This window comes from Pinus tabuliformis, chromosome 2_2 (genome assembly GCF_031772625.1).
Source record: "Pinus tabuliformis cultivar Carrire ecotype Pingquan chromosome 2_2, CPIR1, whole genome shotgun sequence".
NCBI classification, from domain to species: Eukaryota; Viridiplantae; Streptophyta; class Pinopsida; order Pinales; family Pinaceae; genus Pinus; species Pinus tabuliformis.
This window is the reverse complement of record NC_142300.1, coordinates 666375890-666447978: the sequence shown is the minus strand read 5'-3', so window position 1 is coordinate 666447978 and position 72089 is coordinate 666375890. Positions and strand designations below refer to the sequence as shown.

The following is a 72089-nucleotide window of genomic DNA, read 5'->3' as shown; positions in this document are numbered from 1 at the left end:
ATATTCAATCTCCATAATGTGAAAAAAACACAAAAGGTATGCATTGCAACTTTATATTTGGAACAAAATTAGTTTGTATGGTATAGATGGATTTTCTCTTGTAAACAAATTGTCACTTGGGAAATTTTTAAGGAAGAAATGATAACACATTATAAGGATACAAAAAGAAACACCTTTTTTAGCCAATTGATAAATCTCAAATAAAAGGGTTCAATGATGGAGCACATTGAGGACTTCAAAAAATTGAATATAAGGGTAAAAGATATTCCAGAAGAGCATAACATTGATGTGTTCATTGGGTCTTTAAAGGATAACATCGAACATGAGGTTTGCCTTTGGGAACCTAATTCATTGGAGAAGGCATTCAGGTTGGCAAGAAAAATTATGGCAACCAAGAAGCCTACCACTCACAACTATAAAGATGGAAGTGTTGTTGCCCCTAGCCTTCCACAACCTACAAGGTTGACACCACAACAATTGGAAGAAAAAATATCAAAAGGGCTTTGTTACTATTGTAATATAAAATATACTAAAGGTAATAAGTGTGCTGAGAAGAAATTATTTTACATATATTGTGAAGAGGAGGTCCAAAGAAAAGGAACAAGAAACGTAAAATGAAGAGGATATACACCATGAACAAACCCTAGAGAAAGAATAAATGAATCCAACCATATCTTGTAATGCATTGGCTAGAATTACCAATCCTCAAAATATTAGGATAGAAAGACATATCAAGAAGAAAAAAGGTAATAGTGTTGACTGATTTGGGCAGTACCCATAATTTTATTCATTGTAAGATAGCCAAGGAATTGAATTTCTTCCTATATCCAACACCAGACTGTCAAGTGATGATTGCAAGTGGAGGAACCATAAATGTTTTTGGAAAGTGCCATAATATCAAGCTATCCATGGGAGAATATGTATTGAATATACCAATGCTTTCCATTCCAATGGGTGGTGTTGATGGTGTACTAGGAGTCCAATGGCTATAATCCTTCAGTACAATAACTTTTACTTTTCAAGAACTTTTCATGAAATTTTGTCTAGAAGAAAAGGAAGTTGAATTAAGCGGTATCACAGGAAAACTAGGAAATATAATCAACTCTAAGGGAAATAAAAATCTTCTAAAGAAAGAATAACGAGGCATAATTGCACAATTATATTCGCTAGATGTTCCCACATCAAAATCATCTATTTCTCCAGATCTCCAAAAAAAATTGGACAGTCATTCCAAGGTATTTGATACTCCCAAAGGCCTCCCACCTATTCTTGATCCTGATCATGTTATTCATTTGATTCCATGAATTGTTACTCCAAACATCAGACCTTACAGATATCCCTATGCCCAAAAGAGTGAAATTGAACGTATGGTTGCAGAAAATGCTAGAGGTTGGTATAATTCAACCTAGTCAAAGTTCTTTCTCTACTCCAGTAGTATTGGTGCACAAGAAGGATGGATCATGGAACATGTGTCCAGATTATAGGGAGCTCAACAAGCTCACTATTAAAGATAAATTTCTCATTCCTGTCATTGATGAATTATTGGATCAATTACATGGATCAATTTACTTCACCAAGTTGTATCTTAATTCAGGATATCATCAAATCAGAATGAAGGCTAAAGACATTCTAAAAACAACATTTAGAACTCATGAGGGTCATTATGAATTTTTGGTCATGCCTTTTGGCCTTACCAATGCACCTTCTACATTTCAAGGTTTGATGAATTCCATTTTCAAACCCTTCCTTAGAAAATTTGAGTTAGTATTTTTTGATGATATACTAATCTACAACAAGTCTTGGAAGGATTATGTTCAACATGTTGACAGGGTGCTCAAATTGTTGGAGGAGAAACAATTATATGCAAAAAATTCCAAATGTTTCTTTGGAGTACAAGAGGTAGAATATCTAGGTCATATTGTATCTCATGAAGGTGTTAAGGTAGACCCAGGAAAAATTAAAGGCATTAAGGAACGGAAAATTACCACATCCATAAAGCATCTACAAGGATTTCTCAGGTTGACAGGGTATTATCGCAAGTTTTCTAAGAATTACGGGAGAATAGCCGCACCTCTAACAACATTATTGAAGAAATATGCATTTTCATGGACTCCAGAAGCAACAAAGGCCTTTGAACATCTTAAAGAGGCAATGTTCCAAATATTAGCTATGTCAAACTTCATAAAGACCTTTATTATGGAATGTGATTCCTTAGGAAATGGAATTGGTGTTGTTTTAATGCAAGAAGAAAGACCCATTTCTTTTGAAAGTCATCCAATCAAAGGAAAGTATTTACACAAAGCTATTTATGAGAAGGAAATGTTGGCAATACTACATGCACTTAAGAAATGGTGACCCTACCTAATGGGAAGACGATTCAAGGTAAACACAGATCATGATTGTCTTAAATAATTTTAGAACGAATATTATCTTTAGAAGAGCAACAAAAATGGGTCACAAACATGTTGGGTTATGACTTTGAAATCATCTACAAAAAAGGGAAGAAAACTATTGTGGTAGATGCACTCTCAAGAAAGGATGAGGATGTGGAAGCATTGCTTTGCGCCATTTCTATTATCCAACCAGATTAGATAAATGAAGAAAGGGATGAATGGAAGAATGATGAAGATGTATGGGCACTCATTCAAAAGCTACAACAAGATCCCTGTACATCTAATACATTTAGCTGGAAAAATGATTCATTATGGTACAGAGATTGTTTATACCTATGTAAGAATTTTTTTGGGATGGCCTTAAATCAGATATTCAAAAGTTTGTCACAGAATGTTTGGTTTGCCAACCAAATAAAGTTGAAACAATTAAGACCCCAAGTCTATTACAACCTTTATCCATTCTAAGCCAACGTTGGGAGGAGGTTTCAATGTATTTTATCACAGGTTTACTCAAGTCCAAAGGAAAGAGTGTCATCATGGTAGTAGTTGAAAGTCTTACCAACTATGCACACATTTTTGCATTATCTCATCCATTTAAATCCAATACAATTTCTACTTCATTTATGGAAACAATTCAAAAGCTTCATGGAAACCCAAAGATTATTGTAAGCGACAAAGAACCCATTTTCACCAGAAATTTTTGAAAAAAATTATTTTCTTGTCTTGGTACTCAGTTAGATCATAGCTCATCTTATCATCATAAATTTGATGGGAAAACTGATATAGTAAACAAATGTTTGGAAGGATATTTTCATTGATTTGTCTTTGATAAACAGACACAATGGGTCAAATGGTTGCCTCTGGTTGAATGGCGGTATAACACTTCCTTCCATACTACAGCAAAAATGACCCCATTTATGGAACTTTATGGATGTCATCCACCATCCATCACATCATATTTAAGAGGAAATTCTAAGGTTAAAGCAGTGGAAGATCATATCGAGCATCAACAACAAGTTCTCCAACTCTTAAAGGATAACCTCACTTTCGCACAGAATAGAATGAAACAACAGGCAGATCAACATCGTAGCGAAAGAAGTTTTGATGTAGGTGACTGGGTATTCCTATGTCTACAACCATATAAAAAATGTACCTCAAACAAGCTAAGAAGGATAATAAATTATCACCAAAGTATTATGGTCCATACAAGGTGTTGCAAAAGACTGGTACTATGGCATACAAAATGGAGCTTCTTGTAGCTTCATGAGTGCACCCAGTTTTCCATGTTTCATGTTTAAAGAAGGTTATAGGTGACAAGCTCTGAGTTCAAACAATATTTATAGAACTTGACGAGGAAGGAAAAATCATATTGTAACCTTAAGTAGTCACATAAACAAGAACTCTATAGCTACGAAATTGATCAATTTCAGAGTATCTCATCAAGTGGAAGAAATTACCCACTGAAGATTCCACATGGGAGGATGATAATTTTATACAAAAGCATCCATAACTACTCAAGCATTGGGGACAACACTTTTTTTAAGGAGAAGCGCATGTTAGGTCCCTATAATACTAGTGATTCCCCCATTACTATTGTCACTATATCCCTTATTGTTATTATTGTGCCCCTATTGTCCCCATATTATTATTAGTGTGCCCCATAGAAGCCCACTATTGTTATTGTTGTGCCCTTATATTATTATTGTTATGTCGACTTTGATTATATTGTGACCCCTTAGACTCCTATATATAGAAGGGAGGTTTAGTCATTTGTATCATCTAAGAATTGTTCATTTGTGTAATGTAAAGGAGGTTGCCCCCTCAAAGAGGCTTATTTTGAAGTCATTGATCTATCTATTCTATCTTTTTGTGAGTTGGTTTCATAACAGATTAACAACACTTCTTATGTTTTCTTTCCCTCTTCTAGTGTAAATTCAAGACAAAAATTGTTGATTCATCCAAATCGTGATTCTTTCTTTTCTCATGTTTTTGCAACATCTCCTTCTACTATTTAATTTTTCTCTTGTCTCTTTATTCAATCTAATGCACAAACAAGTTGTCCCTTAAGATCATCAACATTTTCTTCATCTAAATCTAATTTCTCTTGATCAGAGTATTCTAGAAATTTTATAGAAATGCAATTTCTCAAGAAATTTAATCTAAAATCAAGAGACACACTTCTACTCTAGTGATTTGTGGAATGAAATTCACAATTTACAACAACATGCATAGACATGAAATAAGAAAAACCACAAATACACAATGATTTCTAGGGGAACCCAAATGGGAAAAACCCCTCAAACCTTTTTTAATTAATTAGCTGAATAGATAAACTATTACAATTTCTAGCTCCATTTTTGAGCTCAACCTGCAAAAGAATAATTGTTCTCTCTGATCAATGAACAACTCTGGCCAACATTTAGCCAAATATCAACTCACCTAGCCTCCTATTTCCTTGCACAAATCCTAAGGAAATTAGCCCTTATTATTTAGGAATTTCCTCCAAATTTATTTCACAATTCCCAAGGATTGATATCTGATTGCATGCAACATTTGTACACTCAATACTAGTATACAAATGATGTCACAATTCCTTGTCATCTCCACTTCATATGAGGAACTCGAATTCTTTGCATCCACTATCTATTTTAGGTTGATTTATTTAACTAACATATATTTGAGTTAGACTGTTGTCCCACTACACAACTGACCTTCAACTAAGTCTAACAATAGTTAGAGATCAGTTAACTTAATAAAACTGAAAATAACTTAACTAGATTACTAAAAATTAGCAAACACACATGCATAATTGAACTCCAATCCCTCTAACTCAAATTTACTAAGTGAAATGAGTTATAAGAACCATGTCACACTAGTTAGCTACCTCCAAGTTGTCTTGTTGATGTGGAAATTTTATTTACTCAATTTGACTAAGGCTAAAGTAAAATCGAGCCTTTCTTGCTACATTTTTTCAACACTTTCTCTTAGCAAGAAATGGATTTTCCACCACTCCTATCCTACATCTATGGAATTCAAATTTACCTCTTGACAATGCCTTTTTCAAGATGTCAACATCTTGCTCCTCAGTAGGAGTGTATTTTAGCAACATAATTCTCCTTTTCACACAGTCCCAAAAATAATGATATTGGATACCAATGTGCTTGGACATATCATGAAATATCAGATTATCATAGAGCTTAATGAAACTTTCATTATCAAAATTTAGCACGATCAGATTGATCTTCTAAATGAATGGCCCCATAAGTATTTTCCTCTTCCAGAATGTTTCACATGTTTCTTGACTTACATATATGTATTCAGCCTCTGCTGAGTTGAGAGCCACAAACCTATACTTCTTGTTGTACCGGGAAATAGTTACGAACCCAACATTGAAGATAGAACCTAATGTAATTTTCATGTCGGATGGGCTTCCTGCCCAATCTGCATTAGTAAAGCCTTGAAGCTTCACTCCCTCTATACAATCGTACCATAATCCATACTGGGTAGTGCTCTGAGCTATTGTAACACATGCTTTGTTTCCTTCCAATATAATTTGGTAGGCCTCACAATAACTTGACTAAGCTAGTTGATTGCATAGCACATGTCAGGTTGTGTGCTTACAAGATACATCAATGAAACCATAAGTTTCCTATAAATGTTAGCATCAACTTCCTCACCTGAAGAAGCATACTCCTTCCTCTAGATTTTAGCTAGAGGTGTGTCCATGGGCTTACATTTCTTGATTTGAAACCTATAAAGTATATTGGTAGCATACTGTCCTTGATACACAAACAATTCACTATCACCTTGCCATACTTTCTTCCTAAGGAAGTATTGCATGAGGCCCATGTCTTTCATCTCAAATTCCCTTGCAAGATCATCTTTGCAAAGAGTGGATCAATTGCTCATCATCTCTCGATATTAAATCATCAACATACAAAACAAGAATAAGAAACTTACCATCAACCAATAGAGGTTCACATCTTCTTCACTTTTGGTGATTCCCAATCCAATGAGATAATTGTTAATCTAAGTGTACCATGCTTGGGGTTCCTATTTGAGACCATAAAATTCTCTCTCGAGTCTACACACATGCGACTCTTGATCATATGTCTCAAATCCTTCTAGATTCTCTATGTAAATCTCCTCCTCAGCAACACCATTGAGAAAGGTTGTCTTCACATCCATCTAGTGGATTTTCCACCCTATCTGAGTATTCAATGCTACAATGGATTTGGTTGAGGAATATCTACAACTCGTGAAAATTTTTCCTCATAGTCTGCTCCCTCTATCTAAGAGAATCCTTTGGCCAAAAATCTAGCCCTGTACTTATCTATGCTCTTGTCTGCTACATTCTTCATCTAGTAGATCCATCTCGAACCAACCACTGATTTCCCTTCTGGAATTGGCACCACCTCTCATATACAGTTCTTCATGATGGATTCATATTCTTCCACCATGGCATCAACCCAAACAATATGAGAAATTGCTTCCTCAAATGAGGAAGGCTTTATCTCAATGAACTCTGTCATGAGATCCATGTAACCAGTGTACCTATTAGGTGACCTCCTCTGCCTCCGCTATGATGTGGGGGCTCCCACATTCTACCTTTCATCCTCCAATAGTCTATCATCTTCTCTGGTTCTCTTTCTCCCTTCGCTAGAAGACTTTGGTTGAGTGGGTGCCTATACTCTACCTCTTGTTCGCTCCACTGCATGTGGTTGCTCCAAAACCTCCTAGAGCTCATCCTGAGGCTTCTCCTTTGGAGCTAGAAGCTCCTGCTCTGGTGGAATACTCATCTCTTATTCCAAAGAGCATCTCATATCCTTGTCCTCATATGAATTGGCATATCTCCTCAAAACTTTCATCCTTAGTGAAGGAAAATACACCCAGTAATTGTGTGTAGTTTCAGTGTATCCCAAAAAAACTCCCAACTCTGTTGCAGTATCAAGTTTCCTCCTCAAATCCTTGGAGAAATGGAAATAAACTTAAGCTCCAAAAAAATTGAAATGAGACACATCAGGCTTTCTCCCCGAGAAAAATTCCTCTGGGGTGATCATAACAAGTATCCTATGAGGACTTTGGTTATGGAAGTAGATTGCGGTGTTGCATGCTTCTTCCCATAGATGAAATGGAAGCCCCTGGTCATGTAACATGGCCCTTGCTACTCCCACTATTCTCTTTTTCTTCCTCTCAACCACCCCATTCTACTATGGGTCATGGAGTGTTGTCAATGCTCTTTGATTACCTTCTTTTGCACATAAATCCTTGAAGGAATGCGAAAAAAATTCACCTCCATTGTCATTCTTGAGAGCCTTCACCTTCTCCCCAGTATCCTTCTCAATTATTCCTTGAACTCAAATTTTTTTGAGAAAACTTCATCCTTCTTCCTCATGAAGAAGATCCAACATCTTCTAGAGAAATCATCAATAAAAGCAACATAATACTTATGTATTGCTATGGGGGTTGTAGAAAAGGATCGAAAAACATAAGAGTAGACTCACTCCAATATTGCATCTACTCTACTATCTTGATCATGGAAAGTGGATTTGACATGTTTCCCTAATGTGAAAACCCTTGCAGAAATCCTACTGGTCAAGAGAGCCTTTAAGGAGACTGGTGGTAATTTGTTGCAAATATTTAAGACACCATGGTGTAGATGACCCAATCTCTTGTGCTAGAGTTCTCCAACATTGTGACTTGACACTTTTGTAGCCTTACTACTCAATGTAGTGTAATATCCCACCTCAAGTTTATAAAGGTTCTTACTTGAACACTAATCTGCTTCACTTTCCTCGTAGCTATGTGTCTCAGAATGGCTTTCCATTTATTGAAGATCAAATCATAGCCACGATCCCACAATACTACTATAGATATTGGGTTGTTCTTCACCCAAGTACAAACATAACATCTTTAAGGAAAAGAGGAGAGGATTTCTCCCTCTCAAACTCAACAATACCAATTCATGTAGCATTGTACCTCCCATAATCCTGAATTTGGATATGCGTCTAGAGATCCTTCTCCTCCAAGATAATGAAAAACTTTTTGCACCCTATCATATGGAAAGAGGCACCAAAATAAAGGTACCACACACTCCCCATAACAGTGCTAGTCATGCATGTTATTAGGGTGAAGTATAAATCGAATTATGAAGCCATTGCTTCACCTACTTCTCCTCCCTTAGGCTTCTTGTTAGGATTTTTATGTGTACATTTTTTTGCATAGTGCATGGACTCATGGAAGTGGAAGCATTTTGTCTTGTTTATGTTGGGTTGTGTTATATTCTTTCCACGAATAGCCCACATATTTAACGGGGGGCTTAGAGGGAGGGCAGAGTGCCCCCTTCATTATGTCGATTGTGTAGCAGGGGGGTCACATGCGATTTGAGGGGTGCAGGTAACCCCTCTCTGTGGGGTCTGGGCAATGCCCCAGAAAATTTTGTTTTTTTGGACCCTATATTAGGTTGGGCAAACCTACCTATGGTTTTGTGCATGATTTTTGCACATGGTTTTGGATGCTATCGTTTTTGGTCCATGGTTTTGGATGCGATGGTTTTCGGTCCATTGTATTGGATGCTTTGGCATGTATAAATATGTATTGTAACATTGAAAGGAAAAATAATGAAAAACCAAGCTAGTAGTCCCGGTTTTGGGATCCAAGGGAAAATCTCTATGTATATGTGTTTTATGTGTTGTGCTCTCGCATTGTCTATTTTTTGTGTTTTAAAATTCACATGCAAGTAATTTCTATATAGGGTTAAAACCTATGTTTGGTATCAGAGCTGTTTTGGCTTCAAGGGGATGCCTTTATTGCTGAGGGGTTTCGCTTGGTCTTGTTGTAGACCCTATTCAGTGGGAGATCTGCGAGATTGATTCTGGTGGTGAAAGAAGATGGCGAGCAGTGGAAAGATAATGATAGAGAAATTTAATGGTCAGAGTTTTGAGTTGTGGAAACTCAATATGGAGGATCTGTTGGCAAATAAAGATTAGTCGATCGCGGTAGATTCGGGTACTAAACCAACGGGAGTGTCCAATGAAGAATGGAAGAAGTTGGATTAGAAGGCAAAGAGCACAATACGATTGTGTGTCTTAGATTCAGTATTGTTGAATGAATCAGGGGAAGCTACGGCGAAGGCTTTGTGGGACAAGTTAGGGACTTTGTACCAATCTAAGTCTCTAGTGAATAAATTTTTCCTGCGGAAAAAGTCATATAACCTGAGGATGAAAGATGGAGACTCGGTGACAGAGCATCTGAACACATTTAATACTGTGGTAAGTCAATTATTATCTGTTGATATTAAAATTTCAGATGAAGATAAGTGCATCAGTTTGTTGTGTTCTCTAAAAGATTCGTGGGATAGTCTGGTTATTGCAATAGGTAGCAATACAACTGCCTTCAGTTTGATGAAATAGTCTCATCCTTGATGACGAAGGAGATGAGACAGAAAAATATGGAGAGATAGAATGGTTATACCTTTTCTATACGAAGACAGTCCTAGAGCAGAAACAAAAATAAGTCATTGAGTGGGAGATCTAAATCTAGAGGGAGATCTAAATCTCCAGGAAAACCTGTAAAGGTGGTGTGCTGGAAATGCAGAAAGGAAGGGCACTACAAAAGGGACTGTAAATCTAAAGCTCCTGATAAAGGAAAGGGATTCGATGATGCTCCTTCTGCAGAGGCGAAAACCACCTCAGATGAAGGTGGGGATGTGTACTTGGCTTCTTAAAGTACACATGTAGATCATGAGATGTGGTTGATTGACTCAGGTGCATCCTTTCACTTCACTCCCCATAGAGAGTGGTTCTGTGAGTATGAGAAATATGATGGTGGTGATGTCTTCTTGGGGGATGACAGGAAGGCTAGAGTCATTGGTCGTGGAAAAATAAAATTGAAGTTGCAAGGTGGAAGGGTTAGAACACTTTCGAGTGTTCTACATATTCCTGCATTAGCCAGAAATCTAATTTCTATAAGCAAGTTGGATGATGCAGGTGTAAAAACAGTGTTCGAGAAGGATACCTGCAATATGGTTCGAGGGGTACTGGTATTGATGCGAGGAGTTCAAATTCGAACCCTGTACAAGCTGCAGGGTAACAGTGTTGTTGATGGGTGCAATAGTTTTGCGGTTCTTGAAAGTGGAGTAGAAAATCTAGTGGTCTCTAGAGAGAAGACCATGTTGTGGCATCAAAGGCTTGGACATATTGGAGAGAAGGGACTTTGAATACTTCATGGTGAAGGTATGGTAGAATGTATGAGTAATACCTTTCTAGATTTTTATTTCCATGAAAATTGTGTATATGGGAAGCAGAATCAGGTGAGTTTCCCCTCTAGTAGTAAGAGGGCGAGACAAATATTAGAAATTTTGCACAGTGATGTGTTTGGAGCTGTGAAGGTTCCATCACTAGGTAAGTCCATGTACTATGTATCATTTATAGATGACTTCTCAAGGAATACATGGATATATTTCCTTAAGAAGAAATCTGAAGTATTTGACAGGTTTAAAGAATTTAAGGCTCTGGTGGAAAACCAAACAGAGAAGAAGATAAAGGTGTTGAGGATAGATAACGGTGGAGAGATTTGTAGTAAGGAATTTGAAGAATTCTGTAAGAAGTGTGGTATAGCACAATAGAAGACTACTCCATACACACCTGAGCAAAATTGAGTTGCAGAAAGAATGAACAAGAAATTGATGGAAAGGGAAAGAAGCATGCTCAGTGGTGCTGGGTTAGGACAAGAATTATGGGCAGAGGTGGTGGAGACAACATGTTACCTAGTCAACAAATCACCTTCATCAGTGTTGGAAGTTAAGACTCCACAAGAGGTATGGACTAATAAGAAACCATCTCTTTCACATCTGAGGGTATTTGGATGTGATGCATATGTACATGTTCCAAAGGAGAAACGAACCAAGTTGGATAGTAAATCTAAAAAGTGAATCTTTATTGGGTATAAGGATGGTTTAAAGGGTTATAAGCTTTGGAACCCAGTAACAAGGAAAGTTGTGTGTAGCCAAGATGTGGTGTTCATAGAGGTAAAAGATGTTATTAAACATGAATTCCAACCAAAGGAACCTGAGAAGATAGAGTTTGAGCTTAAGGAGGAAGAATCAGACTCTATAATAGAGGAGGAATCAGAAGATGAAGAGCCACAAACTCCAGGTTTGAGAAGATCAGTTCGAGAAAGAAGGCAGCCTGAAAGGTATAGTCCATCTGCTTTTTGTTCAAATTTTGCTTTATCTATTACTGACAATAATCCCAGAATTGTGAAGGAAGCAGTAGATTCAGAGGATGGAAAACTCTAGAAAGAGGCCATGGTTGATGAAATGACATCTTTGCACAAAAATGAGGCTTGGGATCTGGTGGAGTTGTCGGCTGGAAGGAAACCCATTGGTAGAAAATGGGTGTTCAAGAAGAAAACAAATGCAGAAGGAGAGGTGGAGAAATAATAAGCTTAGTTGGTAGCAAAAGGTTATTCCTAGGTGCCAGGAATTGGTTTTGGTGATATTTTTTCTCCTGTTGCCAATGTAACTTCTATTAGATTACTTTTATCTGTTGACGTTGCTTTTGATTTTGAGGTAGAACAGATGGATGTGAAGACATCATTTCTTCACAGGGATCTGGAAGAGGAAATCTACATAAAGCAACCTAAAGGCTTTGCGGTAAAGGGTAAGAAAGAACCAATATGAAAGTTAAAGAAGTCTCTGTATGGGTTAAAACAGTCACCAAGGATGTGGTATCAGAAATTTGATACATTTATACGAGGACTTGGCTTCACCAGAAGCAAAGCATATCACTGTGTGTATTTTAAATTAATTGGTGAATGTGTTATTTATTAGGTCTTGTATGTGGATGATATGTTGCTGGTTGGAAATGACAAATAAATTATCCAGGATTTGAAGACCCAATTGTCCTCCAAATTCGACATGAAAGATTTTAGTGCTGCAAACTATATTTTGGGCATGGAAATTAAAGAGATTGGGAAAAGAGGAAGCTATGGTTAAACCAGAGGAAGTATTTTGAGACAATACTGCAGAGGTTTAATATGCAAGATAGTAAATCAGTGAAGGTTCATATTCCTGTAGGTGTGAAGTTATCTATTGAACAGTGTCCCAATACACAAGAAGAGGAAGAGGACATGTCATGTGTTCCATATGCAAGTGCAGTCGATAGCCTGATGTATGTAATGGTCTGTACTAGACCAAACATTGCACATGCAGTTGGAGCATTAAGCAGGTTTATGTCAAAACCAGGGAAGGAACACTGGACAACAGTGAAGTGAGTTTTTAGGTATTTGCGTGGCACTAATGATTATGTTTTGTGCTACAAAGGAAGACCAGGATTGGACAGAGTGTTGATTATTCATGGCTTTTTGGACGCAGACTAGGCTGGAGATCTGGATCAGAGAAGATCTACAAGTGGGTATGTGTTTAATCTATTTTGAGGTGTAGTCGAATAGATGACTAAGAAACAATTTGTAGTGGTGTTATCAACTACAGAGGCAGAATACATGGCAGTCACTCATGCAAGAAAGGAAGTAGTTTGGTTACAAAGATTGTGTTCAAGTATGGGGTTAGTACACGGAGATATAAGGATAGACTGTGATAGCCAAAGTGCAATTTTCTTGGCAAACAACCCTACATATCATTTAAAGACAAAGCACATTGATGTTCAATATCACTTTTTGAGGGATATGATAGAAGACAAAAAGGTGTTGCTGGTAAAGGTGGACACTTTGAAGAATACTACAGATGCATTGACAAAATCTATGACCTTTGAGAAGTTCTCTTGGTGTAGAGAAACAATGGGCATTGCGGGGCTGGATAAATGACTAAGCTCTCTTTTGGCCCCCTGTTGAAAGAAAACAACAAGTAGGAGAATGTTGGGTTGTGTTATATTCTTTCCATGACTAGCCCGCATAGTTAACCGGGGGGTTAGAGGGGGGGTGGGGGTGGAGTCCCCCCTTCGTATCACCGATTGTGTAGTGTGGGGGTCACAAGGAGTTTGAGGGGTGTAGGTAAACCCCCTCTATGAGGTCCGGGGCAGCGCCACGAAAAAGTTTGTTTTTTGGACCCTATATTAGGTTGGGTGGACCTACCTATGGTTTTGTGCATGATTTTTGCATATGGTTTTGGACGTGATGGTTTTCGGTCCATGGTATTAGATGCCTCAACATGTATAAATATGTATTGTAACATTTAAAGGAAAAATAATGAAAAATCAAGCTGGTAGTCCCGATTTTGCAATCCAGGGGAAATCTCTGTGTATATGTGTTTTATGTGTTATGCTCTCACATTGTTTATTTTCTGTGTTTTGGAATTCGTATGCAGGTAATTTCTTTATAGGGTTAAATACTATAGTGCATGTATTTCTTCTTGCCATTATTTTGGCTAGACTCAATTTTTCTCTAGGTCTTCTTCCATTTTCCCTTCTTCCCCTTTCCAACCAATGCAAAATTCTCTTCATCCTCAGCTTTGGATGATGTTCCATCCTGGTTATTTCTCCTAAATTATTCTTGAACCAAATTGGACCACAACCTTTGCCAATTCGGTAAATTTTCCCTTCCATTCATAGAGTTCTGGTAGTTGTGCCAGGATTTTTGAAGGTGTAAAAGAGCTAGGCTCACCAGGTCATCTTCTGCAACATTCACACCAACCCCTCTAATCTCATCCCGAACTTTTGTAAATATGGAGAGATACTACGAAATAGTGTCATACGTTTGCATCTTAATGTTTTGAAGTTTGTCTTTCAAGGCCAATTTCTATCGTCACTGCTATTTTAGAATAGCTCAATTAGTTCCTTCCACATGGCAAAGGGTTTCTCTTTGTTGTGGAGATTTGAGGCCACATGGTCTCTCACACCTTTCTAAATAATTGTATTAGTATTTGCAACATCCTTCTTCCATTGGGCTAATTGTTGTTTATCTAAATGTAAAACCTTGAAGATTTTTTTTTTAAAATTTTCAAGTGTAAATTGTATGTCTGTTGGGTAGAGGATCAATTTACTAAACACATAAAGATTATTTTTATCTCAGTTTTGTAGAAAATAAAGAATACATCAGTACCATAATAGCATACATAAAAGAAAAAATGATTAAGGAGTTCACCCCTCCTAGGCTACATCTCTTGATCTAGCTTCCCATGTTGGGCCTCTTCTATTATGATAAAAAATATGTGTTGATAAAGGAGTTCAAACCTCCAAGGCTACATCTCTTGATCTAGCTTCCCATGTTGGGCCTCTTCCACTATGCTCAAAAATATTTGCTTGCATCACACTAAAGTGGTCAGAATGCTAAAAACAAAGTGTCTCCAATGGATCCAAAAACCCCCATTTTGGTTCTTTTTGCACCTCATTTGGCCAAAAACTAAGAAAGTTATGCTTGTTTCTTCATATTTCCAAAATATACAGCTACCCATCCTTCAATTTGGCCTCAACCTAGCTTGAGCGCCCCAAACACGGAATTCGACGCATTAAACCTGGCACAATTCTCTCTCAGCGGGTGACTTTCTAGGATAGTTAAGGATGCCATTAAGCCCCCAATTTCAAAAAATTAGGCCACATGGGGGCCACGTGCCTAGGGGCCAGGGAAAACTGCCCATCCCTGTCGGCCAAGCCCCCATTCGCTTGGCACGTGGTCTTCTTGCTCCATATAACCTAGGCTTAGCACTTAAATTTGGCATCGTTGACTGAGCTATCCACTCGCTGCAATTAGGTCACATGGAGGCCATATGGCCTGAGGCTGGCCCCCGCTACAAGCACCTTTCTGATGGGCCCTCTTGCTCTTCCATTGGTAGTTATATGGAATTCCATATGGATTAGGGTTGGATCTTTGGGGTTGATCCCCTTTTCACTGCTGACAGTTGTTCAGCTAGGCTTCCATTGTTTTGTATGGAGGGAAGTGACCATGGGGTTGGGGCTAATCCCTAGCCGGCTATTCCGCACCTTGGTCCTCTTGGGCACAGTGGCTAGGGCCGGGGCTTAGCCCTGGTCCTACCCCTAACCATGCCAACATTAAACCTTAAATAGAATTCACATTCATTCAATATTAAGTGACATAGCGGTGGCGTGATGGTATGATTCTTTATTTCTTGGTACTTGGTCTTGAGTTTGACTCCCGGGGGTGTTGTTCAGCCTCCATACAATTTTTTTTCGACCATGAGGAGGCCACGTGGCACTCCCTCGTTGGGCCACCAAAACAACATTCAACCAATAAAAATAAACCATGCCTCAAACAATCACCTCATACTAAGTGTTGACCAACAATTGGCCGATGAAGAACCTAGTCACCTACCAAGTCATGGCCCAGTCAGCGTACGGACTACAACTGGGCATCCCTGCAATTCAAATTTCAATTTTTTTAGTTCTTTCCCAAACTAAAAAAGCATAATTATGAGAGAATCCAATGTCAGATTTGAGTGAAATGAGTTGCATTGGATTCAGGTCTCCAAGATCTAGCCAATCATATAGGTTTTGAGCTCTATCACGCACTTTCAATTTTGAGAATTTTTTTATCTCGTGGATCACTCCTCCACATTAGAATCTCCTGGACCTCCAAAAGCACATTTTCAGTCAACAAATAGATGAAGGTATAGTTCCCTCACCCTTCCCTTCTCAATCCACTTAGCTTTTCTTGGATTTGTGCCTTTGATACCAACACTAAGGTACTCTACATTCCCTCAGTTTGAAGTTCTTATCCTTCTATTAAAGATGGTATCTTGTTGCAATTCATCAAGAAATTATAGAGAGAAATATTCTATTGAAGGAATCTAAAAATTCTCTCCTTAATCATCAGTGAAACGAGGTTCATATAGTCTCAAATTCTCAACATTAACAACTGCATAAATTTGCATATAAGGAGGCAAATCCAAATGGAAGGCATTGTTACCAATATTTTCAACAATCTTAAAAGGACCATACCTTATTGGTTTCATCTTTTTTCCTTCTCCTTTAAGCCTCTCTTTGCTAATGTAAATCCATAATTAATCTCCAACTTGGAAACTGTGATCAACATTATGCTTATCATGCCATGTATTGTACCTGGCTTGCCTCTTTTCCTAATATTCTTGAACCATTTGATGCACCAATTGAACTTGTTTAATGAACCGCTTGGCCTTATCAATGTCACTGTGACCATCAATAGAAATATTTTTCCCAAAGATAAAATTTAAAGGAGATTTTGGTAAGTAACCAAAACATGCCTCAAATGGAGATGTTTGAGTTGATGACTGCTTTTCTTGGTTATAAGCATGTTGAATGTAGTGTAAGTTTTCATCCCAAAGCTTGGGATGTTTGCTACAATAACCACGAAGAAGATGTACTACTATTTTGTTCACCACTTCTGCCTGACCATCGGTTTGTGGATTGAATGTTGTGATATTTTTCAACATGGCACCCATGAGTTCCCATAGGCATCAAAATACACATCTTGTTGAAACGATCCACCACAACATAAGCATTATAATGCTTTCTTTTAGGCATAGGAAGTCCTCCTACAAAGTCCATAAAAACACTTTCCCAAGGATGGGAAGGAAATGGAAGTGGAGTATACAATCCTAACTCTCTATTTCTAGGCTTACTTGTAGCACATAAAGAACATCCTCTTACATATTGTGATACAGTTTCATTCATTCTAGGCCAATAACAATACATTTGTAATTGTGCCACCATTTTTCCCAAGGCCTACACTGAAATGGCAAACAATAAGAGAAGTATGCACCTCCCTTATGATGTTGACTCTTTCACCCTTTGGAATGCATAGCTTGCCAAGATGATATAAAATTTTATCATGCACATGGTAATCCAATTCCTCTACTTGGTTTCCTTGACACAAAGTTGCCTATACATCTTTAAATTCTTCATCTAAAGAATACTGTTCAACATAGCTCTCATGCATCATAAAATTATTCTTAAGAATAACTGAAGCACTAAAAATTTGGTCTAGAAAGCATGCCATCAATATTGTTATAGATACCTTTCTTATACCTTATCACCAAGTGGAATTGCTACAAGAAACCCATCCATCTGAAGTACCTTGCTTGATGTAGCTTAGTTTGTGATTGCAAGTATTACATTGGTTGATGATCAGTGTGAATGATAGTTTCCTTTCCCATCAAATAGTGTTTCCACTTTTTCACACTTTGCACAAATGCTTACAGGTCCTTGTCATAAGTAGGATAGTTAACTATTGCACTATTAAAAGTTTCAGAATGGAAACATATGGGCTTACCATGTTGCATCAAGACCGCTCCCATGGCATAGTCACTTGCATATGTTTGTTTCTCAAATGGAAGTCTTAAATCAGGAAGTGAAAGAACTGGAGCTGTACTAATTCTTTCCTTCAATGCATGAAAATATTTTTGCTGCTTTGTGTCCATATTTAAAAACCTGCTTAATGCTTGTCAATGCATGTAATGGAACTACAATTGAAGAACATTTAGAAATAAAGCTTCTCCAATATTTTGTTTTTACAAAAAATCTTCTCACCTCAGCTACATTAGTGGGCTTAGGCCAATCAACAATGACTTTGACCTTTTAAGGATCTATACTCAATTCACCCCCTCCAACAATATGTTCCAAATAAACTAACGAGGTATTTCCAAACTCACATTTAGACATCTTTAAAAACAAATTCTCTTTCTTCAAGACATCTAAAACTTGTTTCACATGCATGACATGCTCTTCATGAGACTTTATGAATATCAATATTTCATCTAAGTAGACAATTACAAAATCATCAAGAAAATTCCTTAATACATCATTCATAACTCACATGAATGTTGCAGGAGAATTACAAAGCCCAAATGGCATAACCAACCATTCAAACAAATCTTATTTTGTTTTTAAATTTGTCTTCCATGTGTCTCCTTCAACAATCCTAATATGATGATAACCACTCATCAAGTCTAGCTTAGTGAAATAAATAACATATTTCAATTGATCAAGCAAATCATCAATTTGAGGAAGAGGGTACAATTGTTTACCGTTATCTTGTTCAAGGCTCTGAAATCTACACACATGCACCATGTACAGAGGGTACAATTCTTTACCGTTATCTTGTTCAAGGCTATGAAATCTACACACATGCACCATGTACCGTATTCCTTTGGTACTAACACAATTGGCGACCCACATGGAGATGTGTTTGGTTTGATGACCCCTATTTCAAGCAAATCTTGGATTTGTATTTTAATCTATGTATCCTCCATAATTGACATCCTATACATGCCAATATCTGGAAGAGGACAATCTTGCTACAATTGGATCTCATGTTGGATACCTATTTTAGGGGGCAATCCTTTGGGCTCTTGAAACATCTCATCATATGTGATAAAAACCTCATACAAATAATATTTTAACTTTTCATCACATCCTTTGAAAGATTCATTTTAAACAATCTCTTTGGCTTTGATCATCAAGAGTACAAAGTTATTACTAACATTGACTAACCTCTTCATTTGTCCAACATTTACAAGTGACAAATTCAACTTCTTGTTATGTTCTCTAACAATGTACTCAACTCCATTTTTAAACAAGTGATATTTATTCTCATGGTGATAAAATATGACTCTCCTATCATATAGGTATGGGCTTCCCAAAACAATACCACAAATATCAAGTGGAATGACATCAAGTTCTACCTCATCCATAAATTTTGGAGTGATGGAGAATCTTAATTTACATATTTTTGTCACATGCAATTTTTCATTGTCATATATCCAACCTAAAGGATATGGTTTAGGATGAGGAGTGGTTTTCAAATTCAATTTCTTGACTGCGTCTTCAGAAATGAGGTTTGCTTGCGAACCATTATCAAACAGTGTATCTATCTTGGTATGTTTTGAAATGACTCTAATGTGGAAAATATATATTATTTCCTTTTCATGTTGAGTTTCATTAAGGCTACTACTTTAAAAACTAGTACTCGCAATAGATTCCTTACCTTTGAATCCCATGGTTGTGATCTTTGTTTCATCCCCAGAGTCAAATCCTAAATCATGTTGTGTAGTTGCAACAGTCTTTTGTTTCCCTTTGTTGTTAATCTTTTTGGGTCTAATTTCAGGATGAAGTTTCCAACAATGATCTTCATTGTGTCCTTCTTTTGAACAATGTTTACAAGTGATATTTTCTCCCTCTTTCTTGACTAAAGCATTTTTCTTGCCTTTTCCATTGAATTTCCCCTTTCCTTTGTCACCATTCTTGAATGGATTTTTGCTACCCTCTTGAGGAACATTCTTCCCCTTGCTTCTAAATGAGTTGCTTGTACACAAACTTCATCTATTTTTGTAGGGTTAAACATGAGAATTGTGTGTCTCAAATAACTATGTAATCCTCCAATGTATTTGAGAAAAGTATCTTGTGAGGACAAATCTATAACAAAAATCAAATCCCTTTTTATAAATTCTTGAGTATAAGACTGAAAATTTTGTCCCTTATCTTGTCTAAAGTTTTTCCAATCCATAATAGATCTCTACATATATGATAAGGGATAAAATTACCTTCTTACTGCAACAACAAAATAATTCCAAGAGGATAAAACCTTACCATGTTTCTTCATGTCCTCTTGATTTTTGGCTTCCCACCAAATTAGTGTTTCACCTTCCAATCTAAGAGAAGCAAGTTGAATCTTTGTTTCATCATCTTTAATTCTGTGTATCTTGCAATACACTTCAATCTGATGAATTTGATTGTCTAATATTTCTTCATCTAACTCTCCATTGTGCATAGGCAATTCAAAATTAATGTCAAGCTTAAGAAAAGGAGTTTTACCATGACCCCTTAGGGAATTTGGAGGTGTTTGTAAAAGGGTAGAACAAGTTGAAGATGAGGAGGATGGAGGTGAGGATGGTGGTTTGTCACCATTTCCTCCATTCCCTTTTGGAGGTTTGTATCCTTTTCCTCCATGAGGTTTGGAGATTTCTCCATATAGTCTGGAATTCCTCTCCTCATATAGAACCTTAACCATCTCAAACATCTGAAATAATTCTTTCTAAAAGTTTTCTCATCTTCAAATATCCCCTTTAGCACCCTCTTCAAGTTCCATGATTATTGAAGCTTGAGGTATGTTTTTTATCCTTGAAACAATTTGAGATATTGGCTCCACAAGTTCTCCTTCTCCTCTTTTAAGCTTCAACCTTGTAAGCATCAGAAAAACACTTGCAAACAAATCAAATCTTTACAATAACCTAGGATTTGATACCAAAATTATCTAAATGTAAAAACTTGAATATTTTTTAAAAAGAATTTTGCAAGTCTAAATTATATGCGTTTTGGGTAGAGGATAAATTTATTAAACACATAAACAAGATTTTTATCTCAGTTTTGCAGAAAATAATGAAGACATTAGTACCATAAAAATATACACAAAACAACAAATAATAAAGGAGTTCACCCCTCTTGGGCTACATCTCTTGGTCCATCTTCCAGTGTTGGGCCTCTTCCATTATGCTCAAAAATATTTGTTTACATTAAGTTACAATGATCATAGTGCTAAAACAATGTCTCCAATCGCTCCAGAACATTCTAAAACCCCCATTTTGGTTCTTTCTGCACCTCATCTAGTTAAAAATTGAGAAATTTATGCTTGTTTCTTCATTTTTCCAAATTCTGCAGCTAACCATCCTCCAATTCGACCTCAACGTGGCTTGAGCGCCCGAAACGCAGAACCACTGCACTAAACTTGGCACAACCCTCACTCAATCGGCGAATTTGTAAGACCATTAAGGGAGCCAATAAGCTCCCAGTTTTGAAAAATTGGACCACATGGGGGCCACATGCCCAAGGGCCAGGGCTAATTGCCTACACCCGTCGATCGGGCCCCCAACCGCTTGACATGTGGTCTTATTTCTCCATATAACCTGGGCTTAGCACTTAAATTTCACGTTGTTGACTGAGCGCTCCATCCGCTACGGTGAAGTCATGTGGAGGCCATATGACCTGGGACTAGACCCACACTGCAAGCACCTTTTTGTTGGCTCCTCCTACTCTTCCACCGGTAGTCATATGGAATTCTATATGGCTTGGGGCTGCCTCTTTGGGGTTGGCCCCCTTTTTACCGACAACAATTCTTCAGCCAGAGTTCCACTATTTTGTATGGAGAGCGGTGACCATGGGTGTGGGACTAAGCCCTGTCCCATGGTCCTGCCCCTTGGTCCTCTTGGGCACCGTGACTAGGGTTGGGGCTTAGCCTCGGTCCTACCCCAACCATGCCAACGTTAAACCTTAAATAGAATTCATATTCATTCAATATTAAGTGACATAGTGATGTCATAATGGTATGGTTCTTGGTTTCTTGGTACTTGGTCTTCAGTTTGACTCCCAAGGGTGTTGTTCGACCTCCATACAAATTTTGGTCAACCATGAGGAGACCTTTTGGTAGCCACTAGTTGGCCCACATGGCACTCCCTCATTGGGCCACCACAACAATGTTTAACCAATAAAAATAAACCATGCCTCAACCAATCATCTAATTCCAAGTTTCGACCAACCATTGGTAGATGAGGAACCTAGTCACCTACCAAGTCATGGCCTAATTAGCATATGAACTACTGACTTGGCATCCCTGCAACTCAAATTTCAATTTTGTTAGTTGTTTACTAAAATGAAAAGAACGTGATTCCGGGAGAATCTGATGTCATATTTTAATGAAACAAATTGTGTTGGATTCAAGTCATTGAGATCTATCCAATTGCATAGGTTTCAAGCTATGTTTCACACTTTCAATTTTGAGAATTTTTTTTATCAGATTAGTTGTGCATCTGACTTTGGAGGTTTTTCAATGTCATTTTTAACATATTTTGACACACAATTGTAATCGAGAACTGCTTCCATTCAATCCTTCCAGGATATGAAATTCGAGCCACCCTCCAGGTCAAACTCCAATCTCAGTCTGTTGAAATACATTCTCTCGATCCTGAAGGAAAATTGTTGCAAGAAGTCTGCAAATTTGAAATTCTTGAGAGGCAAGCTCAAAATATTGGTTCCAATATGAATTCAGGGCTCTAATGCCATGTAGAAATTTTATAGAATTGGAATTTCTCAAGAAATTTAATATAAAATCAAGAGACACAAGTTTACTCTACTGATCTATGGAATGTAATTGATGATTTAGAACAACATGCATAGACATTCAATAAGGAAAACCACAAATACATATTAATTTCTAGGGGAACCCAACTAGGAAAAACCCCTCAAGCCTATTTGCATTAATCAGATGAATAAAGAATCTATTACAATTGCTAGCTCTAGCTCTCAGCTCAACCTGCAAAAGAATAACTATTATCTTTTCTCAATAAACAAATTTAGCCAACACTTATCCAAATATCATCTCACCTAGCCTCCTATTTCCTTGCACAAATCTTGAGGAAATTGTCCCTTGTTATTTAGAAATTTCCTCCAAATTGATTTTGTAATTCCCAAGGATTAATCTTTGATTGCATGCAACACATGTACAATCAAGAATAATCTACAATTGATGCTACACTGCCTTATCATCTCCACTTTAGCTGAAGAACTTGAATAATCTACATGGCCTAGATATTTTAGGATGATTGATCAATTAACTAATAGATATTTGAGTTAAGTTGTTGTCCCCTTGCACAAATGACCTTCAACTGACTCTAACAATAGTTAGAGGCCAGTTAACTAAATACAACTGAAAATAACTTAACTGGATAACTAAAAATTAGCAAACACACATGCATAACCGAAATCAAAGCCATCTAAATTGAATTTAATAAGCTAACTGAGTTACAAGAGCGATGTCACACTATTTAACTACCACCAAGTTGTCATGTTGATTTGGAAATTAAATTTAATCAATTTGACTAAGGATAAAGTCAAATTGAGCCTTTCTTGCTACAATTTTCAACATATTGAATTTTTCTCCTCTCTTTCTATTCCATCTATTGCACAGATAAGTTGTAAAAATGTAAACTTTGAAACGAGAATTATAAACTCAAAACGGGAACTCTGGCAAAAAAAACCTTGAAAAAACATCAAAAGCAATGCTAAAAACGAAAAGTGTTGATACTGGAAGAACACCTTTTTTTTTCTTGGGTAAATTTTCAATATGTTTTAAAAATGGTGGTGAAAACCAATTTTTTGTGCAAAAATTGTCCAAAAAATACCCTCAAAATGAAAAGTGTTAACGCTGGGAAAACGCTTTTTTTTTCAAAAGTAAAATTTCAACATTTCGAAATAATGGCGTAAAATATTTTATCATGACCCCGAAAAACATTAAAATCTAAAAAAAAAATAATGAAAACATAAAATAAAATAAAAATAAAAATAAATTAAAACAATGAAAAAACACAAAACAAAAAAAAATAACAAAACATAAATTAAAATATATACTTAAAAAAAAACAATCACAAAAATGTAAAGAAAAACGAAATTAATGATAAGAATTAAAAAACTAAAAAAAATTAAACATTGTAAAGAAATAAATAGTAAAAAAAAAAATATTTAAAAATGGAAAATAAATAAATAATTATCTTGTAAACCATAAAAAAAAATTGGCAAAAGAAAAAAAAACAAAACAAAACAAAAAACAAAAATATGGAAAAAAAAAAGTAGGTAAAAATAAAAAAATTAAAAAAAAAAAATTAAGAAAAAATAAAAAACAAACTAGTTTTAAAAAAAAAAAAATAAATAAATAAATTAAGATTAAAATGATGATTACTGAAAAAACAAATATAAAAATATATATAAAAAAGACAAAAATTAAAATTAAAAAATGTGAAAAAAAATTCTCTCATAAGACATAAAAGAATTTAGAAAAAAAAAAAAAACAAGATTATATATATATATATATATATATATATATATATATATATATATATATATATATATATATATATATATATAAAAAAAAAAACATTAGTAAAAACTAGGAAAAAAAACAAGAAATTAAAAACAAACTAGTTAAAAAAAAAAAATTAGCCAAAAAATAAAATAAAATAAAAATAAGTAAATAACTAATAAAATTTATATTAAAAAAAAACAAAAATAAGCTCAAATTTTAAATAAAAAAACCAAAAAAATATGAAAATTATTTAAAAAAACCAAAAAAATATTAAAATATTAAGCAAAAAAATAAATAAATAAATAAATTTTTTTCTTAAACAATTTTTTTCTATTAAAAAAAAATTATTATTACTATTTTTTTAAAACAATATTTTTTTATTAATAATAATAATAATAATAATAATAATAATAATAATAATAATAATAATCATAATCATTAATTTTTTTTTAAGAATTTCGTATTTTAATTTAAAATTTCAAAATTTTAAGAAATCATTTGAAAAAAAAAAAAAAATTAAATGTTTTTTTATTATAATTTCAAATTTAAAAATTTAAAATAATAAAAAAGAAAAAAAAATTGTTAAATATTTTTTTCTTTTTTTCTTTTCTATTTAAAAAATAAAATAAAATTGCACAGCCCACCGCTCCCCCGCTGCCCACGGCCACCACAGGCGGCTCGGGAGCGGTGGGCCGTGCAATTTTTTGTTAAAAAAAAACATTTAAAATTTTAAATATTTTTTTAAATGATTTTTTAAAACTTTGAAATTTGAAATTACAATAAAAGAACATTTAAATTTTTTTTTTTGAAATGTTTTTTTAAAATTTTAAATTAAAATATGAAATTCTTAAAATAATAATAATAATAATAATGATTTTTTTTAAATAAACAAATAAAAATTAAAAAAAAAACATATTGTTTTAAAAAAAATAGTGATAATAATATTTTTTAATTAAAAAAACAATAATTAATTAATTAATTAATTTTAATTTTAATTTTTTTTGTTTTTTTAATATTAACTTTAAAAGTTTTTATTTTTATTTTTTTCAGCTATTATTATTATTATTATTATTAATTTTTTTTTAACTAGTTTGTTTTTAAACTTTTTTTTCCTAGTTTTTGCTAATGTTTTTTTTTTTTTTTTTTAATTTATATATATATATATATATATATATATATATATATATATATATATATATATATATATATTTTTTTTTTCCAAATTCTTCTATGGTTTATGAGATAATTATTTTTAACATTTTTTATTTTTTATTGCTGTCTTTTTTATATATATTTTTATATATGTTTTTTAGAGACAATTATGTCATGTGGATTGAAAATTTAATTAACGATGTATAAATATGTAGAATATTGAAAATGCAAAATATCGACCTTCTTCTTTAAACATGCAAAACGATAAAAACCTCACTACAATAAAAATAAAAATAAAAATAAAAACAAGAAAATATGAAGAAGAAGGCTACTTCCAAAATTATTAAATTTACAAAATAATTATTTACATTTCATACATTATAAAATTAAAAGTAAAAAAAAAAACCTTTTAACGAAAGGGCATGGTGTAGAATTACCACTTTTTTAAATCAACATCAAAATCACTACCATTCTAAAACGCGATGTACATAAAAAAATTTATAGTGCCACAAACTATGCTTTAAAAAAACATGTGTGTTCTGCATCACCCCTTTTCAAAATCGGGTCACTTTTTTTCTATCTCTACAAAACGAGTAACAGTATCAATTCCTGTTTCAAAGTTTACATTGTTTTGTCCCTTAAGATCGTCAACATTTTCTTCATCTAAGTATAATTTCTCTTGATCAAAGTATTGAACCTCACTAGTCATGGGTAGGAATTATTTTTTCCATTATGAGATGCATATCAATTACTTTTTTTTTGATGATCCACATCCTTCCTTTTTATACTCATAATATTTTTTGTTAACTTCTTGTTCTTATTTATCATTACCATTTTCCAAATCCTCCTTTCATATTTCTTACAAATTGAGCTTCTTCTTTATCTAATTCATAGCTAGAGAAATTATAGGCTTTGTTATTTTCTATCTTCATTGAATCCTTGCGAACTTCTTCCTTCTAATTTGACTTCTCTATTCTCATTTCATATGCAGTATCCATATTCAAATTCTGCTTCTCTTTCATTTCTTGAATGCCACCTCCTTCATAGGTGTTTTATAGCTTATCCCATATTTCTATTATTGTTTTAAAATTAATCACCTTAATAAAATTTTATTTTGATAGGCCATTCATGGTGGAACTTATGACGTATGTATTATGTGGATCCTCCTTCCTTCCATCTATTACATATTTCCAACCATCAGCACCGAAATACATTGAATATAGTATTCATAGTTTGATCCATCAAACATAACATTTTTTATTGAACTTTCATGCATAAACATGGTCCATTTGAAGTCTTCCTTCGAGTGGTTGGACTACATTTGAAGGAACCTTCTCTAATATTCCATTGGCTAGATAGCTTTTGAAGGAACTTGCTCTAATATCAATTGTTGGATTCACAATTATATTAAGAGGTGGGGTGAATTGGTATAATGACATTTTTTTCATAGTTAAATGTTCAAACATCATACAACATCAATATTATAAATTGAACAAGTAACACAAGATTTAAGTGAAAGCCCTTAGGGGAGAAAACAATGAAAAATCATTATATGAGAGATATTATAAGCACCAACCTACTACTACATCAATTTGTAGGCACCAATATATATGAGACACCAATCCCCTATGCTACATTCTAGACACTAAACGATAGGAGACATCAATCCCCTTTGTTTATTTACAGGCACCAGCCGATAAGAGACAACAATCCTCTTAGCTTATTTGTAGGCACCAACCTACAGGAGACACCAATCCCCTCTGCTAATTTATAGGTTCCAACCTACATCATTGAGTCTACTTTTGTATTCACAATGTTGTCAATTTCTTCTACTTTCACCAAGTTTGGTTTTTATTCTACCTTCACCAAATTTGTTATTTGCTTCCTCCTTCACCAGGTTTACTTGTTTCTTCTTCCTTCACTAAGTCTACTTCTTGCAATACATGTTGCTTTTGTCTTCTTTCTAGGAACAAACTTGCACAAAATGGCATGTATTCAATTTTGCAAATATGGTTCTAAGATTTCTACCATATGTACATTGATATATCTTCTTTGTTTCCTCTAGATTTCACAATCTAAAATATCTCATAAAGAAATTTATAGCAAAACCACCAAGCTAACATGTATAAACATGTTTCAGGAGCATTCAGTAACACTAACTATTTCATATCACATCTCTGAAATTATAGCAAAACATAGTTTGAAATTTCTACCATAGGTACTTTGATATCTCTTCTCTATCCCTCCAAATTTCAGTCTAAAATACCACAAAAAAAAAAATCATACCAAAAATACCAAGTTGACCTATTTTAGGCATGTTTCAAGAGCATTCAAGAACACTTACTTACTCATATCATATCTCTAAAATTATAGCAAACAAAATCTGAAATTTCGACATGTACCTTAGATCTCTTCTTTATCTCTTCCATATTTAATAGTCTAAAACATCTTAGAAAGAAAGTTATAGAAAAGATACCAACATCAGAGGAAATTTCAGCTTAAAAGTGGTCTCCTAAGGAAAAATAATAAAATAATAGTTAAAGTAATAAAATAAGAGTGATGAATTTTTGGAGGGAAAAGAAGAAAACTACTTTTTTAATTGTCTTTTTGGCTTATATCCTTATAGGTTTTGATGAGCCTCATAAATGGGTAATTATATGGGCTCATTTTACCTCCTAACCTAGTGAAATCAACCATTCTCCTAGCTTATTGTATGATTTTCTAATTATATTTATGCTTATAGAGTGAGTTGAGTTAGTTATGATGCCATGTGGTCTAATATGTGTTTAATGCAAATTATTGATGAATTTTGAGGTCAAATTCAACGATCCAGTGGACAAATGGTAGCAATAACTTGAAGTGGACAAAGGAGAGGACTTATAGGAGGGAATCCCCCTCATTTATTACTCCTCACTTTGAATTCCCCTTCATTCAGCTTGGAGTACAAGTAGCCAAGTCATGCATTAGCAGGCAACCTAGCAAGTGGAGGATGACTGATGATTATCTCGAGTTTTGGGAGCCAAGCCTCCCTGATTTTAAGGAAGTTGTTGGTAGCTTCATTTCTATAAGTAGAGAGGCCTAGGGCCTCACTAGGGTCGGATTTTTGTTGTATTTTTTCTTATGTAAACTCTGCTCCAACTTCGAGCTTATTTTTTTGACAGTTCCATGTAATCTTGTTATTGTTTCAGAAATAAAGATGGATCCCTTTTGAGCTAGCACTGAGTTACCTTATAGGGATAAAGCTCTTGGTTTAGGGCCCAATCCAAGTAGCCAAGCTCCTCTTTACTTGTATTTTTATGTCTTATTTCAGTTGGTAGATTAGGTTGTTGCTAGATGTATTTCTTTTATGGTTAAGAATAGGTTGCCTTTGATGATTCAGTAGTTTGCTTCCATTTGTGCTTTCTATATTAGGTTAAGCAGTGATAAATAAAATATTTAAAAGGCTAGCAACAGTGCCTTGGCCTCTCTTCCTCCCTTTGGGACAATGGTTTGATGCAAAGACCCTCTTGCTGCTCCAAAAACATAGATTTTCCTCATTCATAGGACTTCTAGTGTTTGCAACTTTTTGGTTAGTTAATAGTATACTTTCTCTTTGCTTCAGAACTTCTTCATCATGCTTACTTATTTATTTACAATATTCCTGTTTCATCCTTTCCTTTCTTACAACATTTCTCAACATTTCCTTTCATAGATCATAGTTTAGACTAGTTTGATGCAAAACTTTGTTTTTCTAGATGCACTTATTTCATTCCTTGCTTAATCTAATTGGTTGACTGTCATTTGTTTATGGAGCGTATATCTTCTAGTAGTAGGCTATTCTATCATCCATCCCATTCTCCATCTGATCCATGCCCTACAGGTCGCCCAAGTCTCCCCTCAATTCGGCCTTAGTTTCCTACATTTTCCATAGAATTTCTTCCTCTCTCCTCGAGAAAATCCAATCATATTTCTCTCTCCTATTGATTCTTGGTAGACCCTAGGTTCCCTAACACTTCATTCCAACCTTCATCCACCTTTTCCACCAACTCTCACACCTTCAAAACAGTGAAAACTGCTCTTGGCCTCCTCCTGTAGGCCTTCTGTAGAACATTGTTTTTCCTCCTGTAGATTTCGTGTGTCCTCCTATAGATTTTCATGTAGGATTTATTTCGAAGGCCAAGTGTGGGAAAAGCCTCCAGAATGCCACCTGAGACCTCCTAGGACCCATCCACACCATCCTACATGCTCTCAAGTCCCAAAATCATCCTTTAATGCCACCTATTCACTGGCACAATCACAAACAATAAATTACATGCATGTCAATTTCACATAAAAATCCAAAAAGATATTTTTGCTCATGTACTTCTAGAAATATCTTAGTTAGATGTTGTTTACTTCCTTGAGTAGGTAATGACATTCTTTTCATGGTTTTCATAGTGCTTTCTACAAAAGTAGGATTAGTTGGTTAATTAGGATTTACTTGGTTTGCTTTACATTTCAGTCTTTCTCCTTTCTGCAGTTAGAATAGTATCTATAGAGTATTTTTTCTCTCATTTCATCACATATAGAGCTTCTTCTTGAATCCATAGAATTTGGCTTGAGCTTCTAGTGATCTTGCACCGGCTAACCAAGTGACAACTTGCAGTAAGATCTAGTACTTGTACATACAGTGTTAGAGTCAGTCTTTTCAATCCTTCGTCACAGACAAAAACTCTTTTTGCATTTCATTTTCAGGTGTCCCATTCTGCTCAATCACCTGCATTCCATTTAGGAGCATGCCATAATCTGACGGAAGGAATTTTTCATTTATTCCCCTCATGTCTTGTACCTGTTGGCTTAGGTATTTTCATCAATGTTTGTTAAAGTCCATGACAATCAATGTTTGATCTTTTAATGGGTAAAGAGTCATGTCAATCATAGGTCTAGGGTTTCATTTCAAGATTGCCATCATCAATAATGCTCAAAGTTGATTCCTCTTCAAAACTCTGTTTTGAAGAGGAAATCGTCAAATCAATGGTTTGTAATAAGTGTATTTTTAAAGTTTTCTGCCATGAAGAATTTCAAATGCAGACCTTGGTCACCTTATTATCTTCAGTAGCTTCATCGACCCTGCAACAGATAGACAAGATTCATCATTCACTCCAAAAAGTCAAAGATAGGTAAAATAGAGTCATTTCAAAATGAGAAAGTTCCAAAAGTTTTGCAGCATTAGCAGGACAGTATCTGTTGAAGTGCCTAATGACTATGTTGTGGAAATTAAGGATACAAAGTTCTTGTTGCACAAGTTTCCACTACCTTCAAAGTCTGGTCGACTGCAAAAACTAGCTGCTGAAGCTCATGAATCCATGAATGACAACGTGTCCCTTAATGGTATTCCAGGAGGTGCGAAGGCATTTGAGTTTTGTGCCAAGTTTGGCTATGGTATCATAGTCACTGTAAGTGTCCAGAACATCGTGTCTACACGGTGTGCTGCAGACTATCTTGAAATTATTGACGGAATAAAGAAAAGAAACTTAACATTGAAATTGGATACCTTTCTCAATTCAAGCCTCCTTAATGGCTGGAAAGATTCTATCATTACATTGCATACTACAAAGTCATTTTTGCGCTGGTTCGAAAATCTGAAGATTAATGGTCGATGCATTGATGCTCTAGCTTGGAAAGGATTGACAGATCCAGTAAATGTAGGCTAGTCGTTTACTTATACAAGAACCTATATGATACAAGATCAAAAATCTTTCAAAAGCATATTGAACCGTACATTGAATGAAATTAACAGCCAGCATTATCACCTTGTAGCTAAAGATTGGTGGGTTGAAGACATCATTGAAGTCATGACACATTGTGGAGGAAACAAAAGTCATTATGAAAATCGAAATTGTTGGTGAAATTGCAGGCGCGGCGCATAGAAGGGTGGTCGTGGCACATTCACAGTGCGTGGCACATAGAGCGGTATACAACAGTGCAAATTTGATCATGCGCAGCGCATCCAGCCTGTGTGGTGCGTTGGGCTGGGTCGTGGCGCACAGGGCACAAGACACACTAGAAAAAATCATCATCAGTGTTCCAAAATCAAATAGTCCATCATAGATCATGGGCACAAGAAGCAGATGGAGGAGGACATTATTGTTTGCAAATATGTACCTGATGATCCAGAGAGTCTGTGTAGAGAAAGATGCCTAAATTTATTGACAAATACATAGTGCACACCTGAGTATTGCCTTTGTGGAGATCGCTGCAAAAACCAACGATTTCAGTGATACGTGAAGACAAAATTATTCCAGACAGATGGACATGGCATTTGTATTATTATGATTGATGAACAGCTGGACATGAAGACTTGCAAGGAAATGATCTTGGGAAAACTCGCACTGTTAGTTAGTACCTTCAGGTTGAGCTATTTGAAATTTAATGAGTTGCGCCGAGGGACAATTTGAAATTGAATGGTTTCCATCAGTTTCAACATGATAAGGCACTACCAGAAGTTGAAAGCATTGGAGCAAAGTCGCTTGCTCATCCCTGTCATAAGTCTGAACAGGATGAACACCAGTTGAGGTCTTTTCAAAGAAAAGCATAATTAAATAGCGCAGCTCAGCAACTTCGAATGAAAATACGTGACTCTCAGCTTCACAAATTTAGGAAAGAGTTAAAAAATTGCTCAAGAGTGCTTAAGTGCCTTGGACACATTGATTCTGATGGTGTGGTGCAAGTGAAAGGTCAGGCTACATGTCTCATTGACACAGGGGATGAAATTCTTGTGATAGAGTTGACGTTCAATGGCACATTCAATGAGCTAGATCATCATCAAACAGCAGCACTTGCAAGCTGTTTCATTCCATACGATAAATCATCTGAACAAATACATTTGACTAATGAGCTTGTGAAGCCATTACGTCAACTTCAGGATAGTGCACGGTGGACTGCACAGGTGTAGCGTGAGTGCAGGTTAGAGGTTGATATAGAGCAGTATGTTGAGTCAACAACCCGTCCATTGGCCCAAGGGTGCCTCAATTTCAGAGGTTATCAATTGAGCCAGATATATTTGTTCCAGGTTTCTCGGATGATGTACTACAAATCAACTTTGCTATTGGCATACGAAAGCTTTGGGGTGGTTTATGGTGATTTGAGCACATCCCCACTATATGTCTATAAAAGTACTTTTGATGGAAAGTTGGGTAACTATATGAGTGAAGATACAGTCTTTGGGGTCTTTTCATTAATCTTTTGGACGTTGACCTTAATCCCTGTTGTTAAGTATGTTGCCATAGTTTTGAGTGCAAGTGACAATGGTGAAGGGGGAACATTTGCATTGTATTCACTTCTTTGTAGACATGCAAAGTTGAGTTTGATTCCAAATCAGCAAGCAGCTGATGAGGAAGTTTCTACATATTATAATACATGGCAGACAGCTTAGAATATAGGAACCTCTCCTTTGAAGAGATTTCTGGAAAAGCGTAGAAGACTGCACATAGGTTTACTGGTTGTGGTTTTACTAGGCACTTCCATGGTAATAGGTGATGGTGTTCTCACGCCTGCAATATCTGTTCTCTCATCAGTATCTGGGCTTCAAGTACACACTTCAAAGCTTCCTGACAGTGTGGTGGTGCTTCTTGCCTGCATTATATTGATTGGCCTTTTTGCTCTGTAACATTTTGGCACTCATAGGGTGGCCTTTATATTTGCACCTATTGTGATTGCTTGGCTATTCTGCATCTGTGTAGTTGGCATATACAATGTTGTTTATTGGAATCCTAGTATATTACGTGCCCTCTCTCCTTATTATGCATACAAGTTTTTTCAGAATAATGGTAAAGATAAATGGATTTCTCTCGGAGGGATACTCCTACGTAGTATAGGTACAAAGGCGATGTTTGCAGATCTTGGAAACTTCACTCCTTTTTCCAGGATTGCCTTTGCAAGAGTTGTCTATCCATGTCTGATTCTCTCTTACATGGGACAAGCCGCCTTTCTTTTGAAAAATTTTCATTCTGTTGACAGAAATTTCTACAATTCAATACCAGAGCGTGTTTTTTGGCCTGTGTTTGTAGTGGCCACCCTTGCTGCTATTGTTGGAAGCCAGGCTGTTATTTCAGCGACCTTTTCAATCGTCAAGCAATGCCATGCTATGGGTTTTTTTCCACATATCAAGATAGTCCACACTTCGAGGCATATCTGTGGTTGAATTTACATACTAGAAATAGATTGGATTCTCTTGGTTCTATGCCTTGCCGTCACTGTAGGATTCAGGGGTACCACCTTAATTGGGAATGCTTATGGCATTGCTGCTATCACTGTTATGTTTGTGACAACATGCCTTATGTCACTTGTTATAATCATTGTATGGTGAAAGAATTTTGTATGGGCTATTTCTTTTCTTCTCTTCTTTGGAGGGATTGAAGGATCCTACGTCTCAGCCTCTGTTATGAAGGTGCCATAGGGAGGCTGGGCTCCTCTTGCTTTGGCAGCAATATTTATGGTTGTCATGTATGTATGGCATTATGGTACATGGATAAAATACATGTTTGACTTACAAAACAAGGTTTCTATGAAATAGATTCTCACACTTGGACCCAACCTTGGAATTGTGCGGGTTCCTGGTATTGGATTAATCTATACTGAATTGGTCACAGGGGTTCCTACTATATTCTCACATTTTGTCACAAATCTTCCTGCATTTCATCGAGTACTTGTGTTTGTGTGCATCAAATCAGTTCCTATTCCATTTGTCCCTGGTGAAGAACGTTATCTTATTGGTTTCATTGGCCCAAAAGTATACCATATGTACAGATGTATTGTGAGGTATGGGTATAAAGATATCCCAAAAGATGATAATGATTTTGAGAATCGACTTATTCTCAGTATTGCTGAATTTATACAGATGGAAGCTGAAGAATCATAGTCTACAACTATGAAAATACTTTTCTCAGTATGTCTGTGACTTGAAAAACCAATCGGCACAGCTGCAGTTACAAAGAAATCAAGTGTTCCATGTTCCCCGTATTAACAAGGTGCTTTTGTGTGCCAGAGCCGAAAGGTTTCAAATTGACAGTTTTTATTCAAACGACAGAAAGGAAATGAACGGTTGAAGATCGAAACGCCTAAATCTAAAATGAAGAACATCAACTGTATGCAGAGAAGTAAGCTACGCGGTCTATTTTTGTTTTCAGTTGCTAATTAAAGGGAGTTATAGCTTCAGTTTTCAGCTTCCCAATGGTCATCAACAGAATGGAGTAAAAAATGTAACGCTACTCCTTTAGCGATGGTTGGCTTTTCATCTTCAGTTAGTAATGATTAAACAATCCCATGTTTTGGGTCGATACATTTCCTGATGGTAGAGTTATTTATTGTATGAAAAATCATTTTGTAAGGGTTGGAGTTTCTGGGAAACGGTGTGGAGAAAAAACTCAGTGTTTCATTATAGAGCTTGGCCAGGAATTTAATAAATGATGCATCTCTGATTCATGAGATTCAAGTGGTATGAATTTTAGCAAATGTTTTCCTCTTTCAGTTTCATATGTGCCTTGTTATGTTTTACATTTCATTCAGAATCGTTTCCAGTTGAATGCTCTTAAGTAGGAAATGAAGAATCCATTTTTATGCTCTTCCTTGTAAAGAATTAATACTTTTTGTGTCTTCCTCTGTCTGAGAAGGATTCATGTATATGCCCTTTTCAGCTTCCTCAATTGTCTTTCCACTACATATTATTTCAGTTTGACTGCTAAATTTCCTGCCTATATTGCCTCACAAAATACTCTGCGTCTTTGATTTAATTTCCCATCTCAGGCTGCCCTTTGTCCCATACAGCCGAGAAAGTTCAGTCATTCAATAAATTTCCTTTTTCATATCCATTTACTAGCCTAAAATCAGCATTCTTTTTGAGTCATCTCAGACCTTATTTTCTATTTTAACTAAGTGTGACCTGGAGAGAGCCCTCTCCTATTTTGGTAGGGCTAGCTACCAAACTAAGTGTGGTTTGCGGTTACCTTGAATTTTTCCTTCCTTTAGCCTAACGTAGATTTAGGCTCTAACATAGTGGTGACCATACTGGGGAGAAATTGGTTTGCTTGTAGATTGTCTTGCCCCAGTACATATCTCAAGTTCAGAGCTGATTTTTGATGGTCGACAACGATCAGACATAAGTAGGCTGACATCATTCACCTGACGACTCCATTCACTAAAGAATCCAACAATTTGTGCTTCATGGTGACTCCACTATAGAGAGATCAGTAGCTTTGACATTTTCAAGATGGAACGGGTTGCAAGAAGATACGCTCCCATGAGCCGAGATCACATCCCAGGTTTTCCAAATAAAATGCCCAAGGTGGATTGGCTTCAGAATTTGCCTATGTTCATAAATGTGAAAGGTAATGACACTGCTCTTCATCTGGTGAAATTTCACATTCATGTGCATAAACTAAAGATCAATTTTCCTGAAGACTATTTGATGAAAATGTTTATGGCTACTCTGGAAGACGAAGCCCGATCTTGGTATGAAAGTTTGCCACCTGCTTCTATTCATTATTTAAAAGATTTTCATACAATACTCTTTGAAAGCTATAAAGAATCATATCCATCCTTGGCTTTAGTTCGGGACTTTTGTAGCCATGTTCATATTTTTGTTGAAGATCTTGAGAGCTTTTATGGGTGTGATGACTTGATGGACGGAGAAATCATGGAAGCATTGTATGAAAATTCATTTCAGCAGCATGAAGACGATCATGAAAATTTGCAGCAGGATCAAGATCTTAGTGCAGTGGAAGATGAAGGAATTTTGCATCTTGATAGTCAACAGGAATTACATGAAATGGATCAGCTGTATGAGGAAAATTTGTATACTCCTTCACTTGAAATTAATGAAGACAATCATTGTTTGAGCAAGAGAAAACAAAAAGTATTATCTCCTCTGTCTGAAGATGAGATAGATCAACTCTTGAACAGTCAGGTTACAGCTCAAGTTAACGCAAATATGTAGTATGCTCATGGTCAAGAAGGTGATGATGGAACTTCTTCCTCTTCTGAAAAAGATGACAGTCCTGCAAACAACTTTATAGATCAGCAGGTTGAAGATGTCCATATGGCTAAAAGTGATGAAAGAAAAAGTGTCGTTTCAGATATGTCCATAGAAGAAGACAGCATGCAAAGAAGTCCAGTTCTAATTCCAGAATGTGATAATGTCAAGACAGTTATTTCATATACAGATTCAGATTGTGATGACCAAGAATACACTGTGTTGAATCTCATAAAGGAGAAATCTGTTGTTGAAATCATCCGGAATAAAGAAGACAAAGTTATGAATCTGAACGTTCTCATGTCATCAGAACGAAGCCTTCATAAAGAGGTAATCTAGTCATTTCATGAACAACAAGATGAGATCTTTGTTCAAGTAAGTGAAACGGTTTCTCTGGATGAATTTATGGTAGATGATATAACTGTTAGTGTCAGGTTTCAAGAATCATCTGAAGTTGCTTTTCTCATGATTGATGAATGTGATGAATGTAATGAGAATATGGTCGTCACATCATATCAAGATGACCTACAATATATTCAAACTACCGAAGACCAGATCATTTAGGATTCCATTTCAGATTCTTCTTCCTATGTTTCATGTTTTGAAATGTTCTTTGAAGAGGAAATCTGCTCATCCACTTGTTCAGAATTTTTTGAGGGCCGGGCACATACTCTTATTGAAGTACAGTGTGTAGAAAGATCAGAATCAAAGGAGAAAGACACCTTGCTCTTTCAACAGGATGAAAGACTACATGTTTTTCAAGATCCACTGGAAAATCTGTTGCAGTCAGCAGTGAAGGTGATTATTGCAGTATTCAGTGATGAAGGAGATCATGGTCAATTAGCTTTTTGGATGCCCAATTATAAGTATCTATTCAAGAGAATCAATCAAGGAGGAATCTGCTTGATTGGTTATATTGGAAGACACACTACACATGATTGTACATATTCCATTACTATGCAGGTGGTTGTCATCATAATTTCAAATCTTGATGGACTGCTGCCTTTCTCAAAAGCTTTAAGTTTTAAGTTCAGGTCTTAGTATTTTGAGTTAGTTTGTTAGGGTCAAGTTTTTTCAGTCATTTCAGTTTGCATCGAGTTAGTTTGAGTCAAAGTTCCAGTCAATAAATTGAGTCATGTTGGTTTGTCAAAATAATGGACTCCATAGCCCAATGGATGAAGGCACTGTTTGCTCTCCCAAATATCTGCTGTTCTTGGCACCTCTAAGGAGTTGGAGCTACCATCCCCATTGGAGCCAATGTTAGAGTCGGTCTTGCCAGTCCCCCGTCAGAGATCAAAACTTTTTTTGCATTTCATTTTCAGGTGTCCCATTTTTCTCAATCACCCACATTCCATTTAGGAGCATGCCATAATCTAACAGAAGGACTTTGTCATTTATTCCCCTAATGTCTTGTACCTGTTGGCTTAGGTCTTTTCATCAATGTTTATTAAAATCCATGACAGTCAATGTTTGATATTTTAATGGGTAAAGAGTCATGTCAATCATAGGTCTAGGGTTTCATAAGTTGTGTCTTCAAAGTGCCCAATCATGCCAGTAGGCCAAAGGGAAGATCAATAAGTTTTAATTTCAAGATTGCCATCATCAATAATGCTCAAAGTTGATTCCTCTTCAAAACTCTATTTTGAAGAGGAAATCGTCAAATCAATGGTTTGTAATAAGTGTATTTTTAAAGTTTTCCGCCATGAAGAATTTCAAATGCAGGCCTTGGTCACATTATTATCTTCAGTAGCTTCAGCAACCCTGCAAGAGATAGACGAGATTCATCATTCGCTCCAAAAAGATGAGTAAAACAGAGTCATTTCAAAATGATAAAGTTCCAAAAGTTCTGCAGCATTGGCAGGACAATTTCTGTTGAAGTGCCTAATGAGTATGTTGTGCAAATTAAGGATACAAAGTTCTTGTTGCACAAGTTTCCACTTCCTTCAAAGTCTAGTCGACTGCAGAAACTAGCTGTTGAAGCTCATGAATCCATGAATGACAACGTGTCCCTTAATGATATTCCTGGAGGTGCGAAGGCATTTGAGTTTTGTGCCAAGTTTGGCTATGGGATCATAGTCACTGTAAGTGTCCAGAACATCGTGTCTACACGTTGTGTTGCAGACTATCGTGAAATGATTGACGGAATAGAGAAAAGAAACTTAACATTGAACTTGGATACCTTTCTCAATTCAAGCCTCCTAATGGCTGGAAAGATTCTATCACTACATTGCATACTACAAAGTCATTTTTTCTTTGGTCTGAAAATCTGAAGATTAATGGTCGATGCATTGATGTTGTAGCTTGGAAAGCATTGACAGATCCAGTAAATGTAGGCTGGTCGTTTACTTATACAAGAACTTATATGATGCAGGATCAAAAATATTTCACAAGCATATTGAACCCTACATTGAATGAAATTCATAGCCAGCATTATCACCTTGTACCTAAAGATTGGTGGGTTGAAGACATCATTGAAGTCATGACACATTGTGGAGGAAACAAAAGTCAATGTGAAAATTGAAATTGTTTGCGAAATTGCAGGTGTGGCGCATAGAAGGGTGGTTGCGGCACATCCACAACATGCGGTGCATAGAGCTGTATACAACAATGCAAATTTGGTAGTGCACGGTGCATCCAGACTGTGTGGCACGTTGGGCTGGGGCGTGGAGCACAAGGTCGACACACTAGAAAAAATCATCATCAGTGTTCCGAAATGGAAATGTTCCCCTAGGTTCTTGGGCTGATACCCTAGCAGACCGAAAGTTGTCTATACAAAGAAACACACATTCCACACAGCCATTATGCTAGCATAGGCAAATTCTATGATAAGGGGCATACTTGAGGTCCTACGTTTGAGAAGGTCCTTCCAGGGTCCAAACCCTTCTTGGAGTTCCTTTTTCTCCTTTGACCTGCAAAACAACCAATTCAAGCAAGTACAGCCGTATATGGACTAAACCTTATAAAGAAACCCTCTTCATATTATAAAGAAAGGTAGTTAGTTATGAAATTTAAACAGCCATTCACATATGAATTCTAACATGAATATCACAAACATGAAGAAGATTTATATCAGGAACAAAGACACGTGTTTCTTTTATTATAGACAAATAAAGTATAGAAAAGAACAATTTCACCTGAGTCGTTCTTTCGCAGGCTCCAAGTGAAGCCTTCCTCCGGATTCATCCAGTCTCAAGCCTTTAACAAAATCCTTCCATGACTTTCTCCATGATATCACAAGTAGTAGATGGACATCAACACACAAGGAAACAAGGGTTTCCTGTAAAAACGGGGGAAGTGCAGGAGGCACAAAGATCTTCAGACCTGGTCAGGGAAATCTCAGCATAATAACCTTTCTCTCTCTTCTCTCCTCCTTTAGGCCTTACCATTGAAGTCTTTTTATAATTCTCCCAAAGTAGTTTTTTAGTTGGGAGTTGGTTGGGAACAGTTGGGCCACGAGCACTAACAGGTGATCAACAGGTAAAACCCGTGATCTCCGCCCAAAATTAAGGAGTTTTATATTTTTTTAAGTTTTTTAATACATATATGCGGGTCGGGTATATGCCTACTCGTGTATACACGTGTTTAACTCAGGGAAATATCATGTATATGGGATAAAACATTGTTTTTTAAATTTTTGGACTAGGTCTGGAAGGAGGGGTTGCCCTGGGCCATGAGTGTAGCATCACAAACCATAAGAGTGAGATTTGGAGCTATAACAGATGCCCCCTAATATAGTAGGTCAGAAGGGGTACATGATGGCCGAAATGTATTAAGCAAGTACATGGAAAGGAAATATGTTAAAAACCGAGAAAAACTTCACCAGAGTTTAGCCTACCAAGCCACAAAAGGAGATCAGAAAGAAACACTGTCTGAGGCGAGCATACCGATGCTCAGAAAAAGTAAAGCATGTCCGCATATCAAGTACAAGCGGATCCACTAAGTATACAAGTATAAATGACTGGAAATACATAATGGATGATCTAATCATGATCAAACAAGTACATGTCTGAATATCAAATATAATAATGTCAATGATGCTGAAGGATGAACCGGATCACTGATATCAAGAACTGATCACAAAAGGCACCAACTAAACATGATGGAATAGGATGGTACTACACTGCAAAATCAAGTGCCAGCATATAGAATGTCGCCATAAATAACTGCAACATATAAGGTAGAATGGTATCAACTAGTAGCAACAGGAGCAACTGTCAAGTGAACCAATGAATGTTGATGTAACCTAAGGTCTTCACCGACCGCCGTGGTACATTTCTACACCATGGGAATAAATGATCTGAAGTCGACCATGTGAGAAATCATTTGATTACCGGTCATTGATGTATATCGTTAACAAACGCGAGACTACTCACTGATAATGATAATGAGCGTCAAGGTACCCAGTACAATCCAACAAGTGTGAATAGATGAGCTAGAGTCGAACACCTATAAGAATCTATCGATCAGGAGACAATGATGGTTTCCCGCTATTGATAGTGAAGGATCTACCACTAATGACTGCAAACCCCAAGGTACTGCCAAATGGACTCTAGATCTTTTCCCCAGAGCAATGAGTCGGAGTCGATAGGGAAATATCCGCTAGAAGGAAGGCATTAAGGCATCCTTCATCAATCTAGCGCAAGTGTAACACGTAGGCCAATAATGTGGAAGGAATCAGATGAAAGAGATGTAGTAACCCAACCGAAGTACGTTTCCGGTGTACACAATATGTGGCTAGCGCACGATAGAAACCCTCTGAACCAACAAATAATGGAAGCTGACATAGATTCGAGGTATCCACCAATAGGCTCAAATGGAAACCAAGGTACTACATGAATCCCAATGTGTGATAATGTAAGCTGATGTCAAACACAAGGGAAACCACTCAATCAAAGACTCATGATACTGATCGACGTTGAGCACAAGGTGACCTATCAATAATGAAAATAGGGCCAGGGTACCACTCTAGGCCTGTCCTTAGAGCAAGATGTCGTCGTCGATAAGGACAAGACCCGCCAGCAAGAAGTCAATGGAGACCTTCTCAAACCGGCACGAGTGAAGGACCAATATAGCTGATGTCATTATAGACATGACACTGACAACCAGGGATGGCCAACTAAAAAATGAGTCAAGAGACATCGTAGAGAGGCAGAATGAGGCTAACTTCCCTTGAACAAAAGCATGACTCAATGTGACTATGTGGCAGCATATGATGACTCTGTATAATTTCGTCATGCAGGAGGCACGAACGAACCCTCCATATGATTGGAAGAGATAACCAATCGGGGGAGAACTGACTCAATAACAAGGTTAAGGCGTACCTAAGTCAAACTAAATCCCGCCCAAATGGAGGAGACTTTGTTTTGAGTGCTTTGTTCAAGGGCGACACGACTGACTCTAGCTGCCAACAATAAATGGAAATATTGTCCCGTTCCCGCTATTTTTGGAATATTTTGTTTTTTTGTATTTTTCTATTAAGCTTGAAAAAGAATAAAAGAATGCTATAGTATAGTGGAACGAACGAGTGTCGGTGAAACAGATGATCTAGTTCTTCGGAATGGAACGTTCCTATGCTCAATGTAGGGAGGTGAAAACTGGTCAGTGACACTCAAAGGTGCATTCCTTCCACGGGTCAATGTGTGTCAAGCTACAGAAGTCAAAGATATGCAAGGTTGATTTTGCATTTGTCATGGTCAAAAGTTGACTTAAACACGAGTCCAAGTGAAGCCAGCTCTAGGCCAAAAGGTGCAAGTAGTAAACATGCAATGCAGTAGTACAACTCAACACAAAGGAGCCTCTAGGGTATAAGGCTAGAACGAAGCGAAGAAGCAAAGAGGAATGAGTCTTCAATGCATAAGTCATGGCGAGACTACAGAGGACTCCCGAGCCTACTCAAATCGGAGCAGCATGGGCAACAAAAGTCACTGAGGTCCTAACTACGATGCCCATGTAAAGGATGGCTATACCATCGTGTCATGATTTAAAGAATCAGCGAGTGAAGATGGCTTATGAACCATAAAATGATGGGGTCAACCCTATGGCAGATGTATCGACAAATGGAGGCTAGTATGCATAATGCAATGAAAAAATGGTGTCCCTAACCTATATGCCAGTGAGAAAACGATATCTGCCATGATGGGTCAGCAGTCATGGAACCGTCTCGAAAGTGTTGAAAAACCGTCCAAAATGTCCTAAAAATCAAACCATCCTTGACATTCCAAGCTCCCAAGTTAAAAGTCACATGAGGACAAACAAAATAAAATTTTGAAAAAATTTTGCATTTTCAAAACCTATAAAAGATCTTCTGGACTCACCATTTTCACCATTTGAGTTTGAGAGCAAAGAATTGGAGCAAAAGGAGCAAACTTCCCATACGCCAAAGTCAACTGTTCAGATTCTTTAAAAACCTCCAGGTAACTCTTATATTTGTCTTGCAATTGATTGTGACTAGTTTTAAGATTTTTAATTAATGTTTTACCGTTGAATTTTTTGCCAAAAATTTCACTGCGGTGTATACGCGGGTTGGTAATATGAAACCCGCGTACACACGGGCTCTATATGCAACTGTGTGCATAGGGACCCGCGTATACGCCGCGAACATTTTTAAACAAAAAACTAATGGTTGAAAATCATTTTTTCTTCAGGATGTCGGTCACTTGGCAAGAAAGAGAGCATGTCGCAGTGGATGATGAAGTCATGAACAATCCTGACGCTTTGGATGCCCTTCGGGGATGTGGTTTGCTTAAATTCTTCAAGCTGCCGAATATGAAAGCAAACACACATCTGCTTGAGATGCTCATTGATTACTGGAATATCGAGGAGGATTCCTTTATGATTGACCAGATGCCACTAAGGATAGAAGTGGAAGATATCTATTTCATCACTGGCCTTTCCCGAAGGGGAGAGGTAGTACATTCCCGAGGCAGGACAGAGAGCAGTCTCTCGATCAAGGAATATGTATAAATATATTTCCCGAGACATCCCAAGAAGGTTGGGAGTCAGATTTCCATCACACGTGGAAATTCTATCACTGAGGATAATCTTGTTCACCATAGCTTGAGTGAACGGATCAGCTTCTCTGCACCAGGCCTCACGGCTAACCATGAGCGTGGCAGTTGACTGCCTCACCATTGTATTTGACTGGTGTACTCCTCTTCTGGCCAGTATGAAGAGCCAACTCGCTTCTATCAAGAGGGGATAGACCAAGAACTTTGGATATGGGACTATTCTGTGTTCTTTCTTTTTTGAGAGAGTCCCAGCACTTCGCCCTAAGGTAGCAGTTTCCATCAGCACCCCACGAGATCCTTGCATGGGTAGGTGGGCCGATCTGATGAAACGTCTAGGGGTGGGGATGTCCCACGGACTGCATTTAATGATGACTTCTTTACCTGGTGGGATGAGCAGATCATAGCCATAGATGACTACCATTATGCTGGGCTGGATTTCCAAGGAGATCCTGATCTAGCATTACCACCGACCGCAGCATGGGGCGACATTGGTATGTATTTTTTGATTTTTTGATTTTTTTTTATTTTTAAAATATAATAATGAATTTTGAAAAATATTTTTGATGGGATTAAAATGACTAATATGATGATCATGTTCCAGATATTGGGCCAGTACAACCAGATGGGTTCCCACAGCATGGACGGCAAGGTCGAGGAGCCGAAGAGGCGGCTGCTGATACAGAACGACTTCTACATACTGTTCAGCGACACTTGGTGAGACTGACTCATCGAGTACCGATGGCTACCGTAGAGGACCTTCCTGAGGATATGCAGCGTCATGTGGTTGGCATGCCACGTGACTGGGTTCGCACTTTTCGGCGTGTGGCCAATGCAGTAGTTGCCTACTTAGGTGCTCATCTGGAGCCGACGCATTAGATATGTTGGACATGATTATGGGCATTTGAGTGCCAATTTTGTATATTTTTTGGACAAGCTTATGTACACAAGAGATGCTTTATGATATATATATATATATATATATATATATATATATATAGTTCAACTTTTTGATGCTTGATTTTATTGTGATGAATGATTGATGTGCCAGTCTAATGCTTGATTAGTGATAGAATCAGCTAACCAATTATGAGATCTTCGAATGTGCAAATAATTAATATAAGTAAATGATATTTGCAACAACCTCACCCTTAAATACTGGCGATATAAACATGGATCCCTTACCCGATAAATGTTATTTAATTGTGACACTATCAATTGTGAATCAAGATAAACTACCAACGAGTCAATTCCATAAGAAATTTCCTCGGATAGTAAACTAATGACGAAAGTATACTCAGCCATGTTTTTTGAAGTGGGACCAATGCATATGCCCCTTGATACCATCAATTGACCAGTTAGATAATAGAATACCCAAGCTGCGGAAGTGAGATTCCGAGTGTGCCGACTAGCACCATCGGCGAACCCAAAATAGACCAAGTCATCCATCAACACCTGCCACAGCAGACCAAAAAGTGTTGATATCAAAAAAAATCTAAATGAGATATGTAAAAATACACATAATGTACAAAGAAGCCATTGCCTAACTCCTACTTAAGAAAAGCACTTCTTTAGGTAGATCTCGTTTCGAGGCTCTGCCAGCTTGTTTCCCTCAAAATAGATTAACTCATACAACCCTTTTTCTAAAACTCATTTAATAATGAAAGGACCGTACCGCATAGGCTTAAACTTGCCTACCCCCAAGCTGTCCTTATCTGGTCATAGACCAAGACAAGGTCACCTTTAGAAAAGACTCAAGGACGGACAACTTTATCATAGTGTTTTAACCCTTTTCTTATCAGCCTCATTCATCGTGGGGCATCTTGACGCTGCTCATCGAGATGTTCCAAGTGAAGGAGGCGCTCTTCGAGACTCGAAGTCTTTGGCAGGAGCTCAACAGCTAACTTAAGAGATGGAATTTCACATTCAACCAAAAAGATAGATTCCATCCCATAAACCAACTGAAAAGGTGTAAAACTAGTAGCAGCCTTTACGGAGGTTCGGTATGCCAAAAGAGCCAGATACAACATAACGTGCCAATTGGACCGATTTTTGTCGATTGTCCATTGCAGGATCGTCTTAAGAGTTTTATTGACTACCTCGACCTGTCCATTAGCCTGAGGATAATAAGGAGACGAATGCTCTTGCCGAAAACCTAATTTGAGAGCCAATTCAGACATCAGTTGATTCTGGAAATGACTGCCATAATCAGTGCTAATCTCTCTCGGGATACCGAATCTTGAGATAATTTGATTAAAAAGGAACAATGCTGCCGTGTCACTATCATTTTTATAAGTGGGCATGGCCTTGGCCCACTTCGTAAAGTAGTCTACAGCCACGATAATGTACCTATGATTCGTCGTTGAAGGTGGATTACAAGTCATAAAATCAATACCCCACTTAGTAAAGGGACCGACGGTGACAATGGGAAAAATATGAGCTGGATGTGTGCGCATCTTCCGAGTATAAATTTGACATGGGTGACAGTGTTTGACCACTTCAACACAATGTTTAAAGAGCGAAGGCCAAAAATAGCCGACACACAAGATGCACTGGGCTGTAGCAAGCCTTGATAGATGACCACCACAAGCTCCACTATGGCAGTCATCTAGCACTGACTCTGCTTCCTCTAAGGTTAAACAGTGTCGAAGGATTGAATCAACCCCTCGACGGTATAATGTATGACCAATGATAACATAATTTTTAGCCAGGTGACGTAATTTTCGACGTTCATCCTTGGAGAAAGTAGAGGGAAACTTCAAAGTCTGGAGATAGACAACGATATCTCCATACCAAGGGTCGAGTGAAGAGATGAGGAATAGATGTTCGTCAGGAAAACTTTCCTCATAAACAGTATCCTCTCCACAAGGTAGCTCAAAAATTAGCTCAGCGAAAACCATGGATTTCTTAGACTTGGTAGACAAGAACTCGAGAACAAATTCTTGTAAAATAACTATCCATTGATTATATTTTCCCCCAATCACTCGCCTACTGAGGACAAATTGAAATGGATTGACCGCCACTAAGACAAAAGTTTTGCATAGCAAGATATAATGACGGAGCCGTTGGACAGCATGGAGAGCTACCAAGGCCAACTTCTCAACCGGAGAGTAGCAAAGTTCAGGACCTATCAAGCCTCGGCTCAAATAATAAATCACATGCTCTGTAAGAGCATCATCTTCCTGAACGAGAACCATACCAATGGTTGATTCTGCTGCAGTGAGATATAAAATGAAGTCCCTACCATAATCCGGTGGACTCAAAAGCGGGGTAGAGACTAATGCCTTTTTCAAAGCATCAAACGACCGCTACACAAAGTCATCCCATACAAATGGAACTCCTTTCTGTAGCAAGCGCATGAACCCTTTAGTGATCTCGCCATAGTTTGCTATAAACCGTATTAAGAAATTAGCCTTCCCTTGAAGACTTTGAAGTTGTCGAACTGAGGACGGGGAGGCAACTGAACTATTGCCTCAACCTTGAAGGGATCAACCATAATCCCTTCATTTGAAAAAATGAACCCTAACAACCGACTAGATGTAACCGCAAAAATGCACTTGTTGGGATTCAACCGGATTTTATAAAACTACATCGCTCGAAAATCATTCGAAGATGACTAGGGTGATCAGTTCTCTTTCGAGAACGAGCAGCAAGATCGTCCAAGTATGCTTCAATGATATGTTTGATGTCGTGGAAGGCATATGACATGGCCCGCTGAAAAGTGGCTCTAGCATTTTTAAGACCAAAAGGAATCTTTCTATATCAAAGGTACTCCAGGGACATATAAAGGTTGTCTTATGTTGATCTTCAGGACGGATAGAAATTTGATTATAACCAGAAAAACCTCCATGAAGGAAAAAATCTCATTACCCGCACACTCGTCGATAATCTGATCAATGAATGGCATGGGGTAATTATCTTTCGGACAAGCCTTATTTAGGTCCCTAAAATGGATGCATACTCAGATTGTTCCTTGCTTTTTATCCACAGGGACTGGATTAGAAACCCAATCAGTAAGGGGAACAGGGTATATAAAACCCGCCTTTAGCAGCTTCTCAACTTCAGCTTCAATTGTTTCTGCTTTCCTAGGGTTAACCAGTCAAAGCCTTTGACGGACTGGTTTGGCATTTTCATACGTCTTGATCTCATGTTGAACTATAGATGGGTCAATGCCAGGCATTTCCTCATAAGACCAAGAAAATACATCTCGAAATTCCTTGAAAAGGTCATTGTAAATTTGAATCTCTTCAGGGGAACATTCGATTCAGATGAAGAGGTTCTCGATCACGTTAGGGTCCCTAGAGATGTTTATAGGTATCTTTTTTGAAATCACCAACATATTACCTTTGGCATGAAAGTGTGCTGGAGCCAAAGGATTTGATACCGTACAAAAATCACTAGTAAAGAGCTCGGAGAACCTAGATTCTACTTCGTGCAATGGAGGAAGAAAGTATGAACGATGGTGTAAGTCTTCCCAAGGTTGATCTATACCCACCATCACTTCGAGGATTGATTCTTTAGAAGGTAAAACTGAATCTAGGCAGTCCAAGGCAGAGGTAGAATCAAGGCTCCAGGTCGGGGCCACATCACCATCTAACTCCTCTTCAGAAAAGGAGTAGAGTGGTCATCTGTAGAGTTGACAATAGATTGATATCTATGCTCAGCTACAGATATAGGGAATGCCATTCCATTTACTTGTCCCTCAACTAATGTGGTCGTAGGTGAAGCAAGGTCCAAGGGTCAGAAAAATAATGAGTTCGGAAGAACTCTTCTGAAGGAGACTCCTTAGATGATGAAATGACATTGATTCTAGAGATAGGAGAGGGAAGATCAAAAATACCCATCAATTAGGAATACATCCCCACTCCTAGATTCTGAGTCGGTGGACGAGGGTTATCAACTAAGGGAACAGTAGAGTCAGAGATTGCTTGAGGATTGATTGGACAATAATCCAATTGATCAAACTTAACGATTTTCCCCTCATGAGGAAAGAAAATGACACGAAACAGAGTCGAAACAACGGCGTCCATTTCGTATACCCAGTTCCTTCCTAAGAGGAGATTGTAGTCTAGGTTAGCATCTATGACTTCTACTTCAATATTGATGACTTTCCCCCCAACACATATAGGAAAGGCTGGGATAATCCCATGCGGCTTATGAGAATGACCATCAGATGCAGTCAAGATGTTAGGTGAAGGAACAGCGGAAGGCGATACAATAGCCTTCCAGCATGACATCAACATGACGCGCGTGGAAGCTCCTTCATCAATAACGACACGAAAAATGTTAATTTTCCGATATGTAGACTTTATTTGGAAAACCATATGATGAGGGAGTTGCTTTATGACATTTAACATGTCGAAAGTGAGAACTAAAGAGTTAGTTGAATGAACTACCCCAATTGCAGAAAGTAAAGAACTTCATTGAGCTGGACACGACTGGAGAACCTCTAAAGCGGACATGGCACACAGAATCTGAGCCAGATCCTCAACAATGGAGTGGTTCTGGGCGGCCCTAGCATTAGGATTAATAGTCGTGCGTTTAGCGGAACCTTTCGGTATCCGTGGTATAGTCTCGATAAGGGGTCGCTCAATATGAAGGTCGGTATTTCCGGGAGCAGTCTTGTCCTTCGAAGTTTTGGCTTCACCGTAATCACATGATCGAGTAGCCACATGGACGTTAGAACCCATCATGAAAACATTTGATGATTTTTCCCCTTCATGGTTGCCCCCTGCAGAGGTTCGAGGGTTTGAACTCGCGCCATCAAGAAATTGTTGCCCTTGGGGAAAAGGGTTGGTTAACACAGCCTGAGAACTAGAAGTCCCTTGCTACCCTAACAAGCTAAAGCATCTTCATTCTTGGGACAGAGATGAGTTAAATGGCCTCCACTATACAACTTGCATGGAAACTTGACTTTCTTTCTAGACTCATTTCTACCACCACCAGCATTATTGCAGGATTTATTTGCGTCAGCCTTCCCATCCTGGTTCTTTTTCTTACCTTGTCCTTTCTTTCTTCCATTGGAATTTTGATTTCCTTTGGGGTTATTAGATTGGACGGCATCAATTGAAGAGTTTTGGGAAGCCGGGGGGTTAGACGATGTGACTTTGTTGTTAGGAGCAGTTTTCAAAGACAACTGCTGCAATTGGCTCAACAAGTTCACCGCATTTGTGTCTACCGATCTAATGATACCATCCACATGGGGACCTAGCTTCAGCTTGGCTATATCAACCTTAGATCCAGGAGCATCTGGCAAGTATTTTTGTAGGATCCCAAACTGAGAGTAGATCAATTTTAATTGTTGGGCCCTAAAAATGGCTTGCTTCTCATAATAGACTCCAGACATGGAGACATCCTTAGAGATCTCGGGTTGTAAAGATTTCAAAAACCATTCGAGACGGTACTTCGGAGGGATTTCAGCTTTAATGAGCCTCTTTCTCTGTCTCCATTCCTGAATATGGTCAGAAATGTGAGTTTCCTTATCCTGACGAAAAGTGGCCAGAAGTTCAGTTCCGGCATCATAACGGGCAGGAAACTGGAAATGATTTAAGAAAATATTAGCTAAGTCAGAGAAAGATGTAAACCTGCCCCCTGGCAACTCTATATACCATTTGGCCGCATTACCAGTCAAGGTGCATTGAAAAAGTCTCAACCTAATCGAGTCATCAATAAGGGAGTTTGATGAGCACCACAAATGGAATGTGGTTACATGGTCGCCTGGGTCTTCACCGCTCTTCCCTTCGAATTTTGGAATGTCTGAAGGGATTTTGGTTGGGACCGGAGACCAGGCTGGATTGTATTTGATTGGATCGTTTGTTAACTTAGTGAGATCTGGCAAGTTCAAATTTTCCAGAAACAGAAGCCTAGGAGGACCTTGAGGATTCCACCCAGACTGGGAGGAGCTCCCAAAGTTCTGAAAAGATTGGCCTGGATTTTGGAAGGCACCAGGCTGCCCAAAGTAACCAGTAGAACCAGCTGAACCAAAAGGCAAGCCTTTTGATCCAGCAAAATTCGGAGTTTGACCAACTCTGGCCGCAAAGCCTCCATAACCAGCAAAGTTTCCTCCTAAAGGATTATAAGGAGTTGATAACCCCTGATACGGATTCCAAGCCGAAGCTAAGGGAGGAATACTTTGGAATGAACTAACTGTGGAGTACGGCCTATTCCCTTGTTGGATGAAAAACAGATTCCCAGTTCCCATGCCACTAACCACAGGGTTAGTCCAACCTTGGAAACGATTACTGCTTTGTCCTATAGAAGAAAAAGGCATAGATCCTACTGTCAGGTTGGAATGTGGTATATGACCACTTCTGAAAGGAAAACCCTGGAATGAAGCCGATCCACCCAACATGGATGTGGTGGCACTAAATGGAACTCACGGGATACCCTGTGAATAGGTGCCAAATGGGAAGAATCTAGAACTAAAAGCATTGGTTTGGGAGTTTCCACTCGTGGACGGAATGGAGGTAGACCCAACTAAAGATGTGCTAGCAAAAGACCCAAACAAAGAAGCAGAGGAGATGGAAATCGTTCCTCCCCCTTGTACTGATGTTGGAGTCTGCATAGTTGTAGCACTTGTAGTAGAAGCCATGCTTCTAGTAGTCGTCATCGACGGTAAGCGCATAATGTGACCTGGACTTGATAGTCTATGCGTCAGAGTTCCAACGTATTGTAATACTTCAGGATGGCTAGATGATAGGGGAAAATTTGGAGCCACTAATGACTCTGAGAGTTCTTCTACCTCTATGCTATTCTCTATTTGAAAGAGAACTTGAGAAAGAACTGGAGTGTTCCTCTCTTGTTCTGCGGAAGTGCCAGGCCTTGCTTGAACAATAATGCCCCTGAGAGGAGGATCAATCCCTGATGCGTCAACTGTCGTGGGACGAAACCCACCGGCAATATTACCTCTACACCTTCTAGGAGAAGGCTCTAAAGTTGGTGGTGAAATACCACGAAGTCTTCGAGATCATCTAGGTGATCGGTCAGCCACTTTGAATTTTTTGTTAAGATCTAACTAAAGACTCAAAAAAATTGAAAGCTAGGCCAACAAAGAGCACAGAGCACACACTATAAAGTCCCTAAAGATATCATCCAGTCAAACAACTTCCAAGTATTTCCACTCCGGGTGATTAGGACCGGACACCAAAATACAAGAAAGTGAATTAAGGGTCCTTCCGAGGATAGTATGGGATAATGACAGTCTAGTCCTATCACCAAAGGTAACAGAGAAAGTTACGTTGACCTCCTAACAACAACCTGCGCCGGTGCAAGCCCCCAAGCTTCGCAAGGGTGCCCTCCAGTAGTACCGTTGAGAGTGATGCAACGTCGACCTCAGGTGCCACGGGATTCCCCTCCGTAGCCATCTGTGTAGAACCCTAGGAGTAGCAATTATGGATACCAACTTGTCGCAGAAGCCAGGTGGAATAGTGGTGAGGTAAGTTCAGACAAGTAGGAGAGGGGGTATCTCTCTTCCCTGTCTTCACAGACCCTCTTGCTTAACTCCCAAAACCAGAGCTATCCTGGTCTTCCTAACGCTATTGGATTTTCACTCACTATTCAGACTCCTATGTTTGACAGTTTAAATGGCCTTGGAGAGTTAACTCTCCACTCGCCTAATCCAAGGCCCTAAAATCCTAAAACTTGTTGGTGTATCTAACTCGATAATAAAAATTTCTAATGAATTTTAATTAGCGCTTGATTTTAAGATAGGTTATTCTTTAAGTCAAGGGATAAGTGGAAGTGAAACTAGTGGTGTTTTGACGCAAAAGAAATTAATAAAAACCAAACTACATGCAAATGCACTTGTTTTCATTTTTGGATGAAAAGAAATTTCTACAAGGTTCAGAGGAACTTCAAATAAAACAAATTTTTCTTTTCTTTTCGTTAATTCAAGCTTCACACTCACAAAAGTTAACAAAGCTATGGATGCCTAAAAAGATGTGCAAATCTATCCTAATGCAACAAGTATATGCTGATGCAAGACTTAAAACTACTCTTAAATCAAGAAATGAAAGTTGCTTGCTTATCAATTTTTATTTTGCCACTTAAAATGTTTAGATGGAATATGAGATGCTATCATTCATTTCATCTAAACAATAAAAACAAGTTTCAAGGAAAAAAAAAATCACTTTCATTCACTAAAAGGAAACCAACTCAAAACAAAGCTCAAGAAAGCAAAACCAATTTTTTCAAAAAGTTTTCTTCAAAAGCAAAAAAAAAATGTCTTTTCAAAAACTGATCTCAAAAAGACTGAAACTTTATGATTGAAGAATAGGTAACAAACACTTTTGCAAGTTGAAAACTCATAATGGATGACAACTCAACAAAAATAAATGTGTTTAAAGATGCTCTTAACAATCAAAAGCAGCAATGAAAGCTTTGGCAACAAAGACCAAAAGATTGAAAAGATAAATTTAAAGAAAGTGTCAATCAACAACTTTCATGAAACAAAAAGTGGATGGTCACAAAAAGTGGTTTTGTCAAGCAAACAAAAAGTCACCAAAAACAAGATTTAACACAAAGATTGAGATCAATCTTCCTGCCCTGATGAATCAGAGCAGCCAAGATTCCCAGCAAGAAATCTTGCGTGCTTAAGCGAAAAACAATGAAGCTTGAAAAAACAAAAACAAGACCAACACTTCTTACAATCAAAGAGAATTTGGAATCAGATGCTTGCTATAAAACTAACAACTGACACTGGAAAGTGACTTTTCAAGACTGAATCAAACCAACAGACAGACTTTCAGAGACAAAAAGATTTAAAAAATCTTGAAAATTGCAAGATATACGCGACTGTACTGATGTAAAGATTGCGTGTATATGCGACTGTGCCTAAGGAAACCTGCATATACAGGGGTTCACTTAAGGAAACATGTGTATATACGCCTCTGTAAGCAAGAAAAACAACGTATATAAAATATTTCAAGTAAAATAAAAAATAGTCTGAAGAAACTAGAAAAACTTACAATTCAAGAATAGACCACACAGCAACAGCAAGAAAACAGGCAGTTGAGCCCTGATTGGCTTGAAAACACCCAAACTAGGAACAACAATGATGTTGTCCCCAGTGAAGTTGCCAATTCTGTTAAGGGAAATGTTCCCCTAGGGTCTTGGGCTGATACCCTAGCAAACTGAAAGTTGTCTATACAGAGAAACACACATTCAACACAGCCATTATGCTAGCATAGGAAAATTCCATGATAAGGGGCGTACCTAAGGTCCTACGTTTGAGAAGGTCCTTCCAAGGTCCAAACCCTTCTTGGAGTTCCTTTTGCTCCTTTGACCTGGAAAACAACCAATTCAAGCAAGTACATCAATATATGGACTAAACCTTATAAAGAAACCATCTTCATATTATAAGGAACGGTAGTTAGTTATGAAATTTAAACAACCATTCACATATGAATTCTAACATGAATATCAAAAACACGAAGAAGATTTATATCAGGAACAAAGACATGTGTTTCTTTTATTATAGACAAATAAAGTACAGAAAAGAACAATTTCACTTGAGTCATCCTTTTGCAGGCTCCAAGCGAACCCTTCCTCCGGATTTGTCCAGTCTTAAGCCTTTAACAAACTCCTTCCATGACTTGCTCCATGATATCACAAGTAGTAGATGGACATCAACACACAAGGAAACAAGGGTTTCCTGTAAAAATGGGGGAGGTGCAGGAGGCACAAGGATCTTCAGACCTGGTCAGGGAAATCTCAACATAATAACCTTTCTCTCTCTTCTCTCCTCCTTTAGGCCTTCCCATTAAAGCCTTTTTATACTTCTCCCAAAGTAGTTTTTTAGTTGGGAGTTGGTTGGGAACAGTTGGGCCACGGGCACTAACAGGTGATCAACAAGTAAAAACCACGATCTCCGCCCGAAATTAAGGAGTTTTATATTTTTTTAAGTGTTTTAATACATATACACGGGTTGGGTATATGCCTACTCACGTATACACAAGTTTTATTAGGGCAATGTCGCGTATAATGGATAAAACACTGTTTTTTTAATTTTTGGACCAAGTCTCGAAGGAGGGGTTGCCCTGGGGCATGAGTGCAGCATCACAAACCATAAGAGTGAGATTTGGAGCTATAACATACAAGAACTTATATGATGCAAGATCAAAAATCTTTCAGAAGCATATTGAACCCTACATTGAATGTAATTCATAGCCAGCATTATCACCTTGTACCTAAAGATTGGTGGGTTGAAGACATCATTGAAGTCATGAAAAATTGTGGAGGAAACAAAAGTCAATGTGAAAATTGAAATTGTTGGTGAAATTACAAGCGCGACGCCTAGAAGGGTGGTCGCGGCGCATCCACAGTGCACGACGCATAGATCCGTTTACAACAATGCAAATTTGGTTGTGCGCGGCACATCCAACCTACGCGGCATGTTGGGCTAGGGTGCAGCGCACAGGGTCGACACGCTAGAAAAATCATCATTGGTGTTCCAAAATCAAATAGTTCATCACAAAGCGTGGGCACAAGAAGTAGACGGAGGAGTACATTATTGTTTGCAAATATGTACCTGATGATCCAGAGAGTCTGTGTGGAGAAAGATGCCTAAATTTATTGACAAATACAGAGCGCACACCTGAGTATTGCCTTTGTGGAGATCGCCGCAAAAACTAGCTATTTCAGTGATACATGAAGACAAAATTATTCTAGATAGATGGACATGGCATTTTTATTATTATGATAGATGAACACTTGGACATGAAGACTTGCAAGGAAATTATCTTGGGAAAACCCACACCATTAGTTAGTACCTTCAGGTTGAGCTATTTGAAATTTAATGAGTCGTGCTGAGGGACAATTTTAAATTGAATGGTTTCCATCAGTTTCAACATGATAAGGCACTACCAGAAGTTGAAAGCATTGGAACAAAGTCGCTTGCTCATCCCTATCATAAGTCTGAATAGGATGAACACCAGTTTAGGTCTTTTCAAAGAAAAGAAGAATTAAATAGCGCAGCTCAGCAACTTCGAATGAAACTGCCTGACTCTCAGCTTCACAAATTTATGGAAGAGTTAAAAAATTTCTCAAGAGTGCTTAAGCGACTTGGACACATTGATTCTGATGGTGTCATGCAAGTGAAAGTTCGGGCTACATGTCTCATTGACACAGGGGATGAACTTCTTGTGACAGAGTTGATGTTCAATGGCACATTCAATGAGCTGGATCATCAACAAACAACAGCACTTGCAAGTTGTTTCATTCCACACGATAAATCAGCTGAACAAATACATTTGACTAATGAGCTTGTGAAGCCATTACGTCAACTTCAGGATAGTGCACGTTGGATTGCACTGGTGCAGCGTGAGTGCAGGCTAGAGGTTGATATAGAGCAGTATATTGAGTCAACAATCCATCCATTGGTCCAAGGGTGCCTCAATTTCAGAGTGTTGGGTCCCTATAATACTAGTGATTACCACATTAATATTGTAGTTATACCCCTTATTTATATTGTTGTGCCCTATTACCCCCATATTTTTATTTCTGTGCCCCATAGAATCCCTCTATTGTTATTTTTGTGGCTTTATATTATTATTGTTAGGTCGGCTGGATTATATTGTGACTCCTTAGACTCCTATATATAGAAATGAGGTTTTGTCATTTGTATCATCCAAGAATTGTTCATTTATGTAATGTAAAGGAGGTTGCCCCCTTGAAGAGGCAGAATTCTAAGGCGTTGATCTTTCTCTTCTATCTTTTCTTGAGCTGGTTTCATAACATTTGGTATCAGAGCTTTGGATTCTAGGGTTTCTCTGCTCCAAACAGGTCATCGTGGAATTTTCGCTATAACTTTTTTTCTATGACGTTTCAGAAGTCGCAAAAAAAACCCATTTGAGAAGAAATCATGCTGAATCTTGGGTCCGAACTCCAGAGCTTTTCGCGTGATAGTTTCGGAGATATGATCTAAGGAAGTTGGTATTTTTGCAGACTCCTGAATTACACTCGAAACAGGTGACCTGGGGAAAATCATCATAACTTTCTTTCTGAGCATTGGATTGAAATTTTGTAAGAAGGTACAAAAAGAGGACAGACTTTAGTTTTCGTTTGTATATTTTGCAGAGTCAAAGGTTGAAGCAGTGACACGTGGCACTTCATACAAGTTCGCTCTACTGAAATAGTCTATAATCAGGTCACTGCGGGAGATTGTGCATAACGCTTTCTTGGAGAATCCAATTTGGATCAGACTAGTGGCATTGGAAAGAGGACATACGAGGCTACTACAGGTCACAATTTTAGAACTGGATGATTCGAAATTACAGAGATACATCAGATTCAATATCAGGCTTCTACAAAGTAAAAAAAAGGTGTGTACTTTTTTTTTTAATTTTTGCATAAGCTTAGTTTGAAGGAATTCAAAGGGCATAGTAAATCATTATTATCAGTAACTGATGCCCCGAGGAAAGAAAATGCAAACACCTAGTAAGGAACCTGAAATCTCTAGCATGACTCATGAAGAAGAGGAAGAAATGCTACATGATATATCAAAATTACAAGAACAAGTGCAACAAATGTCACGCTCACAAAAGCTAATAGATGCTAAGATAAATGGCGTGGAATCTAAGATAAATGGCATGGAATCTAAGATAAAGGGCATGGAAGCTAAGATGGATGATCTGAAGACAGATTTGAGGACAGATTTGAAGACAGACATGGCAGATTTGAAGACAGATTTGACAAATTTTCTACAAGAAATACTTACTAATGGTGAAAAGGTTGTAAAGGAAACTCATGATGTGAACAAAAGAAATGTTAATCATGATTCCATAGACTCTAATGTTGGATCGATGACCCACCATATTCCAAAAATCGATATGAGGAAGTTTGATGGCAAGGATCCCGCCACATGGATATTACAGATGGAGCAATTATTCGATCTCAATAATGTGCAAAACACACAAAAGGTACGTATGGCAACTTTATATTTGGAACCAAATCAGTTTGTATGGTATCAATGGCTTTGTTTTCGTAAACAATTTATCACTTGGGCAATTTTTACGAAAGAATTGATAGCACATTATGAGGATACAAAAAGCAACACTTTTTTTAGCCAATTGATAAGTCTCAAACAAAAGGGTTCAATAATGGAGCACATTGAGGAGTTCCAAAAATTGAACATAAGGGTAAAAGATATTCCAGAGGAGCATAGGATTGATGTGTTCATAGGGTCTCTAAAGGATAATATCCAACATGATGTGCGCCTTTGGGAACCTGATTCATTAGAGAAGGCATTCAGGTTAGCAAGAAAAATGGAAAGCAAAATTATGGAAACTAGGAAGCATACCATTCACAACTATAAAGACGGAAGTGTTGTTGCCCATAGTATTCCACAACCTACAAGGTTGACACCACAACAATTGGAAGAAAAAAGAGCAAAAGGGCTTTGTTACAATTGTGATAGCAAATACACAAAAGGTCATAAGTGTGCTGAGAAGAAATTATTCTACATAGATTGTGAAGAGGAAGAAGAAAAGGAGCAAGAAAGGTCAAAAGAAGAGGATATATTCCAGGAACAAAGCCTAGATGAAGAACAAATAAATCTGACCATATCTTGTAATGCATTGGCGGGAATTACCAGTGACCACTCCTCAAACCATCAAGATAGAAGGACAAATCAAGAAGAAAAAGGTAATAGTGTTGATTGATTCAAGAAGCACCCACAATTTTATTCATTGTAGGGTAGCAAAAGAATTGAATTGCTTCCTATATCCAGCACCAGAGTGTCAAGTGATGATTGCAAATGGAGGAACAATAAATTGTTCTGGAAAGTGCCATAATATCAAGCTATCCATGGGAGAATATGTATTGACTAGCCCAATGCTTTCCATTCCAATGGGAGGTGCTGATGTTGTACTAGGAGTCCAATGGCTACAATCCTTGGGTACGATAGCTTTTAATTTTCAAGAACTTTTCATGAAATTTTCTGTGGAAGGAAAGGAAGTTGAATTAAGGGTTTTTGCAGGGAAACTAGGAAAGATAATCAGCTCTATTGGCATGACAAAGCTTCTAAAAAAGGAGAAAAGAGGTGTAATTGCACAATTATGTTCGCTAGATGTTTCCACATTGGAATCATCTATTTCTCCAAATCTCCAAAAAGTCCTGGACAATCATTCGAAGGTATTTGAGACTCCCAAAGGTCTCCCACCTATGCGTGATCATGATCATGCTATTCATCTGATTCCAGGAAGTGTTCCTCCAAACATCAGGCCGTACAGATATCCATATGTCCAAAAAAGTGAAATTGAATGTATGTTTGCAGAAATGCTAGAGGCTGGTATAATTCAACCGAGTCAAATTTCTTTCTCAGCTCCAGTAGTATTGGTGCACAAGAAGGATGGATCATGGCGCATGTGTCCAGATTATAGGGAGCTCAACAAGCTCACTATTAAAGATAAGTTTCCCATTCCTGTCATTGATGAATTACTGGATGAATTGCATGGATCAATTTACTTCAATAAGTTGGATCTTCGTTCGGGATATCATCAAATCAGAATGAAGATTGAAGACATTCTGAAAACGGCATTTAGAAATCATGAGGGTCATTATGAATTTTTGGTCATGCCTTTTGGCCTTACCAATGCACCTTCAACATTTCAAGGTTTGATGAATTCAATTTTCAAACCATTCCTTATAAAATTTGTGTTGGTATTTTTTGATGATATACTAATCTACAGCGAGTCTTGGAAGGATCATGTTGAACATGTTGACAAGGTGCTACAACTATTGGAGGAGAAACAATTATATGCAAAAAGATCCAAATGTTTCTTTGGAGTCCAGGAGGTGGAATATTTGGGTCATATTGTATCTCATGAAGGAGTTAAGGTAGACCCTAGCAAAATTAAAGCCAGTAAGGAATGGAAAATCCCCACATCCATAAAGTATCTGCGAGGATTTCTTGGGTTGACAGGGTATTATCGGAAGTTCGTTAAGAATTATGGGAGAATAGCAGCACCTATAACAACATTATTGAAGAAAGATTCATTTTCATGGACTCCAGAAGCAACAAAGGTCTTTGAACATCTTAAAGAGGCAATGTGCCAAGCACCGGTCTTAGCTACACCGGACTTCACAAAAACCTTTATTGTGGAATGTGATGCTTCAGGAAATGGAATTGGTGTTGTTCTAATGCAAGATGAAAGACCCATTGCTTTTGAAAGTCGTCCAATCAAGGGAAAGTTTTTAAGCAAAGCTATTTATGAGAAGGAAATGTTGGCAATACTCCATGCACTTAAGAAATGGTGACCCTACCTAATGGGAAGACACTTCAAGGTTAAAACGGATCATGATAGCCTTACATACTTTTTAGAACAAAGATTATCCTATGAAGAGAAACAAAAGTGGGTGAGAAAGATGTTGGGTTATGACTTTGAAATCATCTACAAAAAAGGGAAGCAAAATGTGGTGGCAGATGCACTCTCAAGAAAGGATGAGGATATGGAAGCATTGTTGTGTGCCATTTCTATTATCCAACCAGATTGGATAAACGAAGCAAAGGAGGAATGGAAGAATGACGAAGAAGTGTGGGCACTTATTCGAAAGCTACAACAAGATTCCAGTACTTCTGATACATTTAGCTTGAAAAATGATTCGTTATGGTACAAAGATTGCTTATACCTCTGTAAGAATTCCCAGCTAAAACAAAAGATTCTTATGGAATTGCACACTTCTCCCTTACGAGGGCACTCAGGATTTTTGAAAACTTACCACATGGTTAAGAAGGAATTTTTTTGGGATGGCATTAAATCAGATATTCAAAAGTTTGTGGCAGAATGTTTGGTTTGCCAACAAAATAAAGTTGAAACAATTAAGACACCGGGTCTATTACAACCTTTATCCATTCCAAGCCAACGTTGGGAGGAGGTTTCAATGGATTTTATCACAGGTTTACCCAAGTCTAAGGGAAAGAGTGTCATCATGGTGGTAGTTGATAGAATTACCAAGTATGCACACTTTTGTGCATTATCACATCCATTTAAAGCTAGTACAGTTTCTACTGCATTTATGGAAACAGTTCAAAAGCTACATGGAAATCCAAAGATTATTATAAGTGACAGAGATCCCATTTTCACTGGAAATTTTTGGACAGAATTATTTTCTTGTCCTGGTACTCAGTTAGCTCATAGCTCATCTTATCATCCTCAATCTGATGGGCAAACTAAGATATTAAACAAATGTTTGGAAGGATATCTCCATTGCTTTGTATCTGATAAACAGACACAATGGGTCAAATGGTTGCCTCTGGCTGAATGGTGGTATAACACTTCCTTCCATACAGCAACAAAAATGACCCCATTTATGGCACTTTATGGGTACCAACCACCATCAATCACATCATATTTAAGATAAAATTCTAAGGTTCAGGCAGTGGAACATCACATCGAACATCAACAACAAGTCCTCCAACTCTTAAAGGATAACCTCGTGTTGGCACAAAATAGAATGAAACAACAGGCAGATCAACTTCGCAGTGAAAGAAGTTTTGATGTAGGTGATTGGGTATTCCTACGGCTACAACCATATAAACAAATGTCCCTAAAGCAAGCTAAGAAGGATAATAAATTATCACCAAAGTATTATGGTCCATACAAGGTGTTGGAAAAGATTGGTACTATGGCATACAAATTGGAGCTTCCTGCAGCTTCTCGATTGCACCCAGTTTTCCATGTTTCATGTTTAAAGAAGGTTATAGGCGACAAGCTCCCAGTTGAAACAATATTGCCAGAACTTGACGAGGAAGGAAAAATTATATTGGAACTGGAAGCAATCACAGAAACAAGAACTCGACAGCTACGAAATCGATCAATTTCAGAGTATCTTATCAAGTGGAAGAACTTATCCGCTGAAGATTCCACATGGGAGGATGAGAATTTTATGCAGAAGTATCCAAAACTACTCAAGCGTTGAGGACAACACTTTTTTGAAGGAGAGGGGCATGTTGGGTCCCTATAATACTAGTGATTACCCCATTACTATTGTAGTTATACCCCTTATTTATATTGTTGTGCCCTATTACCCCCATATTGTTATTTCTGTGCCCCATAGAATCCCTCTATTGTTATTTTTGTGGCTTTATATTATTATTGTTAGGTCAGCTGGATTATATTGTGACTCCTTAGACTTCCATATATAGAAAGGAGGTTTTGTCATTTGTATCATCCAAGAATTGTTCATTTATGTAATGTAAAGGAGGTTGCCCCCTCGAAGAGGCTGAATTCTAAGGCGTTGATCTTTCCTTTCTATCTTTTCTTGAGCTGGTTTCATAACACAGAGGTTATCAATCGAGCCAAATATATTTGTTCCAGGTGTCTCGGATGATGTACTACAAATAAACTTTTCTATTGGCATACGAAACATTTGGGGTGGTTTATGGTGATTTGAGCACATCCCCACTACATGTCTATAAAAGTACTTTTGATGGAAAGTTGGGTAATTATATGAGTGAAGATACAGTCTTTGGGGTCTTTTCATTAATCTTTTAGATGTTGACCTTAATCCCTGTTGTTAAGTATGTTGCCATAGTTTTGAGTGCAAGCGAAAATGGTGAAGGGGGAACATTTGCATTGTATTCACTTCTTTGTAGACATGCAAAGTTGAGTTTGATTCCAAATCAACAAGCAGCTGATGAGGAAGTTTCTATATATTATAATACACGGCAGACAGCTCAGAATACAGGAACCTCTCCTTTGAAGAGATTTCTGGAAAAGCGTAGAAGACTACGCACAGGTTTATTGGTTGTGGTTTTACTAGGCACTTCCATGGTAATAGGTGATGGTGTTCTCACGCCTGCAATAACTGTTCTCTCATCAGTATCTGGGCTTCAAGTACACACTTCAAAGCTTCCTGACAGTGTGGTGGTGGTTCTTGCCTGCATTATATTGATTGGCCTTTTTGCTCTGTAACATTTTGGCACTCATAGGGTGGCCTTTATATTTGCACCTATTGTGATTGCTTGGCTATTCTGCATCTGCGCAGTTGGCATATACAATGTTGTTTATTGGAACCCTATTATATTACATGCCCTCTCTTCTTATTATGCATACAATTTTTTTCGGAATAATGGTAAAGATAAATGGATTTCTCTCGGAGGGATACTCCTATGTAGTACAAGTACAGAGGCGATGTTTGCAGATCTTGGACACTTCACTCCTTTTTCCATCGAGATTGCCTTTGCAGGAGTTGTCTATCCATGTCTGATTCTCTCTTACATGGGACAAGCTGCCTTTATTTTAAAACATTTTCATTCTGTTTATAGAACTTTGTACGATTCAATACCTGAGCATGTTTTTTGGCCTGTGTTTGTAGTGGCCACCCTTGCTGCTATTGTTGGAAGCCAGGCTGTTATTTCAGTGACCTTTTCAATCTTAAAGCATTGCCATGCTTTGGGTTGTTTTCCATGTATCAATATAGTCCACACTTCGAGGCATATCTGTGGTCGAATTTACATACCAGAAATAAATTGGATTCTCTTGGTTCTATGCCTTGCCATCACTGTAGGATTCAGGGATACCACCTTAATTGGGAATGCTTATGGCATTGCTGCTATCACTATTATTTTTGCAACAACATGCCTTATGTCACTTGTTATAATCATTGTATGGCGAAAGAATTTTGTATGGGCTATTTCTTTTCTTCTCTTCTTTGGAGGGATTGAAGGATCCTACCTCTCATCCTCTGTTATGAAGGTGCCACAGGGAGGCTGGGCTCCTCTTGTTTTGGCAGCAATATTTATGGTTTTCATGTATGTATGGCATTATGGTACATGGAGAAAATACATGTTTGACTTACACAACAAGGTTTCTATAAAATGGATTCTCACACTTGGACCAAGCCTTGGAATTGTGCGGGTTCCTGGTATTGGATTAATCTATACCGAATTGGTCACAGGGGTTCCTGCTATATTCTCACATTTTGTCACAAATCTTCCTGCATTTCATTGAGTACTTGTGTTTGTGTGCATCAAATCAGTTCCTGTTCCATTTATCCTTGCTGAAGAACGTTATCTTATTGGTCACATTGGCCCAAAAGTATACCATATGTACAGATGTATTGTGAGGTATGGGTATAAAGATATCTCGAAAGTTGATAATGATTTTGAGAATCGACTTATTCTCAGTATTGCTAAATTTCTATAGATGGAATCTGAAGAATCACAGTCTATAGCTATGAAAATACTTTTCTCAGGATGGCTGTGACTTGACAAACCAATTGGCACAACTGCAGTTACAAAGAAATCAAGTGTTCCATGTTCCCCATATTAACAAGATGCTTTTGTGTGCCGGAGCTGAAAGGTTTCAAACTGACAGTTTTTATTCAAACGGCAGAAAGGAAATGAACGGTTGAAGGTCAAAACGCCTAAATCTAAAACGAAGAACATCGACCGTATGCAGAGAAGTAAGCTACGCGGTCTATTTTTGTTTTCAGATGCGAATTAAAGGGAGTTACAGCTACAATTTTCACCTTCCCAGTGGTCATCAATGGAATGGAGTAAAAAATTTAACGCTACTCCTTTAGCGATGGTTGGCTTTTCATCTTCAGTTAGTAATGATTAAACAATCCCCTATTTTGGGTCAATCCATTTCCTGATGGTAAGTTATTTATTGTATTGAAAATCATTTTGTAAGGGTTAGAGTTTCTGGGAAATGGTGTGGAGAAAACAATCAGTGTTTCATTGTACAACTTGGCCAGGAATTTAATAAATGATGCAGCTTTGATTCATGAGATTCATGTGGTATGAATTTTAGCAGATGTTTTCCTCTTTTAGTTTCATATGTGCCTTGTTATGTTTTACATTTCATTCAGAATCGTTTCTAGTTGAATGCTCTTAAGTAGGAAAGGCAGAATCCATTTTTATGCTCTGCCTTGTAAAGCATTCATACTTTGTGTGTCTTCCTCTATCTAAGAAGGATTCATGTATATGCCCTTTTCAGCTTCCTCAACTGTCTTTCCACTACATATTATTTCAGTTTGACTGCTAAATTTCTTGCCTATCTTGCCTCACGAAATACTCTGCGTCTTTCATTTAATTTCCCATCTCAGGCTGCCCTTTGTCCCATACAGCCCAGAAAGTTCAGTCATTCAATAAATTTCCTTTTTCATATCCATTTACTAGCCTAAAATCAGCATTCGTTTTGATTCATATCACACCCTATTGTCTATTTTAACTGAGTGTGACCTGGAGAGAGCCCTCTCTTGTTCTGGTAGGGCTAGCTACCAGACTGAGCATGGTTTGTGGCTACCCTGAATTTTTTCTTCCTTCAGCCTAAGGCAGATTTGGGCTCTAACATATAGCACCATCGCTTCCAAGTTTGTTACGAACTACCGAGTTGATAAGAGTAAAGTAGGCAGCCCTAGGAGTTGCAGCATTATTGCTGCAATACTGGTGCTCAACACTTTTTAACATAGTTTCCAGGGAGGCGTCAGAGTATTTTGTGATTACTACTTTCTTATATTTTCTATTGCAACATTCTTCTAATAGTTTATTCCAGGAAAAGTAGACTAGTCATTTCTCTTCTTTCATGTTTTTCATTTCCTTGCTTTCCTTTTCAATTCTACAAATTTCATTTCAGAAAAAGTAGACTAATCATTTCTCTTCTTTCAAGTTCTCATTTACTTGATTTCCTCTTCAATTCTGCAAATTTCATTTCAGCAAGTTCATTTCAGCTAGTTGCAATTTTTTTTGTTCAATCAATTTCAGTTTTGCAGGTACTATCAGTGTGGGGAAAAAAGAAACAAAAACCAACCAAAAAAATTTCCTTTCATGCCTCGTAGGAATAGAGATAATTCAAGAAAATTTTTCCCAACACCCCCACTGCTTCACAAAGCCAACCTTCTCTCCTCCTCGATGGCTGCGATTAAGAAGAACCCTTAGGTGAACAACCAGACATATTTGAAGAACCTATAGGGGAAGAAGAAGAAGAAAACATTCCTTTGGAGCCAATGGCTGGACACATGAATGCTAGGGGGGATGGAGAGAGAATAGAGGGTATCTTTCCCATTCAGAAAACCAATGGGGACACCAAAATGAAGAATATAAACCCTTCCACCCTACCTCATTTCCATGGTCTGACTATAGAATATCCTGACACCTTTTTGTTTTATTTTGATGTTACTTGTCGAACCTATGACTATGCAGAAGATGAGAAAAAGTTGAAATTGTTCCCTTCTACTCTCAAGGATTTAGTATTACACTGGTTCATGGGATTACTGACAATAGCATCACAACTTGGACTCAGATGCATCAAGCCTTTAACAATAAGTATGGAGACTATTGTAGGTCAAAAGATACTAAAGAAGAAATTTTCCGAATGACTATAGGAAGTGATGAGTCCTTGGAAGAATATGAGGAGAGGTTCCAGCTTAGTTACAAAAGGGTCGGGTGTACACTTGACCCCGAGTCTCTAAAGCTGGTCCTTCTTAGGGGAATTCGGGAAGATCTTTTAGACACCCTCCATCTACTGGCCGAGGGAGACATATACCAACTATCCTATTAGGACATAAAGACTATTTTTAGGAACCATTCTAGAGCAGCCAGAAAGAAAGGTAGGGGGAGTCAACCCATAACCAGTACCTCTTCCTCTAGCTCATCCATTAATGCAGAAATTGGAAACATGCTGGAGGACTTCAAGAGTGAGATGTTGCAGACTCTTGCCATGCAAATGGATACCTTGCATATCAAAAGGAAACAAGAGGAAGCAGAGAGGGATTTGGCCATTTTTTTCCCTAGATGCACCAAGAGGCATCTTAGGAATGAATTCCCATTGAACTCCATAGAGGTTTCCTCAATCTGTGAAGAAACGCATTCTACAGATAAGTGCCCTCCCTTACCTGGACTTAAAGTTATATATCAAGGGGCTGAGGGAGTCACTGAATAGCTCTGTTACATAAACCAAAGAAATCTGCATGGAACTAGACCATACCAACAAGGGATGCAAGGGAATCTCAGGCATACTACAACCCCAAACAAGTCACTTCCCTACCTTCTTGGGGCCCCCCTACTCATCCTTCCTGGTCCACACCTCCTCCTTGGTCCTTCACATCTCAATATCATGCCCAACTAGTCAGCCATACATTTCAATCCTATGCTCAACCACCACCTCAGTGGAATTCACCTCATAGGGTTGGAGGCCCCAATACAACTCTGTTCCTGCTCTTTTGCCTCCACCACCTGTCCAGCCACAACCATTGCCTGCTTCTCCTCCAAAGCAACCCCAAATGCCTTCCCAACCGAATCTGAACCCAAACAACAGACAGGCTCAGCAAGTGTATATTGGGGAACCATCATGCCTAACTTATGTTGTGGAGATTTAGGAAATTAACTGGAGATTTGAGAAATTTCTCCCAGATAGCCAACCTATACCTAGGGAGGTTGAGAAAGATAAAGAGGAAAGTGAACCTAAATCAATTCCACCCTTTCCTGAGAGACTATCCATGACAGTTCAGCCTACCCCAGAAGAAACTGAACTCCTGGGGGAATTGAAACATTTATGTGTGAATATATCACTTCTCCAAGCCATAAAAGACGTGCCTATCTACAATAGGTTGATCAAAGAGAAGTTCTTTAAGCATCCAATAAGGTGCAAGATAGATGCCCCAACCATCAATGTCATAGGGAAACTGTCCAACCTGATGTTGGGGTAGGTAATCTGTCCAAAGTATATAGACCCTAGAAGCCCAGTAGTCGATGTCCACATCAATGGCACCATGATCCCACACACCTTGATTGATCTAGGAGCTACCATTAATGTGATGACAAAGGACACAATGCTCAAACTCAACCTCTAGGGCTCCTTGAGGAAGACCATGACCATGCTATAGTTAGCAGACCGCTCCACCGTGACCCCTGAGGGGATTATGGAAGATGTGATGGTCTCCATTGATTCTTGGGATTAGCCTATTGATTTCTTAGTTCTCCAGCCAAAGTCAAAGCTCACTGGGTATCCTCTCATGCTGGGAAGACCATGGTTGGCTACTGCCAATGCCTACATCAGCTGTCAAGTTGGGAACATGATCATAAAGAATGGGCATATGTCCAAGCAGTTAATCCTATATCCTCCTGCCCAATCCTTGTTAGATCATGATCTACCTCTCTTTTTGGAGGAGGAAGATGAGGATGAAGTCTATTCTGCACCTCTTTGTGCATTAGGATTCCTTATTGGGGGAAAATACCAAGATGAGGATGATATGATTGAAAATCTGATTCAGAATCCACCTCCCAGTATATCGCTCTTAGACGACATAGTAAGAGAAACCCAAAACAATCCCTTAACTGATCTCTGTGTGGCCAAATCCACTCCTCTCCATGTTAATAATATAGAGTTCGACCCAGGAAGGACATTGAAAATCAATCCATCCCTATCCACTTCCGAGGAGAAGAAATGTGTAGCCTGCTGAGAAAACACCTAGATGCCTTCACCTAGAGTTATTAGGAGATGAAAGGAGTGCACCCTTCAGTATGTACTCATCATATATATCAAGGAGGGTTGCAAGCCAATCAGGAAACCTCAAAGGAGGATTAATCCATCACTTAAATATATTTTTAAGGAATAACTATAGAAATTTCTTGATGCAGGATTCATCTATCCCATCTCTGACAGTGAATGGGTCTCTCCTTTGGTGCTAGTGCCAAAGAAAAATGGTAAGTGGAGAATCTGTGTCGACTATCGGGAATTAAAGAAAGCCACTAAAAAGGACCATTTTCATTTACCTTTCATGGATCAACTATTAGACGATCCGGCGGGGAAAAGGTTTTTCTCTTTCCTAGATGGGTTTAGTGGGTACAATCAGATTCAAATCAGCCCAGAAGACCAATATAAGACCACTTTCACTTTTCCTTGGGGTACCTTTGCATATTGGGTCCTTCCTTTTGGTTTGTGTAATGCTCCCGCCACTTTCCAAAGAGTGGTAGTGAGTATATTTTCTGAATTAGTTCATGATGCAATAGAGATATACATGGATGACTTTACTCCTTGTGGCGTTGACTTTCAGGAAGCCTTATCTAATATATGAAATGTTATAGATAAGTGTATTGAGATGAACTTTTCCCTCAGTCTGGAAAAATGTGAATTTTTGATGACTGAAGGGACCGTGTTAGGTCATGCAATATCTCAATAGGGACTACAGGTGGACCCTAACAAAATTGCCATCATCCAAAGGGTCCCACCTCCTCAAAAAGTGAGAGATGTCTAAAGTTTCCTAGGCTTAGATGGGTATTACCAGAAATTCATTAAAGATTTTAGCAAGCTAGCCTCTCCTTTGTTTGGCCTCTTAGCTAAAGATGTCGAGTTTATATGGTCGTAAAACTATCAAGAATCCCTAGATACCTTGAAGAGCAAGCTCGTGACAGCCCCAATTCTGAGAGGCCCAAACTGGGCCCTACCTTTCCAAATTCACACAGATGCCTCAAACAAAGCAATAGGAGCAGCCTTAGGACAAATTGATGAAAATTTGCCTTATGCCATATACTTTATAAGCAAAAACTTGTCAAAGGCGGAGTTAAACTATACAGTGACCAAGAAGGAAATCCTAGCTGTCGTGCATTCCTTAAACAAATTCAAACATTATATCATAGGCTATCAACCTTTGTGCATAATGATCATGCTACAATTAGATATTTAATGAACAAACCGGATGTAAATGCTCGCATTATTAGATGGTTGCTTTTATTGCAGCAGTTTGATTTTACCATTATTGATAAGCCCAGTAAAGAAAATGTTGTTGCTGAATTTTTGTCTAGAGTAAATTTGCCTGTAGGTGAAGAAGGAATGGTGGATGACCAATTGCCTCTATCTCAATACTCTCCCCATGGTTTGCTGATATAGCAAACTGCTTGGTTTCAACACAGTTTCCACCACACCTGTCCTCAAAAGAGAAGAGCAAGATAGTAAGGAAAAGTGCCCCTTTCACCTAGATTGGGGGCAATCTCTTCAAACTCGACCCAGATCAGATCTTGAGAAGGTGTGTCAGGGAGGAGGAAGTCTTTGACATCCTCCTGACCTGTCATGATGGGCCTTGTAGAGGTCATTTTGCAGCAAAAAGAACTGCCTTCAAGATACTGCAAGTAGGATACTTACTAGCCCACTCTTCACCAGGATGTGAGGAGATATACCAGCCAGTGTGATCGGTGTAGAGGATGGGGAAGCTTGTTCCAAAGGATGAGATGTCGAAGCAGCCTCAAGTGACCTTTAAGCCATTTGAGAAGTGGGGCATGGAATTTGTGGGGCCTATCAACCCTCCTTCAAAGCAGAAGTAATACATCATTGTGTGCATCGATTACTTGACAAAGTGGGCACAGAAAAAAGCAATCAAAGTAGCAACAGAGGAAAAATTAGTTGAGTTTTTTAGGGAAAACATATTCTACAAGCTTGGGTATCCAAGAGAGTTGGCCATAGATCAAGGTAGTCAGTTCACTTCCAATTTGATTGAAGACTTGCTCACACATCATAGAATCAAGCACAGGACTTCGACCCCTTACCAACCACAAGCCAATGGGTAGGTGAAGGTCACTAACAGAGCATTGGAAGGGATGCTAACAAAGGTAGTGAGCAGCAGCAAAAAGGACTGGGCGGACATATTAATTGAAGTCACTTGGGCTTACAACACAACATGGAAGACCACTATAGGGTTCACACCCTATAAGCCAGTCTATGGGAAGAAGGCTTTGCTATCTATAGAATTTGAATTCAATACCCTAAGGATGGCAGCTCAATTATACCTAGACCTCAGCCATGCACGGAAAGAAAGATTACTTCAGCCCAATGGATTGGATGAACACAGAATGCAGGCCCTTCTCCATACAGAGGTAGTTCAGCTTCAGAGAAAGATATGGCATGACAAAAATATCAAGGAGAAGAAATTCCAAGAAGGAGATTGGTCACTACTTTATGATTCAAGATACAAATATCTCAAGGGTAAGCTAAGGACAAGATGGATAGGACCCTACACTATGGAGAAATACAATGACAATGGTTGAATTCTTATCAGAACCGTTGATGATGAAGCCATCCCCATGCTTGTCAATGGACACCAGTTGAAAGTCTACAAGAAACCCCTCTCCAAGCGAGAGTTCATTGAAGATTTTAACAAGACAGTGATGGTAGTGGAGCATGTCTTAGCCTCCACTTCACCCACTCACTAAAGAAAAAGAAAAAATAACAAAAAAATAAGGACTCAAGTCAAAACCTCCATGAGGCACTTGAGTCCCATCATTGGGTTGAAAACCTCTTCTGAGGTGGCTCAGTGATGTCAAAAAAAAAGAAGAGAGAAAAATAAGATCCCTGGGTGAAAACATCCCTTGGAGGTGACCAGGGTAGGAAATTAGGGTGAAAAACTCCCTAAGGCACCCTAGTTGTTTTCAAAAAAAACAAAACAAAACAAAAAGAGAAAAAGAGAAATGAATTTTCCGTTGCATTGCAAGTTTGCAGGTGGACTACAAGAAGCAGCAGAAGGTGCCAAGGGAGCCCTGAAACCAACACCAACACCTATCCTACCTTCCCACACCTTTCTCTGTCATTCTTGGAATTTTTTTCACCTACTTGTGTTTCTTTTTCAAAAATTGTGTTTTCTACAAGAGGCTATGTGTTTCCTACATGAGGCTCTTGTAGGAATTACAGAGAGCCAAAAATGGATATAAAAGGAAGTTTGAGGGACAAGGAAGCTTCATAAAAAATCTATAAATCCTCATGCAGTCTTCAAACCTCCTTGCCATCATTTATGAGCCTTAAACACATCCCAAACATCATTATTCTTCCTGTCCAAGAAAAAGAAAAAAAAACAGTTTTTCACGAAAAGAAAAACAAAAAAATAAGAAAGGAAACAACACCATCCACCTTGCCTTAAGCCTACCTATTACCTCACCATCTCTATCTACCTCTCTAGCATCATCCTCACAACTCCAAGCATTGGAAGAAGTTGAAGTTTCAAGGGGAGAAGCAGCTATAGGAGATCCTTTAGGAATTCCTGTAGCAACTGATCCCATTAAAATCCATCATCAACTACAAGAGGGTGCAAATATGAAGGTTGAAGAAGACACCTGAAGCTCATATCCAGCCAGAGAAGAACTTGCACAAGGCACAACCACACATCAGCAAGTAGACAACATGCATCAAAGGAAACAAAGGCATGCAACAGAGAGAGAGAGAGCCACAACACCTTACAACAAATGCATTCGGATCTCAGGTAAGTAACTAACCCACTCCTCTATTTGCATTTGTGTAATTAGAAGGCGTGAAACAGCAGCAATATGGTTAAGGTTGAATGAGGGAAAGGTGGCCAGTTAAATTGGCCACCTTCATCTAGTTGACTCCACTCATCCGAAGATGTCACCCACAGGTGCACAGTCAACTCAAGAAAGATGTCAATGATAGGTAGAGGAGGAAGTGTGTACTCCGATGCAATCATGGGGGATGATTACAAGGAAAGGGCCATGATGACAAGGCAGGTGGGGACCAATGGTCCGAATATGGCCAACGTACACTTTGCCCGCTCACCCTCCATCACCGAAAATATCCATAAAGGGCAATAAGTACTCCTCCCCGAGCACTCTCACCACCCTTTCCTTCATTCTCTCCTCGAAACTCAGCTCCTGCAATCTCCTCGTGCCCCCATAGCCTCGTAGCTATCATCCTCCATTGATCTCTCCCATATTCCTTCACTCAACATTTTCTATAGGAGCACTTACAGGTTCTATAGGAGCACCTATAGGAATTCTACAAGAGGGACAACAGCCTTCTATAGGAAGGCCAATGAGTT

The 72089-nt window shown here is 37.9% G+C and overlaps 2 pseudogenes; both read left to right on the top strand.

Annotated features, from left to right (window-relative positions):
* The first annotated feature begins 31923 nt into the window (after positions 1–31923).
* On the top strand, positions 31924–34219 carry LOC149194392 (potassium transporter 7 pseudogene; annotated as a pseudogene).
* Positions 34220–38153: 3934 nt separating this feature from the next.
* Positions 38154–63475, top strand: LOC149194391 (potassium transporter 7-like; annotated as a pseudogene).
* The last annotated feature ends 8614 nt before the right edge of the window (positions 63476–72089 follow it).